This window comes from Nuphar pumila, chromosome 3 (genome assembly GCF_984573655.1).
Source record: "Nuphar pumila chromosome 3, dmNupPumi1.hap1.1, whole genome shotgun sequence".
Taxonomy (NCBI): Eukaryota; Viridiplantae; Streptophyta; class Magnoliopsida; order Nymphaeales; family Nymphaeaceae; genus Nuphar; species Nuphar pumila.
Window position 1 is genome coordinate 138,436,112 of NC_143251.1, and position 72,089 is coordinate 138,508,200.

General features: G+C 37.8%; 3 protein-coding genes across 3 annotated transcripts; all 3 read left to right on the top strand.

The window, feature by feature from the left end:
• Nucleotides 1-17,530: 17,530 nt before the first annotated feature.
• On the top strand, nt 17,531-25,827 carry LOC149844041 (serine/threonine-protein kinase PBL27-like). The gene is made up of 5 exons (XM_090002022.1): nt 17,531-17,866; nt 18,391-18,581; nt 18,866-19,055; nt 23,884-24,275; nt 24,631-25,827. The coding sequence occupies exons 1-5, from the start codon at nt 17,740-17,742 to the stop codon at nt 25,225-25,227; spliced, it is 1,497 nt and encodes a 498-aa protein (XP_089858148.1). The 5' UTR covers nt 17,531-17,739; the 3' UTR covers nt 25,228-25,827.
• A 22,786-nt stretch (nt 25,828-48,613) lies between these two features.
• LOC149844042 (asparagine--tRNA ligase, cytoplasmic 1-like) lies at nt 48,614-53,388 on the top strand. Its single transcript, XM_090000280.1, has 7 exons — nt 48,614-48,980; nt 50,100-50,336; nt 50,790-51,380; nt 51,829-52,079; nt 52,164-52,293; nt 52,490-52,548; nt 53,005-53,388. The coding sequence occupies exons 1-7, from the start codon at nt 48,699-48,701 to the stop codon at nt 53,186-53,188; spliced, it is 1,734 nt and encodes a 577-aa protein (XP_089856406.1). The 5' UTR covers nt 48,614-48,698; the 3' UTR covers nt 53,189-53,388.
• Nucleotides 53,389-63,417: 10,029 nt separating this feature from the next.
• On the top strand, nt 63,418-63,846 carry LOC149844043 (uncharacterized). The gene has a single exon (XM_090001020.1). The coding sequence runs from the start codon at nt 63,418-63,420 to the stop codon at nt 63,844-63,846; it is 429 nt and encodes a 142-aa protein (XP_089857146.1).
• The last annotated feature ends 8,243 nt before the right edge of the window (nt 63,847-72,089 follow it).

The window sequence follows — 72,089 nt, forward strand, 5'->3', positions numbered from 1 at the left end:
AATCCAAGATCTAAGATTCCACCTCGGAGTTTTATGCTGTCGGCGACAACCATAGGTATGGCAGGCTGAGTCAGCACGCGATCAGGTCTTCGGGGTGCAGTTTCTTTGGGTTATAAATTAAAAAAAAAGTCAAACTTGTCATCGTTACATTAGGGCTGGGAAATGAGATGAGCTGCTTGAGATCGTTCCATTTGTAAAGAGCTCATTGAAGCTTGTAAAATAAGTAGGGATGGCAGTGGACCAGGGGAAAACAGGCCCCACCCAGCCTCGCCCCGTTTGGGATCGGGGATGGAGGACATGAAACGGGGATGAAAGTTAAAATCAAAACCCGTGCGAGGATAGACTTATGCTTTCCCCCGCCCCATCCCCAATCCTTTTTTAGAGATGGCATTGGACCGAGGAAAAATGGGACCCCGCCCTGCCTATCCCCGATTGGACCGGGGACGGAGGACATGAAACGGGGATGGAAGTTAAAATAAAAAATTGTGCAGGGATGGAGGGTAGGATTTTGAGATGGGGCGGGGGTGTAGACCTTGTCCCCTGCCCCCGCCCGGGTCCACTGCCATCCCTAAAAATAAGCTCGGCAAGCCAAACACAGAGAAAGTGCTCAGTTTGACTCGGTTTGTATGGACTCGTTAGCTAGTAATTGATGTATTTTACATATGTTTTGTATCATAGACTGTAAATAGCTGAAGTGTTTGGTTAACAAGCAATAAATTAAGAGATCAAAATCTTGTTACAGCCTTTAAACAATGTACTTATTTTGTAAATGAGTCCATCTGAGCTTGGCTCATTAGGTTTATCCAAATGTTGTTATGATCAATTTTCAAAAAAAAAAAAATAATATTTTTCTATAAACTAGACACTTCGAACTTGGCTTATTTAGCTTGGGCTCACATTGAGCTCGAGCTCGGTTCTGCTTAACATAAGGAAGAACCAAGCTTGAACACCTGTTTGGTTTGTTCACCCCTGAATCAACTATTTTTTAATAAATGTAAAATTACTTAAAATTGTTTTTATATTATTTTAATGACTTTAACATGTCTCACCTTCTTATTGACACACAATATTTTTTAATTATTTTTTAGAACGATTCGCTTGAGTATCAGTATCAGCCTATTCACCTGAATCGTTGGCCAAACGATACAGGGCCAATACTGATACTGACATCATTGGGATTGACTCGAACCCGACCCGAGCATTATGCGGGCCGGGTTTGGGTCATGATTTTTTGCCGGGCACCCAACCTGACCTAAGTATGTTATATGTTTTTTAGTAAAAACAATTTTTTAAAATTATGCGGGTCTGAGTTTCAAATTCTATTTTCGTGATCTGACAAAACCCGAACTGTGTTATTAGTTATACGGGCAGGTCCGGGTCAACCCTGACCAGACCCATTGACAACCCTATGTGGGCAGGCTTGTTGAGCCTGTTTTCAAAATTTTCTTGCATAATTTGGCTTGGTATTAGACTAGACCTCACGCAATTGGGGTGCGGTGGAGTGGTTAGGCCTGGTTTGAATAGGAAATGCATGAGTTTGAGCCCTCTATACATCCATATCAGAGCTTGAATGGTGAGCAGAGTTGGTAGTAGCCCTACTAACCTGAGGTGATCTCCATTATCCAGAAACAACAGTAAAGAAAGAGATAATAAAGAAAATGGGGGTACTAGAATAAATGTTGCTATGAATATCATTATTGGAATTTAGAAAGAAACTTGATCTCATATTCTATCAAGTCTAACTATAAATCCATATCAAAAGAAATACAAAACCTACCAAACCGTTATCGGGTCTACCGGAGCTAATGAGACTATCTTAGTGTAATTTAACTGTCTCAATTCACGAGCAATGAAACCTGCCAAATATAATTTGGGCATTCACGTTCACTCACACGAATCAAGATTGATAAGCACACGCACAAACCAGAGATTTAACGTGGTTAACTTTCTGGTGGTCTACGTCCACGACAATACTCTCTCTCTCTCTCTCTCTATATATGTGATTTTTTGGAAATGAGATGTTTCCTTTAAATAGATGCTTAATATAGTTGTTTAGTCTCTCTTTAATTGAGTACAGTTATGCTCAAGACCAACTTTTTTAGTTAGAGACGTCTTACATTTGTTGGTATCCTGTTGCAGCAGAAGTTTTAAGAAAATCCAACCTTTTTAAAACTTTTTCAAAACCCAAAATTTTGAGAAAATTAAAATTTTTTCATTTGTTATAAGGTTTTACACAACTCCCTTGAATAATGAGTCAACGAGTTCATCTACGGCCACATCCCAACTGTTTCAAATACTGGGCGACCTACCTAAACGTAAGCGCAAACATATATTAGTCTTTCAGTATCAGATAAAGTACGGAACCAACCTTAGACACAACTCGATTGAGGTTATTACTCTAGTAGATGTCATATATAAAAATATGGAAGACGATTTAAGACAATTGAGGAGTTATGTATAAATTTAAGATTTGCAATCATACACGCAATCCTTGCAAAATTTAAAGGTTCTTAAGGATTCTTTTGAAAAGACATCATTCATAAGAATTCTCATTCTAAAATAAGTTCTTAAAAGTAAAGATCCAAAACCACAAAGTTTAATTGTTTACAAGTTTATCGAAATCAAAATGTTTGGATCCCATAAGAATCGTAATGGGTAAGAGTGGTGCCTCCAAGTGCACAACAACTCATCCTCCACTCAGTTCTCCAAGATAGTAGTTGTAATATTGTAGGGCATTAACCATATGCTTGTAGGAAACCCAAAACTAAACTTGAAGAATACAAATTAAGTTTGTAATTATACAATCAAAAAGTGATTCTCATCATTTATAAAATGAGGTTCAAGAAAATCTACAACAATAATCATTCACATAACATTTATTCATTAATTCACATCCATGACATTCATCCATTCATACATATCCATGATATTTCTTTATTCATTCATTCACATCCATGACATTAATTCTCATCTATGTCATTCATTCACATAAATGAATAATAAGTAAGCAATTCATATATAATTGCATAATATAATTAGGTCAAATCTCATTTAACCATGTCTAATGTGAAACACACGCACATGTTTCTCAAAATAAATAAGACATACCAGTTCAAGTCAATGAAAGTATTCACATATAATTCACCTAAAGCATAACCAACTCATGACATATGATATACATTCTTGCATTCATGTAAGTTATAGGTCCACTATCATGACCATAATACACCCTTTTGGCATTTATCAAATAAGAAAAGGTCGCTACTCTTGACCTTTTTATCACGTGCATCACAATCAAGTCTACGACTTGACTTAATTGGTCAATATCAGACTCAGTACTTGTCTTTTTCATTCACATATATAAACTCATATGCAATGACATGTGTAAACATTATCAATTCTACATGTTATGAACATGATTGTAGTGATTTTAAAAATTTAATGTATTGTTTCTCTTGATTATTCAAACTCATCTGGTACAAAAGAGGGTATAACCACCGAGAAACAATCATATGAGTATTTATTATTCTATATATTTTATTTTCTCTCCTATGATTTAACTAGGTCTATCCTAAGTGATCAATCTTGCAATGCAATAATTGAGAGATAGATACAGAGTCTTCATACTGGCCTACACCAGCATAGGCCGCAAAAGCTAAAAACAAAAGCGAACGTCTTCCATTATTCTATAGAATTTTTGGCCCCATCATGTAGATCTCCCGAGCAGACTTGTTCCCTAAACCTTCATGAGGTGAAGGATGGGGCACATGTAGTCTTCCAACTCTCAAAATACCCCACGAGTTTTGTACCATTTTTTTCTCTTAAAAAAAGATGGCAGATCAGGATGAACTCAGCTATCTCCTTGAGATCAAAACAGATCCAACTATCTCTGAGAGCTTAGCTTTACAGGCTCTTCAATTGAACACATTGTCCCAAAGTTATCTTTATTATTAAGTCATATGTCACATTACAGTGCCATTATCTCACATGATAACTCTCTCATGCTCTCATGCATGATTCAACCGTCAATGTCATATGCATGACTCAACAAATATGCTTTGATGCATGGTACATGTTACGATCCATTCATATCTCTATGCATGAATCATTTAATTCAAAATTCATATGCATGACTCATTCATTGCATATATAACATACATTACATGCAACATTCACACAAACATTCAATTTTAGCCATGCAGTCATATGAATCATGCAATATTCATGTATATGCACACATGTATTTGCAAAAAGTACTTCATATTTTGCTATCTAAAATCATGACAAACATGATCTCATGAATCATAATAAGAGAAACACTTCTATTTTCATACATTCAAATCAGGCTCAACATGATCTCCAAACTTCAATTATAACAATCCTAATATCTACAACTAAGTGGTGTGTATGCACAAATTATATTTCATACAATCATATATCTATTGATAAAATGTGCTTGCATCATTTACTCTTACCATGAGTATTTACCCAATTTGCCCAATACTTTGCATTTTATGCGTATGGCCTTTTTAGCCGAAAATGATACTTAGCATTTAAGTATCATTTATTTTGTACCTACATGATAATTCACATATTTCAATATATATTTTTAAGCATTCGTACTATGAGAATTAAATGAATAAGTGTTTCTAAACACTTTCCATTTGCAATTACAAACTATGTATGTGCACTTGCGATCTGCGTGTTAACATGGCAAACTATGCACATTTTTGCACACCCAAATGTATTTTTATGAAGCAATCAACTTAATAAAGAGCATGATTGCAAAGTGTATATAAACCACTTTAAAAAAGAGTTTTAAACATGCATATCTGACTTTTGAAAATATTTTTGAAGTCTTATTCAAAACCATATTTAAATATGAAATTTTGTCTCAACCATTTTATCGAACATGTGGCATAAATCCCAAGGCATAACTAAATTTTTAGATTAAAATATGTTTAACAAAATTAAATAAGATATTCTAAGCATACTAATTACATACACTTTACATTAAATAGCTAAAATGGTCCTTTTAATGCAATACTTGAATAAATATTTGGGAGAAAATTCACATATCCAAAAATTTTACTCATGTGAAGGTTAAAATGGTCCTTTTAACGTCAGGCATTTGTGGTTTTGGACATTGAAAAATTTATCAAAAATTATAAGGGTTTTTGAGAAATGCATTAGTTTTGTTGTATAGTACCATCATTTTTCATTCTTGAAATGCCTACCAATTTGATGAAATCTCTTGCATGTCCAAAATTTTGATTTTTGACTTTTTTAAGATATTTTTGTTCCACCATAAATATAGCATGACGTTCGTAACTCATTGTTGTGAATGTCTCCAAAATGTGTGAACCTCATTTTACTAAAAACAATTGCATAAGGGGCCCAAACAGGAGGACCTCAATAAATATAGCATGACGTTTGCAACTCATTGTTGTAAATGTTTCCAAAATGTGTGAAACACCTTTAACTAAATACTCTCACATTTGTGAATCTCCTAACTGAGAAAATTTCAATGCAATTGTTTATAATGTTGCTCAAGTAAGAAAACTCAAGCCAAAACTTGGCCTAAGCATCCTATGGCCTAGTCGGCTTGTGTGGATAGGCTAAACCTGCAGTGTCATGAATTTTGTTCATAGGATTTTCTCACAAGGGATTTTCCCACGATAAATGTGAAACAATTATTTTGGGGAAAATATCATATTCAATGTAATTAAGACATTCAAATTACTTAAGAAAATTATATGAAATTCAATTTCTCACTTGTGACAAGGTCAACTAAAAAATCAAGGTATTCAATTCAAATTCTTAAAAAAATGATTGTGTCGCTATTGGCTGCACCCTCACAACACAATTTGCTCAGTGTACTTTATATATAACTCAGTTGACTTGGACTCAGTCAAGTTAAAACTTAAACCATGAAGCCCAATTCTCTAGCTGCCAGTTTCCTACTTGGTTTTGATAGATTTTCCAAGTATAAGTATATTGAAAAGAATGATAATCAGGGGGAAACAGAAGACCCTCCATCACTACAATAGGGGTGCAAACAAGTCGAATTCATGATGGATCTTTCTAGATCTGAATAGGATTCCAAAATGTAAACAATAGATCCAAATATGGATCCAGATCCAAGAAGGTAAGGTTGAATCAGAATCTAAAATACATGCGGTAATATTGCAACCTGAAAAAAAACAGAACAAAAACAAGCTATTTACATGTAAAAACTACAATTTAGATCAGATTTTGATTTGGATCAACTCTAGATTTGATTTAAAATGTTGATCTGAATATGAAAGTGATTCAATTTAATAGATTCGAATCTGATCCAAATGCTCACTCAAATTTTACTTAAATGATCCATATCCAAAAACAATACATCAGACCTAGATCAGATATCCAACCATATCCTATCCATTTGCAGTCATAACTGACAACACATTAGGAAGTTTCTTGGTAAAATCCTTGAGGTCACCCTTGCTCACCTGGGAGTACACTCAGCTTTGATCTTACGCCAAAGGACGCTTCCCATGGTTTCAAACCATGGGTGTCCCATATCAAGTGACAAACTACGGTTCCCTCTAACCATGAAGTCGAAGCCATTATGAGCAAAAGAGAGAAATTCTTTCGACAATGCATTTACAACTTTCTAAATGAGACTAACCTAGATCTAACATGGAGGATCTAAATCCCAATATGCATGGCAAAGTTTCTATTTGCATGCAATGTGTAAATGCATCATTATTATCAAGAGTTTTTTTTTTAATTTATAACTCAAAGAAACTACACCCGACACAAAGACTTGGTTGTGCTGGCTTAGCCTACGGTCATCGTGCTGGCAATATAAAACTCTGAGGCTAGGACCTTTGCCCTTGAAGCCTATGCTATACGTTGACTTGCGAAAAGGGGCGACTGTAACACCTCTAGGAAGAGCCCTCCACCTCCTACCAATTAAGAGGGTAACCCCCTCTCCCCCAATATAATGTTAGTGGGGAGAGAGGGAGGAACCCCTCTTAATAAGGGGGGAAAACCGTCCCTCACCCATCTCTTTCACATAATCCTCTCTCTTTCTTGCTACAAGTGTGGTTGAGAGAGAGAGAGAGAGGAAGGAGGAGGAGGATGAAAGAAGAAGGCAACACATAAGTTCGCATTCGACGACTGGTAGGTCTTCTTCCCAAGTTCTTTTTCCTTTTTTTTTTAGATTATGTTCATGGCACCAGCAACCATGGAGGTAGTCGGTGCCGACAATGATTTTGGTTAAGATCAACAACCACAATGGTTTTTGGCACCAATTTTATTTGTCAGGGTCGACTAGGTTTGGGCATGCCCAGACCGAGTTCGGTCATATGCAGCGAAACAGAGAGCAGGTAGGCTCTCTGTCAAAGCTGATCTTTTTATAGCAGAAAGTCCCTATCACAAACGGTCCAGCGATCGACTCGGTTTGGGTTTTCTAGACCGAGCTTGGTCGTCGTCAGGCAAGCCAGGTTTGGTAAGGAACATGATATGCCCATATAAAGAAAGTTTGGGATCGACTAGTCCGATCCTAAAAGAAGAAAATATGCATCAAGACTAACTTGGTGTGGGCTTGACTAGACTGAGTCAGTAAGAGACCAACTTGGATGCAGCCCAGGCTGGGTCAGTAAGGTCCACATCGAGACAAACTCGGTATGGGTGAGTTTTCAGACCCATTGCATGTTTAAGAAAAAGAAAAAAAATGAGGTTTATATATATATATGTGTGTGTGTGTGTGTGTGTGTGTGTGCGCGCATGCATATTATTAACCCACACAATTATGAAGAAAACATAGATAAGAGGTATCTTGATTTTCTACCATAATGCAAATCCAATAGAACCCAAGTCAGACCAGATTGGATCCAATTAGCAAATTGGATCCAGTAGAACCAAATCAAAATAAAGAAAGTTTGGATCCTGTTTAGATCTAATTCAGACCCAAACTAGACTATATTAGTCTGGTTTCAGTTTTTCACCAAAGTGGTGAACCAAGGTTCAGATCTGTTATATTAGATTTGGACCTAGCAAAGACTGGATCTCTATTCAGTTTGGGATCTGTTATAAATGGATTTGGATCTATATCCAAGTTGAGGAATCCAAAACTGAATAAAAAAGGTTCAAGTTCAAATTAAACCTATACCAGACTAGTTCTGGGTTAGGTTAGTGAGAAATTTAGAGTTGAAGGATCCTGACCCATCCGAGAAGTGAAAATGATCATTTTGGCCTTGTTGATAAATTGGGCATAACCCTTCACTCTGAGCTCAAAATTGGATGAATCTCAATATGTTGGATTTAGAACACCGAGAAGAATCTGACTGTCTTGTTTTCATAGTCAAACACACAATACAGAAAAATGAGTGTCGATAATGCCAATAATAATTTCATGTATTTATAAGTTCTCAATACAGGTTGCATGTTAATGAGCTATGTCATTTTAGACAAAAACACATAAAGAAAATATAGAATTAAATATATGAAAAAAGAATTAAGTACTTGAGGAAAGTCTTAAGAGTCTCGACTTTCATTTAGTTTACTGTAAGCTTAAATCAACTTGGCACGCTAGACTTAACCCCATAAATTTTCAAAAGAGGCAATAGATGGAAAAGGCTACCTGATGGCCGTCACAATGAGAGTCGCCATAAGTATAGGTTGCCAGTGATTTATTGATGTTGTGTTACTACGTCGTCTGCGCGCTTAGATCTTGGTGATATCAGAACCCTAGGAAGAACTTGAGAAACTTAGCTAAGTTAAAAAGAAAATAATAAACTCGAGATAGTTCATATGAGAAAGCAATGAGTTACTTAATACATCCTTGGGATTATGTTCACACAACATTTGAGACTCTAAGCAAACCAGGATGTAGCATGAACCACAAACCTTGGGGAGCTCTCTAGTCTGACTCTCCGGCTAGCTACCGGTATGTCCTCTTTTACTGCAATGCCTTGTGACTCACGTGGGAGCACAAATAGTAATTCATAGTTTGACCAACATCGTAGAATCAAGGTATTCTACATGGGTTGTTATGCCTAAATGAGGCAATTACTTGTATAGCCAATTTAGTACAGTAGTTAGCATCGAGATAATGCTAGCTTATGAGTTTTGAGGAGATTAAATGGGGGGATTGAAAAGAAACAAGCATGTGTGTTATGTGGTGTGAAAAACTAAACTAAGAATAGGGGCTTAGAGCCTACTACAGTTGTAAGTTAAAGTCTTCAATTATTTATAAATATTGCTTACGGAATTGTAGACTCACATCCCTTTTATAATTACAACTATAGGTTTCAGTGATTGACCAAAGACATTCAGGAGTCATCACGGTTCTAACAAGTGTCATTAAGCGGCTAGATGGAGATGAAACTTTATTTTATTTTCGTATTTTATTGAACTTATGATATAAATAAACGATGCAGCCTGAAAAGGTTTTGAGTTATGATACTATGATGTAAATTTTTTTAAAAAAATATGCCATGTTTCTACTATGCTCACTTTATACTCTTCCCTTTGGGAAGTAATATCTACGAACCCGAATTCGAGAGGTCTCGGATCAGGGTGTTACAACGATGCTCATGAGAATCGAACCTTGACTGCCCATCTAATGGCCAAGGCCCCACCCCACTACGCCAACCCCCCTTGGGGTCATTGTTATCAAGATTGAAAAAAATAAACCTAAAGTGGATTTGCATCCAATTGAGTTTTTTACAATGCAGATTCAAAGGTGCAAACAAACAGGACATGATTCACACACGGTAGGTTCAATTCTATCATGTGTCATGGTGAACCTATATCTAGGTTTAAGTGAGGCACTGCATTCATGCCATCAACTTTTGGTAAGGTTTCTTTGTTGGATCTAGACCCAATCAGGCATATTAGAAACTCATCCCAATTATCGTGGACTTCTTTAATCATATCCACTCTGGCTCATAAGCCCATACTGGACCCTCCATTTAACTTATGTTTATGTTTAATTGGGTTAAGGTCCAGATCCTGACGTATAAGCTTGTCATGCCATCTACAACCAATGATGATCGGACCACTTTCCTTATCCAACATGTTTGGAAGTAGGAAAGATGTAAGAAAAATATAAGGTGAAAAATTGGTACGGCTTTTTCCACCCTTCCAAACCGAGAGAAAATTTTCCTTTGAGAGAGTTTTTCTAAAAAGTATATATTTTTTATAATAAACATTTGTGGAGGTGGAGAAATGTTTCCTAATAAATTTTATTTTTACACTCCCCACCACCCATCTCAGAACGTCTCCTACCATCACCACCCACCATCTCACCATCACCATCACCACCACCACCACCCACCACCACCACCGCCCACCACCCATCTCATCACATCTCACTACCACCACCACCACCACCTAGCATCTCACCACCACCCATCACCATCACCACCACCCATCTCACCTCGGGCCAACCCTCAGATTCGGTGATTGAGCATCCATGCCTGACCTCTCTCCTCTCCCCTCCTGCCTCTGCTCTCTCTCCCACTTCCCTCTCACTCATGTCTTGCATCTCCGATGACAGTGCAGCCTCCATCCGGCGAACTCATAGGCATAGCCTCCATCCAGCGCAACCTCCATTCACATCTCTTCTTTCTTCTGTCGCTAACCCTGCAAAATCACTCTCTGCAAAAGCAAACAAAAACTGTTTTGAGAGGGTTTTGATCAGCTATGGCTAAAAAAGAGGTGAGGAAGAGAAATCGAGAAGAACAGAGAGATGTACTTGTCTGAGTGGCCTCCGACGGTCATTTGGCCAGCTCCGACTGTGGCTGTGGTGGTGGGTTTGTGGATGAGAGGACGGTGTAGTAAAAAAGGTGAAGGAAAAAAATGAAGTCCACCACCACCACCACCCTCCTTTTCTCCTTCATTTTTTTCACATTTTCTCTCTTTATGTTTCTCATGCTGCATAAACAAGTGAAAACTTTTCATTTTAGAAAAGTTATCATATCAAAACTTCTCATAGGTAATATTTTCTCTTTCTGTGAGAGTTTTTCTTCCTTCCAAACATTAGTGTTTTAGTTTATCAGACCTTGTATTTTTGTTATTTATAATTCATAGTAAAAAATATACTTTTTATGAAAAAATAACATAATATATGTATATATATTCAACGTTTTTTATATATTTTTTTACATAACTTTTGTTTTTTAATATAATTCCTATATATATAGGAGAGAGAGAGAGAGAGATCTATGTAATAACAACCCAAACGCCCCATTTGTTTTCTTTTATTTTCATGATACGACACAAAAACTTAATTCTTAATTAGTGTAATTAATTAAGTAAATAGTAATAGTTATCCAAGTTACTATAAAATAGTTCATTTTTTTAAAAATTTATATTATTAAAATTAATAAATAACTCAAGCTCATGGCCTACAGGCCGGCTCAAAAGCCCGCGAGCCTGCCCGCAGATTGGCCCGATAGCCCAGCCTACGTATGTTATGGGCCGGGTTTTAGCCTGATACTTAACGGGCTCGAGCTTAAAATCATGGCCCAAACTTGACCCATAACTAAAGGGGGGGCATTGCCCAATCTTAAAATCGATTGTGCAGGTGTATTTTGGCATTGATAGAAACTTGGGTAACTCAAATGAAAATGAATGAAACGGCATTTCTTTTCATTAGTACCACATGGTATATTAGCCCTTTGGTTTTGATATAATAATGAGGGCTCAAAATACAAGCCCTTTGGTCCCCCACAAGCCATGAGATCCCTTTGCAGCTAAAGTTCTTGTACCTCAACCATCCGCAGCGAGTCCTTATCTACTCAAAGTCAACCCTAAGCATTGGATGATACCTTAAGAAAGGTTGGTCAAACAGGAAAACTACCAAAGAGACATGATTTCATGGAGGACCTATTAAGACCAGGCACCGATGGGCTTGTAAAGTCTACAAATTTTCTGATTTTTTTGGAAATAATAAAGAATTATTTATTTTTAAATAAATAACTGACAGTTAAATTATCGATAAAGATTTTAGATCTTATCAAATTATTTAAGACCTACGAGGTTTTTAAAACATTTTCAGATTTGGGTCTCAATGGGGGATCCACGAGGATTAACCCCCTATGAAACCCCGTTTGAATTATGCAATTGAGATGCCTAAGATCTATTGAATCTCTTAAATAAATTTGGATCCAGAGAGTGATCCGAATTTATAAAACACCATAAGTACATCCATTCGATGGACCCAGTTTGAGTTTAGATTAGTTTTTGAGTTGGATCTCGAAAGCGGTTTACTCAAAACCTTAAGATAAGATTAGATCCATTAGATGGATCCAGTTTCAAAACAAGAATGAATAAAAAGAAATTCAAATTGATGAACATTCCAGGTCTAAAATTGGATAAAAAAATATGGATCAATTCTCAAACATACGAAAATCTGAACATAATATATATATATATATATATATATATATATATATATATATATATATATATATATATATATATATATATATATATATATATATATATGTGTGTGTGTGTGTGTGTGTGTGTGTGTGTGTGTGTGAGAGAGAGAGAGAGAGAGAGAGAGAGAGAGAGAGAGAGAGAAATACATATAACTATCGGGAGATCCTTGTGAAGGATCTTGTTATTTGGATTGGATCCATTAGATGGACCCAATCCACTCTAAACTAAACATCGATAGAAATGCATATATATGTGCAATACGTATATTTAAAAAGATATATATATATATATAAGTAAATATATATATATATATATATTGTTAAAAAGAAATAGAGGTATGAATGGTTATTTGGATCCAAGATCCAAACAAGACCCAAAGTGGGTCTCATCTAGGACAACTTAGAATATAGGTCCATTTGGACCCAACCCAACTAAAAATAACACACTATGAATGATTAAAACACATTGAATTGGAATTGGATCCAAAATGGACCCAATTCAATCTCAATCCAAATCTATATACCTTGAATTTAAACTTGAGAATAAGGTTTGGATTGGATTTAGATTTAAAAATCCAAATCCAAATCCAAACCACAATACATATATAATGGATTGAGTTGGATCCAAATGGACCCAACCCAATCCAACAAAAAATGCAACCACATTTACAATATATAAATAGTGAGTAGTTGGACCCAACCAAATCCATCAAACACCTAGCAGCCACACCTTCTTAGAGTATTTTAAATTGGGGTTGGATCCAACCCAAATCCAAATGCACTCACCCAACCCTATTAAACCCCCTCCCCGCCTAAAGTTTTGCATGAAAAACATTATCCCCCATCCCTTGCAGCTCTCTCTCTCTCTCATTGGTTACCGAAAAGTCACTACCGATGGTTTCTCCTCTCCCCCTTCCCCTACCTCTTCTTGTTTTTTCTACTTTTTTGGCAAAGAGGAAGAGTCACCCCCTCCCTCTAGTTCTTCCCTTTTCAGCTTTTCCGACAAGGAGAAAGAGTCAAACAACTCTTTCCCTCCTATCGTGGTGGTCCCCGACACCCATGAGGGTCAAACTTCACTTCTCCTCACTTGGATTCCCTTGCCGTGAGAGGCAAGGAAGAAAGAAAAAAAAAAGAAGGAAAAAGAAAGGAAAAAGAATGAAAGAAAAAAAGGAAAAAAGATTGGGGGTCCGTAAATCATAGCTGCCATCAGGTCGGGTGGGCCCTGCAGTTGCTTCAGGAACTGCGTCACCGTCGCCTTCGTTGCAGTGTGATCTTCTACCATGATTAATGGATGCACATTACGATGCAAAACTATACACATCTTCGTTTGAGTGTCATGAATCACGAGGCACAACCGAGCCTCCACCTACTTTCGATTCGCCAAAGAATTGCATGTACTTTGAGGTAGGTGAAAATATACACGGTGACCATATTTGTACAATCCAGATATACATATTTTTTATTTATGTAAATAAATATATATATTATTATATACATATATACATACACATATATGTATGATTTATTTGCATATAATGTTTTATTTAAATTATGAGTGTATTTATTTAAGATAACATTTATGCGGATGCAGCTTTGTTGTATATATATATGTATGATTTATTTAAGTATGCATTTTTATATACATTGCTTTATTTAAATTATGTGTGCATTTATTTACGTACATAGTTTTGCATACGCTACTTTATTTAAATTATGTATGCACTTATTTAATATGTCATTTTGTTTATGATGCTTTATTTAAATTACGTGTGATTTACTTATGTATGTACGTTCTCATGTGCGTACACATGCTTTATTTTACTTTTTAAAAGCTTATATGCGAGACTTTGCATCCACATGCCCTCAACATTCTTGCAAAACAAACAAAAGTTTCACATTCACTTCAATGCAAGATTTACGTTTGCATGAGTGTGAGATCCTATGCTCGTAGACATCCGATAATTTACAGAATAATAAAGAGTTTTACATTCACATGCGTGTGAGATTCTATGCTCACACATATCTGATAATTTGCATAATAACCAAAAGATTTATGTTCTCATGATTGCGAGATCCTACGCTCCCACACATCTGATAATTTACAAAATAATCAAGAGGTTTACGTTCACATGCGTGCAAGATCTTATGCTCGCACATATCTAATAATTCACAAAATAATTAAAAGATTTATGTTCGCATGCATGCGAGATCCTACTTTCGCACATATTTGATAATTTGCAAAATTACCAAAAGATTTATGTTCTCATGTGTGAGAGATACTACACTCGTACACATCTGATAATTTACAAAATAATCAAGAGGTTTACGTTCGCATGCGTACGAGATCTTACGCTCGCACATATCTAATAATTTACAAAATAATCAAAAGATTTACGTTCACATTGATGCAAGATTCTATGCTTGTGCACATTCGATAATTTGCAAAATGATCAAGAGATTTATGTTCGCATACGTGTGAGATCTTACGCTAGCACACATTTGATAATTTACAAAATAATCAAGAGATTTGCATTTGCATACATGTGCGATTCTACGCTCACACACATCCAATAATTTACAAAATGATTAAAAGATTTATGTTCGCATGCATCAAACATTTTCAAATATCAGACTTTACGAAAAAATAAATCCTGTGTATTTCAAACTTAAAAAGTTGTTCTAAAGAATAAATTATTGATATGATTCAGATATACACAACTGAATTTATGGTGAATGATGCTTCAAATATACGTAATTGAATCTATTGTGATTGAACAAACGTGTGACTTTGATTATATGAACTTTGGTCGCACGCACATCAAGTTATCCAATATGCATCTTGGAATAACTTGGATTCACCTCGACTTGAGGTTCAAGGATTTATTTTTTAATAACAATAATTTTATAGAATACTCTTGTTGGATTTCAAAAATACAAAAGTATTGATCTTTTTAAAAACATAGTAGATTTATTATCATTGTTAAACTATAAGACATGTGAGACATGCTCGTACAATGATGAATGAGTTGAGATTTATGACAAATCTCATAGTGTAACAATGCATTGTATTATGAATGAGTAGTGGTTTACGACAAATCTTGATGGTGCAACAATGCACCATACCATAAAAAAATACATGCAAACATATGGGATCACCTTCAGAGGCAAGATGCCTGATTGGTTTAAAAGACCAGAGCATAGCAAATAAGTTGATTTAAAATACAAATATGAGAACTTATTCAGAACAGGTAGATGATGTCTATATAAATTAAGCATATTCAATGTGGTAAATCTCATTAATAATAAATGACCCATTAACTCATTCATACTTATGGCCTATCTAGAGAGGATATGATGTATAAACTTCGATGGACATTATTGTCAAAATAATTATACTCCTTGAGTGACAATGACTCAACATCATCACTCATCAGAGTTAGGAGAACATGTCTACCAAAACTTGTTTTAGAAGGTAGATCCAAATACTTATGCAAAAGTGCATGATGCATCCAAATAAGTGGCCTTTAAAAATTTCTCTTTCAGTTATTACAATGTTCCCTTTGAAATGGATTTAGCTAGTTATTCAGGGTATCAACATATATAGAATGAACTCTCAAATGATCTCATATTGTCTCTACATATTTGCCCTGTGAGTACTTATAGATAGGGTAATATCAAAACAAAGTTCTGATATTCACACTGTTAATTAAAATGAAAACGATAATATACTTATACAACTTGGCAAATCGTTCAAGTTGTATGTATTATGATATTATTAATGTGACTAATATATAAACACATGATCATTCATTGTATGTATATTAGTTTTTTACAACTACATGACATTGTTGTACCTACGAGGCTAGTATAGTATGGCATTTTATCATTTCAGATGATGAATAGTTAACCGTTAAAAGTGCTGATACGATGACATGATGATGTCAAGAATCCACTCTCTCCGTTTGTTCGCTCCTAGCACATTTTGGTGTTTTGTATATGAACTTTTTGTATAAAACTATTTGGATCTAACTCTTTGGTTTTAACTATTATAGGTCTGAATGATTATGTAGAATTGCAGTCCCAAATTCGAGACATTTGAAGAGCTAATTTATTTGTTGTATACTTCGTTTGTAATCCGCTCACAGTTCTTTAACTTGATCTTTTCAATAAATTACTCCGTTGTACTATCATTTTAAACTCTAAAAAGATATTAACTACAAAAAATTATAATTTTTATTAAACTTTAAAGTTACAAATTACGGGGTGGTATGCCTCATGCCCCATGCTGCCCAAGTTAGTGCCCTTGGCCTGTGACCAGCTTCCCAAACGTTAAGAACAGAAAAGTTGACCTCCTGTCTATGAGACGGTAGGCTCTGGTTAGCTCTCTATTGTCAAATTCAAACCTCTTCATGTGGGGATAAAGTTTGCTACCCTCGTGAGTTCCAAACCTTCTAATAAAAAACATGTTTTTTTATGCACATTTAACCCTCCTAAGTTTGCATATTTAATAGTTTAGTAGAAGCTGGATCTTGGATCATATTCTTCTAACGTGTATGTCAGATTCTTTAGGAGTTAAAAAATCAACATTCTGCAATAATTCAAACTTTTAACCTTCAAGAAGTCACATTTTTACTATTGAAAAAATATATTTCAATGGTGATTTTTACTATTTTGACGAACACGCGTGATTTGGTCAAAACAACCTCCCTTTATGAGTTTTAACTAAAGATCTTGGAATCAACGGTAGTAACAAATATTTTCTCCTTCACGTATGCCCCCGACCGTGATAAAACAACAACAGCCCTCATGTACCAAAGAGATTCGATCTTGGGCCTTCTTGACACAAGAAACCCGCTGACCATATGACCTTGATTTTAGATCGGCTTTTAGTCCCGTTAAGTTTTAACAAAGTGATTCAATCAACACGTTTGGTGTTTTGGTTAGCTTTTCCAACACAGTGGGCATTATTATAATTTGCCATGTTTAAGTTGTCAAAACAGATTTTATACTCCCCAACATCCTTATGCTTGTGCTTTTCTTGGCAACAATGGAATTCTGACTTCCTCTTTAGTAAATGGATGTCAAGCTGTTTGTGGTAACTAGCCATAAGGGATCAGAAGAAGCAGAAGAAAAGTTGGGTTTTTGATATTTAGCCAGGGGTGGGGACACGGGGAAGAAACCCTTTTAAAGAAAAAGTGGAATCCTTGTGGGTATTATGGGATTTTATGATCTGGGTGTTGCTTTATTTGTGGGTAAAATTGTTGGGGGCTCGTAGTTTCTTTTATTTTTGGCTTTGAGGATGGATTGCTTCCCTTGTTTTGGATCCAAGGAGGAAGATGTGAATCCTATGAAGAATGAGCGTGGGAAGGATTTTAGAAAGGATGTGCAGGTCTCAGCTGGTTCTCATGTCAGCAGAGTGACCTCAGGTCAGATTGATTCATACTAGAAATGGTTGCATATTCAGTTCTTTCCTTGTTCTTTGTCTTTGTTGGTCTTAGTTGTTTGATGGCATCTATTTTTGTGGGTGGTGGTGGTGTTATTTTTGTTGCTCTTGTTTTTACATGAGTGGATGTTTTAGATGCCCCATGTACTTTTGAAGCCCTTCTTTTCTCTTTTTTGGTAGAGCACAATGCTGTGATCTATGAGAATTAGACAGAATCTGTTATTAACTCACTTGGATGTTTTTTGGTAGTTTTACTTTTGTCGGTTAGATGACATTGAGATGGAAAATTGATTTTTGATTATGAATCCTTTTGATTATTGAAAATGATATATTGATGAATGGAATTGGAAGTATGTGTTGTACATGTGAATTGTGGGGGTGCGTCTAAACTGAAATTGACGTTGGTGTTGGTGATTTCTAAGTTTAACGAGTTATCGATTGTCTGATTGACTTTTGATGATTATTTGTAGAATGGTAGAATTTTTGTTGATTTGAGTTTGAATGCAGATAAATCGAAATCTAGAAGCGGCACCGATACTAAGAAGGAAAATTCTGCCCCTGGATCAACACCAAATATTGCTGCACACACCTTTACCTTCAGAGAGCTTGCTATAGCAACCAAGAATTTTAGACAGGAATGTCTTTTGGGCGAGGGTGGTTTTGGCCGTGTTTACAAGGGCCGGTTAGAGACTGGACAGGTTCGATTGTTTTAATCTGAACTCATCGTGTGTTCTGAAATTCTTCTAATAATTTTTGTGTAACGAAAATAAACTCAAGGTACGGTAGGGGTGAATCAAGAATGCACTGCGCAACATATTTGAGCCCTCTGTTTTTTCAGGGAGCATCAGCCATTTTTCCTGTTTTCACCCACCACCTGTATCAGTTTTGTTCTTCTAACAGTTTGTGAGTTATGGAGTGGTGATGATAGGCTACTTTTCCAGTCAATTTGTGGATGTTATCCCTGTATTCATGAACGTTACAGGTGGCTGCTGTGAAGCAACTTGACAGAAATGGCCTGCAAGGTAACAGAGAATTTTTGGTGGAGGTTCTGATGCTTAGCCTTTTGCACCATCCTAACCTTGTCAATTTGATTGGTTATTGTGCTGATGGGGATCAACGCCTTCTAGTCTATGAGTTGATGCCATTGGGGTCGCTGGAGGACCATTTACATGGTTAGTTGTGAACTTGGTTTTCAAAAATTCTCTTGAATGCTTTCTTTTGTTATACTGCTGCATCAGTTTTTATGCTGCATATTGGGAACTGGATAATTTTCTGGTGTTTATTGTGTCAAACTGTGAATAATATGGCACTGCCTAATGACTGAACATGGCCAAAATGTATGTCTATTTCGTTTAGGTTGATGCAATCATAATTAGCTTCTTTGGATCATAGGTTTAATATCCTATTATTCTTTTGCAATTAATTGTCTATGGGAAGCATCTTAAAATGCACTTTTTGTCCATCTCATTGGTAGGCTGTTGCTCTTCTGCAATTGTTTGTCTCTGGGAAGGGCCCTGTTTGGCATCTCATTTGTAATGCAATCTTGTACGATTGTTGAGAAGCTGCCTTTTTTCTTCTCATCTTTTTTACTTCTACATATTGGACTTGTCTATCTTTTGGATACACAAAATAAGATATTGAATTGGACTCTTCATCTATGTCTGTGGCCGTCATTATGACCAGATTGTTCTTTGGCCCTATTCGTTTCTTTATTCCTTGGCAAGTTGTCCTCGATTTTAACCCAAACCATTATTCAATATAAAAGAAGCATTAATAAAATGAATGTCGGTGATAGTAATCAAGAATGACAAAAAAAGGTAACACTTCCTCTATGGTATCATACTTTTTGTGCACTATAAGTTCTCAGTGTTTTTTGAAGTTTATTATGCTATTGGAAATCAGAAATGTATGAGCCTCCTTTCATAGATTTTGTTTCTCTTCGTTTATTGTCGGGAAATTTATACACTTTCCATTTTTATAAACATTTTTCATCGAACAAAATGTACAAAGTAGGTGTGGTGTATGAGATCCTCATGTGCTTAGTTGGTTCAGTTAGTGTGGAGTAAAATCAGAGATGTTTTCATAAATTGGATCTATGTATTGGAATCTGATCAGACTGTACAAGTGGCAAGGTTTTTATAATAGAAATTCATTACTATGTTGACCAATAGGCTTAAATGACAAAATGAACTAAATTTGTAAAAGCATGCAAGTTACTGCTGTTTTTTGAGCTGGAGAGTGAAGCCTGATTGGTCCTCTCCAGAAGGACCCACAGACTATTAGATGCATGGATTTTCTAATGGTTCTGCTTTTTTATGTTCTTATAAAATAGCAGTAGATAGTGAAGCAAGTTTCATAAACAAAATGTATTTTGGTGCACAATATCATTGTGATTGCTATAATGTCATTCTTTCTTTTTTGACTTTTGTATTAGATTAGTGTTCTATGGGGAAAACAATGATGTCTAGTAGGAATCTAAACTGTCCTGTCTCATAGATCATGTACATTATCTGTACTATTTGGCTTCCTCTGTAGAAATGTTTTGGTTTTACATATCATGATATAAACTGACTGATTGACTTTGGAATCCAGTAGTCAACTTGGATTGAAATGCATCAACTCATTCTTTGAATGATGTGAAGGATTGATCTGATGAATTTACATAATTGTTGACTTATAAATATGTTCATTAGACCACATTCAATGACAAATAATAGCTTCCATTTCAGCAGCATGGCGATTGAGATTGAGTCTCTTGTAGATTTTTTTAAGCAATTCTTATCAAACAAGAAAAGGAGTTGCTTTTAAGTGATAGTGTGATACATCATGGTGAACTTAATCAGAAGGAGCAAGTGTGGGTTGATCTTGTGCGGGTTTAGTGCCTGATGCTTCCTAGTTCTTGTCTGGCAATGTTATTGACATTGTTTAGGATAAGCATGGAGCGATTTTGTTGCTTTCTGGCATGTGTATATCACCATGTTAGGCAAGGTAGTAGAGCCCACTAAGTCAGATAACGTAAAATTTGATTATTAATCTCCATCCAACTTGTCCAGTTTTCTAGAAGCCAGGATGTACTTATGGTCAAATTTTATTTGAACTGTATTTATTTTGGTGTAACAGGCAAGGATAATAATACTTTTGATTACTTTGAGACTAATCATAAAACAGATTGCCATCAACCATTGAGAGAGAGAGAGAGACTCATGAGCTTATGGCCTGAAGATGGGAGAAACACCCTTGGTTTTAGTAAACTGATGGACTCAAATTTTTTTTCTTTGTTTTTTCTTTCTCTAAATATTGGACTTCATGATAGTTGAAGCAGAGGATATAGGAGCTACATATGATGGAGTTTTTTCAGTTTCCTGTAGGGAATAACATGTAAATGGATCAATGCAAGGGTAAAACATTCATGTCACATAGTTCAAGAGGTTCCTGAATTTGCTGCATGACCTGGAGAACATTTAATCTGACAAGGAATCACTTAAAAGTTAAAACGATATGTCTGTTTGATCTGTTTGACACACTAGCACGTCTGTCTCAATAGTTGAACTGGAAACGTGGCTATTTGATGACCAAAATAATACTTCAATGTTCATTTTATTATTGGGCAATGCTCCTCTCCTCTCTTAATTTTGCACCTTTATGGATAAGTGACCAGAGTAGTTAAGCTGGTTGTATGACTTAACTGTATCTAACCTTTGTTGGCCAGAGAAAGAGGATTAAAAGAATATCAAAGATTCATTCATCTAAAAGGGATATTCATATTTATTTTTTTATATGTTATAAATTTATGGTGAATGCTGTTCACATCTGGGGATACCCATGGATGTTAACAGCACTTTGAAAACGTAAAACTCCATTGGGTATGGACGAGCGCTTGCCTCCCAAGGGTAATCCCCATGATCGCAAGCTGTCTGATTTTTGAGCCAGTGGTCTCTAGTCACTTACACTATCAGAAAAGAATGAAATTGGATTGAAAAAGGTTTACGGCATATTGAGAAAAGGTGCATGTATATGGTAGTTTTTTATTGGATATCATACCTGAGACAAGTAACCGCTGAAGTTCAACTCATGGAGCAAGTAAAGCTTCTCAGAATCTTATCTATAGGCAAGGTTCCAGGAAGGGGGTTCCAAATAAGTATTAGTGGATTATATCATTATACTCTATCTACTCCATACTGCATGTTAGAGAAGAATTTAGATGTTCCTCAAAACAATGTGTAGCATAATTGGAGAAAAGATGGTCGTATCCTAAGAGAAACTCCTGTTTCAAGCACCATATATCCTTCTTTGTGATGCAATGTTGTGAAAACTTTCAAACAGCTACTTCTGGTGAAGTCCCCATTTTTTTGTCCTGTCAAATGTGCCATTCCTTAATTAAGTTAACCTAGGACATTACCTTTAACAAGCAACAAAATCTTTTTTTTTCCTTGCGTATTGCTTTTGCCTAATTGAATATATCCTCCATTTTGGGAGCAAACCCTAGACATTGCCTTGCTTCTATGATTTAATTCAATTTCCAAAACTGGTTTATGTTGCTAATTGTTCCTATACAGCTTTTGCTGAATCGCGTTCACCAATGTGCAAGAGCCAACTCTTACATGAACTTGGTGACATGTAAGGTCTTGCTAAGTTGTCATTTCTCTAAGCTAGACAGTGGAGTTGAACAGGCTCAATCATTTATATCCCATGGTTATTCCCTGTTTTGATGGCTTCAAAACAATGGTTTGAAAGCAATGAGATCATGTACTTTCAAGCCGATGAAACTTTTGTGATGAGGCACATGATTATGGAGTTCAATATGCTTTTGATACACGAACGTTAAGAATTATTAGTAATGAAGTTCTTGTAACCATCAATTTCTTCATGTCTGATTCTATATTGCTTGAAATCTGGTTTAGTTTCCATTCGAAGATGTAAGAAGGAATTCTGTAAGTAAATTTTCAGTGATGTTTAATACTTAATGCAATATGATGCTGAAATTTTGGTGAATATGATGATGTTCTAGTGCTGCATAATGTATTGTCCTCTATTTTTTTTTTCAAGTCTGATGATGAGATTGAATTAAACATAGGTGATTTCTTTTTCTCTCTCTCTCTTCTTTTTCCCTCCCTCTCAGATCTGATCTGAGAGCCAGCTAAGTCAGACTTGTGTTGTCAATGTCACAAATCTTGGTATCAGGATTTTCTCAGAAGGTCAATAACTTGTCTCAGATCACATGCCAGTTGGTGCTAAACATAAAAGTTAATGGCACCATCGCACATGCGCGCGTGCAGGCACACTCACATTGACACCCTCAAACAGCCACACCCCACCCAACCCCACACATGCTACAAAAGATAGAAGCATGCTTCTTACCATTTGATGTAAGCTCTTAAGCAAGAATAAAAACAAACTACATAGGATTCTTTGTGTTGTTTACATAGGTGGACATTTGAGAAAAAAGTTCACAAACAGACTTTTAATTTTAGCAATCTAATCTAATGTGTCCAAAAGAACTATGGTATTCTCATGACTTGTGGTATATTCTTGATATTTTATTATTTGTTATTTTTGAGACCTTTTGGTGGCATTATGAGAAAGCTTTTCTTTTCCTTTTCAAACCTTTGTCATGCTTTCTCATCTCCTTTTCTCCTTGTTCTTCTTCGGCTTCTTCTTTTTCCTCAAAGTTTCATGTATACTGAGGGATATGTAGTGCTTCTCCTAGAAATTTATAGCCTTCTACAGCTGACAAAATGTTCTCTTTTATAGTTCCTTCTGCTTGGATGAGTTCTTTTTTTTTTATTGAGAGGTTTATTTTCGTGAAACAACCAGAACTTTCAAATGCTTAAATAACTCATTGCACCCTACTAGTAGGAGCAAAAGTTTGTGGAATTTGCTCTGGAAAACCAGAAATTAGAGTATTTTCTGTGGTCCTTTAAAAAGCAAGCTCTGCAACCCTTCTTCAGATTATGGATTATAAAGTTCACACTATTAACTATTTGCTTTCATCCATTGCAGATCTTCCACCGGACAAGGGGCCACTCGACTGGACCACTAGGATGAAGATTGCAGCAGGTGCAGCTAAGGGTTTGGAATATTTGCATGATAAAGCAAATCCACCTGTTATTTACAGGGATCTCAAATCATCCAATATATTACTTGGTGAAGGATTTCATCCTAAGTTATCAGATTTTGGGCTCGCGAAGTTGGGTCCAGTTGGTGATAAGACTCATGTCTCCACAAGGGTGATGGGAACATATGGTTACTGTGCTCCAGAATATGCTATGACAGGACAGCTGACACTGAAATCTGATGTCTTCAGTTTCGGGGTGGTTTTTCTTGAACTCATTACTGGGCGCAAAGCCATTGACAACACTCGAGCTGCTGGAGAGCAAAATCTTGTTGCATGGGTGAGTTGCCAGTGCCACTCTTTTAACTACATGGTTGATTGATATGTTGGAAACCAAACTCAAAATTAGAGGATAAAATAGATCTGATCCTGTTCAAAGATGATTGTAGTCCCTATAGTGTGAACAGTGTGCCAATACAGTTTACTTGAGAAAATAATTTGCTATAGAAGTACTGTTTTCTTTGATGTGCACTTGAAAAGCAGTTGCTATTTCATAGTTTTATCTTGGTTCTGCCTAGAGGAACAGATGATATTGAATTAATGCCTATGGCGGTTTGGTTGGTAATGTGAAACCAAATCTTTGTCACAACAGCTGTCGGTAATTTCTTTTTACTGGTTTTGTGTACAATGTGCAGGCGCGTCCACTGTTCAGGGATCGTAGGAAGTTCCCGAAGATGGCAGACCCACTGTTGCAAGGCCGTTACCCGATGAGAGGCCTTTACCAAGCACTTGCTGTTGCTGCTATGTGCCTGCAAGAGCAAGCAGCAACTCGTCCTCTAATCGGGGATGTTGTCACTGCCCTCTCATATTTAGCTTCCCAAAATTATGACCCAAATGCAACTGCTGCCCAACATAGCAGAGGTGGTCCATCCACACCAAGACCAAGGGATGAGAGGAAGAATATAATTGGTGGAACAGAATCGCCCAGTAGCAGACACTCCGTCCAATCATCGTACCAGAATTCTCCTGATGTTCGACATAGGGACTCTAGTCGGGCAGCTGGGTTCGGTCCAGAGGTAGTCCGAGCTGAATCTGGAGGTGGGTCTGGAAGGAAATGGGACTTAGATGGATCAGACAAGCCAGATTCTCAAAGGGGCAGTCCAATACAGGGTGGGAGAGCTAAGAATCTTGATCGGGAGAGAGCCGTTGCAGAGGCAAAAGTGTGGGGGGAGAATTGGAGGGACAGGAAGCGGGCGGCTATGCAAGGAAGCTTTGACAGCACAAATGATTGAATGGGAACAAAGAATTAGTCTTCCTCCATGTAATAAAGCTTCATTCTGTTCGTCCTAATGGTCTGTGGTGCAGGCATCTGATGCTACTGATTATGGTTGCCACCCATAAAGAAGGAACAAGAAGAGATTCTGCAAACCAGTCTGTCAGTCCATTTTGGTTCCCCAGTTTCAAGCCAAGGAAATAAGGTAGATTGATGATGAAGCAAGGCTGCATTTAGTTAGTCCATAATCATTGCCCCTCCCCTCATGTATGTTTTCTCAGATCGGGTAAACAGTGCTGCTTGCCATTTAGATGTTTGCAGATTATCTTTCTTTGGTTGGGAGAGGGTGCAAGGGGAATCAGTTCCCAGAAAAAAGTACATAAGAAATAGTTGTACAATGTAGAATTGTGATGGTATGATTTACTAGACAAGTTTCAAATGTGCTTTGCACTCTGTTGTATTTAAGGCTTCATGATGCCCAAGACGGAAAGCCTAGAGTAGGGTACTTTTTATCATTCTAATTTTGTCCCCATGGGATTAGAATTTGGTTGCTTACCTAATTGTTGTATGCATTTTTCTTTTTAAGGGCAAATATCTTTCAAGATGAGATTCAAGTGTACCTTTTTCCATAACCGGTTAAAATCTTCCCCCTTTTTTTTGTCGTATGCCCATGAGTCCATTCGCCTGGCTAGGAGGTCATCTCATGTGTCTCAAGTTAAAGAGATGTCATGAGTTCGATATCCGAGAGGTGTGTCCCTGGTCGCAAACCTGAAGCTGGGGGCTCCACTCAGTGGGCAGGATGTTCCCGAGAGTTTTATGCCGAGGTTGTTTGGACACAGGGCTCGGTAAACGACAGTACCTACCAGTGGCTAAAAAATCGGCAGTTTTTTCCTTGATTATCCAAAAAAAAAAAACAATGTTTGACTCACATTGGTGGGAATTTAAATAGATCTGACTTGGTTTGGTTACTGAACCTGACCTAATCGGATATTGTTTAATCAGATTTGGAGTCAAGGAAAGAAAAACTCATTAAGAGTTCATATGCAACTAACTTAAATAGCAAATGTGATATTCAGATATGTCGAATGTAAATTCAGATTTGGATTTGAATATAAAGCAATATAACAACTGATATATAGAATGATGCAGAAATATATATATATATATATATATATATATATATATATATATATATATATATATATATATATATATATATGAAAAAGAGAGAGAGATTGGCAGCTAACCAATTTAATCTCCTAACCGGCCTAACTGGTTCAAAAACTGGAAAACAAAAACAAAAAGAAGCACGCTTGCAGTTGCAGTTGTTTTTGTTTTGAAGGAGCAGTTATTTGTTTCTTGCAGTCACATTTTTCATAAAGAGGACATGGAATTTTTTAATTTTTTATCAATAAAAATCTATTTTTTGAATATTTTAACATTAAAAATGGCTTTATTGAAAAATTTAAAATATAATAAAATATTATTTTAAATATTAAATTAATGCGTCCCCAGCCAGTCCGAGCATGTCCGCTTGTGTCACCAAGGACACGCAGCCAAAATGGCGTCACCCTGTGAAGTAGCTGTGCAGTGGAAATGTGGAAAAATGAGTGCTGGGCAATTGTGTGTGTGAGTTTTTTTTTGAGAGAGAAATAGAATCGTATTATATAGCAGAGAAATTACGAAGGTAACCTTTTTAGAGTGTGATGAGATCACATTCTCAAAAACAGGATGAACCAAACCTGGTTACCAAAAAACCGGTTACAGCTACAGCAAGAATCAGCAGCAAGACAAAACACAGAAACAAAAAAAAAACGCAGGTGCTGAGACGACAAATCAGCCCTGCGAAAACCTCAACAGTTCACTATGTTCCTGCCAACCCAGTCTAGCGGACAGCCAGGCCATTTGGAGCGCACTCTTTGTAACTTCCCATTTTAACCGATCCAAGAGAGCGGTGCTGTCACAGTGAGGACCTCTAAAGATGCACTGGTTACGCTCAGACCAAATGAGCTTCCAGGTTGTTAATGTGCAGACATGCCATGCGTATTTCCAGCGTCTCTTTCCGATTCTGATCTGACGCCACAAAGATGTCACGAGGGAAGATGACAGCATCCCAGTTGAGGTGTAAATCACCTCAAGCTCGGTCCAGCAGGTGCCTGAAAAAATCACATTTCCAAAATAGGTGGGAAAGTGATTCCTCCTCTTGCTTACATAAAATATGACTAGCATGTTTTTTTAAGTCTGATATCCCTGCTGAGTTTTTCATGTAAAATTTGTCACTTTGAAGAGAAAGATCATTCCCCGCAACGCCTTTTTAAGGAGCCATTGAGGATAGATAAAAAAAAAGGTTGAAAAAAATACCATGGATAGATAACGTCCACCTTCGTTGATCCTCCCATTGTTGGATCATGTATGCCGACCATTGTTGGAAAGATAACGTCCATTTGCTTTGGTCTCCGCCCTCGCTCCTTTTCTCGCTTTAGAGGTTTCTTGGTTATCGTTCCTCTTAGCCGTCAAGAGCCTTTGTGGTTGGCGTTCTCGAGGCTTTTGGATTTCCGCCCTTTGATGATGGCTCTCCTGCTTAGCAGTCTGCCACCTACTCGTTCCCCTATGCTCAAATCTCATTATTCTCTAGTCTCATAGCCGTAGGGCCATCATTAGACTGTGCTCTCCCTCAGGCCACTGTTTTGCAAGGTTTTTCGGTTGCTTCTAGAGTCGTGCAGTGTAGGGATTCACTCCTGATCCTTTATCCATGCAAGCATTTTGATGGCCCTTCGGTTCATGTGATGATTTTCAATACCATTTTCTGTCATGGTTATCCCCATGCAGGTTCTTCTCCACCCCCCCTCCCTTTGCGGTTTTCATTTTTCGTTGCCCTTCTTCGTTTATGTCGGTCGACCAAGGTTCACCTTGCGAGCCCAACATCGCTTCCTCTGGTGTTTCTTCCCCTGTGGGTGCTCACCCACCTGTAGGGCTCAGTCATCCCTCCTCTCCTCTGGCATCGACGTGGATGATGTTGCTCGGCTGCTCGAAGTCTCTCTTCTTCATCTGCAGCTCATTCATATTTCTGACGTCATGCTAGCTTCTGTTGCTGCGATCTCTGACTTTTTGCATTTCTATGTGGCTCTCCAAGCGGAGACCATTCTTGGTCGCCCGACTACCTCTTCGTCCCCTTCACCAGGTGCTGGAGTTGTTTCCTCCCCAAGGCGCTATTGTTCTGCCCACCGTGGGCGTTGTCGCTTCTCGCAATGCTCGACCTCCCTTGTTGATTTTTCGCCTAGGCGTTCTGCGAGAGCTAGCATCCCTCAGAGTTTTGTTGGCTTCCAGCAATGAAGGTGTTGTGCTGGAATATCAGGAGACTGAACTGTCCCGACAAGCGTCTGTTCTTAGCAAGCTGGATTCGCCAAGAAAAAATAGATCTCATTGTCCTATGCGAAACCAAAATAGCTGTGGTTTCTCGCTCTGTTGTTTCCAAAATTTGGAGAGGGGCCGATTTCTTTTTTAAGCCCATGGTCCACTACGTTGGTGGTCTTCTTATCCTCAATAAGCCTTCTCTGGGTATCTCCCAAGTTGATGAAGGCCTGTTCTCCCTATCGTTTGCTCTCTCCTTGAAAGCGAGGGTCTCCCATGCTGTGGTCACTTTTGTCTACGATCCCAACCATCCCCACCTTCGCTCCGCTTTTTAGACTGATTTGAGTAGGGTTCTTGGTTCTTTTGGGGAGTTGCACCTTCTTATGGGAGACTTTAACTGCTTGTTGTTTATCCATGATTACAACCTTCTCGTCTCTCCATCGGCATCTAGGCAGTGTTTTCAAGATTTTGTCTAATTACACCAGCTCTACTCTGTTCCTCCCGTCGATGAGGTTTTCTTGTGGTCTAATAGACAATCTTGCTCGTGCTGCGGACTGCTAGACCGTGTGCCCATCTCCCCAAATCTTTTGATGATCCTTCTCGACATCACCTGCTTTCTTCTTTCTCCTTTTGTCTCTGACCATAGTCAGGTCATTACTCATTGAGGGGAAGGGTTTTTCTCTACTAGGTCTTTCATCTTTAAACAATGGTGGCTGAAGAAGCCAAATTTTGAATATGTGGTCTTCCGTTCGTGGAACAAACCTTTCAATGCGATTAGAGTTGCCACCCATTGCCTTGTGAAGCTCTTCCGCCTGTCCCGCGACATAAAAACTTGGCTTCAGTCTAATAGCATCAACAAATTCTAGCACCTGGACGCTTGGGAACAAGAGCTATCTACCATTCATCACTCTTTGTCGTTCCCAGACTCCCTTTATGATTCCTCTATTCAAAGCTTAAAAGTCAGATCTGCTGAGCTTTCTCTGCTTTTGCAATCCTGGCGGATCAAGGATGAAATTCGATGGAAGCAGCAGTCGAGCGTGCATTGGCTTGCCGTTGGTGACTGCAACACTAGATTTTTTTACTCCTTCACTTCGCACCGTCATAGGAGGCACGTTATCCCTTCTATCTTCATTGAGGAAGTAACCTATTCTACCTATAATGTCATCCCCACAGTTTCTCTCTACTTCAAGGCCCTTTATGTTGCCCAACCCTCCGTCGGTGGCTCTATTGGTCCTCTTCTCGTTTGGATTATTGACCTAGCCCAATCTAAATACATGCAATCTTTATTCGCTGACGATGGGATCTTTTCGGCTATTAAGAACCTGTCAAATTGGAAAGCTCCTGGCTTCGACGACTTTCTCGTGGACTTCTTCTGTATCTTTTGGTCTTGCACTAAGAATGATGCTATCAAAGTCTTCGCGGAGTTCCATCGCAATTGGCGGATTCATCACTCTTTCATCCTGGCCTCGGAAGTTCTGCACTCTTTGAATATCAGCGATCAGCCTTTTTTCTCTCTTACATCACTCAGTTCATTAGCCTTTCTTATTCTATATGCTTGACAACTTCGGTATCGGTCACTGTTACTCTCGATGGGTGCACGAGCTGGTTTCAAATGCTCATTCTATGATTAAGATCAACAAAGTTAGAGGCTCACAGTTCAAGCTTGGGCGAAGTATTCGACAAGGTTGCCATTTTTTCCCTTTGTTATTTAACGTTGTTGCTGATGGCCTCGTGGTTTTGTTCAAGAGGGCTGCCGATTCTGGCTTTATTGATCCCTTCGGCATTCAGGAATTCTCCCATCATATTCTCACCTACGCTGACTATATGATCCTCTTTGGTCGCGCCTTCGTGCAGCAAATGTTGAGATTCAAGCTCATCCTTCAGTTTTTCCTCTCTCTATCGGGTTTATCTCTGAACGACAGTAAATGTTGTCTGCCCATGTTCAATGCCCCCCCCCCCCTCCTCCCCTTCCTTGTTGGCCATTAGGCAACAGATTTTTGGCTGCGCTACTTCGGATCCTCCAATTTCCTATCTAGGTCTCCCTTTGCAACTAACACACATCCCCTCAACTGCTTGGAATGCCACTCTTCAAAAAGTTCAGACCAAAATTTCCTCCTGGAAGGCTTCCTACCTTTCCATCGCAGGTAGGCTTACTCTCATCAAGCACATTTTATCCTCTATTCCGGTATTTCGTATGTCTATGTTCTTGATGCCCTCGGGCGTGGAGAAGAAATTCTCCCGTTTGATGGTGGATTTCCTCTGGTCTGGCTGTCATCCTCAGATTAAGCGTCATATGATGGGTTGGAATTCTCTGCTGCTCCCTAGGTGTATGACGGGTTTGAGGATTCTTGCTCCGAGACTTAGAAGTATTGCTCTCATCGTGAAGCAATGCTGGATGGCGCACTGTCATGGCAATTCGTGCGCTCCCTTACTACATGCTAAATATGGCTTCCTTGAGTCGTTCCTTTTTTATGGTCGTCATCACAGACTTCCTACTTCTCACCTGTGTCATGTGGCTTAAAGCCATGTCTTTCATCCTCATGAATGAGGGTGATCCCAACCTTGCCACCGAGCTTTTGCATCGGGCAATTGCGCCTATCAACGCTTTCTGCACCAAATCACTTTATCAGTCTCTTCTTCCTTCTGGAGTTGACTGGCTACCTAAGCATTTGTTATAGGCTAAAGGCCCAACTCTGCGTTCTCAGTTCTTAGCTTGATTGATTCTGCATAATCGGGTCCAGACGAACAACTTTCTCAAAAAAGTGGGTTTTCAACTTTTGAGTCGGTGCATCCTGTGCAATGCGGCAGAAGAATCCACCTATCATCTGTTTTGGGCATGCCCCATCTTTGTGGATCTCTTCAAGAGTACGTGGAACAAACCTGATATCAACGTGCGACAGAACTCCTTCACGCTCGATCTTCTGTGGGTCCTGCCGCAGGTGCGCAGTTGCAAGAGATGGTGGCTGATCTGAAGAACGACTCTTGGTGGGTTGTTTGGATGACCTGCAACAATGCGATATTTCGTCAAACTTTGATTGTTTTTAATAAGATTGTGCATTGCAACTTGGTTGATGTGTACGAAATCTTGCACCTCTGCTGCCCTGGTCTCCACTACCTTCAGTTGCTCTCTCTTCCTTCTTACCCTGGCTGAATTTTGTCAAATTTTCGTTCTTTTTGGACGTCTGCCCTTATGTTTTTTCTGTTTGCTTTCGTGTTTTCGGCCCTTGATTTGGGTCCGTTGTTTGTTTGCTCACGGGCTCAACCCTTTGTCTTATTAATGTTGATGTTTCGTTCGGCTCACTCTCCAACAATGTCAATGGCAACGGGTCTCCGTCACCACCACCACACCACCACTGCCCTCCTGTATTTTGCATCAGCCAAAGCCAGCAGCACCAGAGAATATAGAATCAGCAACAACCATTACCGACCTTCCACGAGGCCCCCGAGTTCCGAAACGGCGCCAACTGTGAAACCAATGACACCATTAACGTCGCGATGATCCTCTGCGCCGCCTACCTATGTGGCTTCGTCGTTGAAATCCTCTATCCTCTGGCACGCCTCCTGCCCCAAGAACGTGGCTTTTCACCTGGTGGCCACCCCAATCGTCGGGCAAAACTCCACTGCCCCGTGTTCTTTGTTCCCCTATTCAGAAACATATAAGGAGGAGGTAGAGAACAAAGTAGGAGACGATGGTGGGTACGACGAGAGAGGTGCCCCACCTGCCAAAGGATCAACCTTGCTTCAGCCATGGAGGGGGCAAATTGGAAGCTCTACGTCGAGAGAAAGGTGGCATCGTTCGTGATGACCCCCAACGAGTCTGAGACCATGGACATGTGATTTACCCATCTCTCTCTTTCTCACACACACATACACGGACAAACACATTTTTCTCACATTTTTTCACTTTGTTATTCTCATACAACAAAAAAATGCACAAATTTTTTATTTAAAAAAAATATCATATCAAAATTTCTCATAGACAAACTTTTCTTTTTCTATGAGAATTTTTCTTGCTTCCAAACTTGCACTAAAGGAAGATAACACGAGGTTTTCCTGCACATTCAATGCCCGCTGGTGACTGCTAAAGTGAAGGGATTTAAAGTGAATAGTTCTACTACTGAGCTCTGTTCTCATGGCCCAAAGGGTCTTAGTTGTTAGGTGCAAGAAGGGAGGGGAGAGGAAATTCCAAGAAGAAACGTGGGGTGTTTTTCCTTTTTTTTGAAAAAGTGGTTTTGATGATGTGGAATAGTCCCACATTGATCGTGTTTGAGTTTGTTGTGGGATTTATAATCCACATGTAAACTCTTACACTTGTTCCTAAGAACAAGAGGGTGGGATGACTACCACACACACACATGCGTGCGCGCCTGCCCGTCGTGCCGTGACGTGTCGTGCCGAGCCGGGCTCGGGCTCAGGTTCGGGTAATTGGCCCTTTAGAGTCATATCCAATCAAGACAAATGTATCTTTTTGCCCCAATTTTCTGTTTTTCCTTAGATTATATAAAGAAAAAGAGTCATGCCTTTTGGAACTGGTGACCCTTGGCAGAGTCACACCCGTTCAGAACTGGTGACCCTTGGAAGAGTCACACTTGTTCAAAACTGGTAACTCTTTGCAAGGGTCATGTCTATTCAAAATGGGCAACTCTTCAAGAGTCATGTCCTTTCGAACAGTTCTCTTCCACGTCTATATAAACATAGTTAGAGAGGTTCCAAGGGTATGGATGTACACTCTATCATCTCTCTCTCTCTCTCTTACTTTGCTAAAACTGTGAGGTCTGCAGTAGTAGTTTCTGAGGTTGTTTTCGAAGGGTGATCTACCATCGGCGTGCACCGATCCAGATCACCGAGGCTATTATATTCTGGGGAAGGACGCCAGACCTTGTTTGCACTGTATGTGGGGGCGAATCTTCTCTAAGGGGAGTTCTTTCGTACGCCTTAGCCTTTTACACAGTATTAACATGCTTCTCTTGTGTTTATTGTGTTTTGTGCATGTGCTTGTTCATATGCTGATATCTGGATTTTGGTGTTATGCGAAACCCGACATGCCTGCTCCCTGTTTATGTTTCGATCTGCTGAAAATCATGATGTGTATTATGCTGCATATTATGATTTATATAATGTTTTATATCATGATTATGATTATGAAACTGTGTGATCTGAAAATCAATCCAACAGTCTTAGAGAAGATTATAAGCATGTCGACCTCTTTCGCTTTTGTACCAAAAGTGGACATGTCCGGTCTGCCAGAAAAGTTTGTCGGTCAGAATTTCAAGCATTGGCAGCAACACATGAAAATTTGGTTCATTACGATAGGGTTGTTGTCTGTTCTGAAATTCGACTGCCATTCGGTTTCTGATACTGACCCTGACCCTGCTGCGGTCACTGCGACAGTAGAGTGGAAAGAAAAGGACAATATATGTCGTGGTTGCATACTGTTGGCTTTGTCCAACACATTGTTCGATGTGTATTGTTCCTCGTCTACCACTACTAAGGGCCTATGGGATCAACTTGACAAAAAGTATAATACCGAAGACCAATGTTTTGAAAAATACTCGGTTGCCAAGTTCCTGAAATATCAGATGGTTGAGGGCAAGTCAATCACTGAGCAGGCACACGAGTTTTTGTTGTTGCTCCATAGCTTGGCTGAGGCTGATATGAAACTTTCTGAGAAGTTTCAGGTTATGACCATCGTGGAGAAATTTCCTAAGTCTTAGGTAGACTTTGGTATGTCTCTCAAGCACTGTAGAGGGAAGATTTTCCTAGATGATCTTATGGTAGTTATCGCCATTGAAGAAGAGCATAAAAGCCAGAAACAGACCGTGATGCCAACTGAACAGCCTAAGATAAACATGATGACCCGATCTTTTAAGGGCAAGGGACAAAAACTAAAATCTGCAATGAAAAATCAGTATAAACCTAAGGCCAAAATCCAGAAAAAGGCAAAGAACAAACCGTGCTGGAACTGTGGGCAGGTTAGGCACTGGGCTAAGGAATGTCCTTCCAAGAAGGCCAAAGCTCATGGGACCACAGATGGAACGCCTCAAGTCAACATGGTGACTGAGGTCTTTGGGACCAGTACTGGGTATGTTTCTGTTAACCCGCAAATCTATCATGTTTATGAGCCGATAGAGTGGCTGGTTGACACTGAGGCTAATGTGCACATTTGTGCTGATAAGGCTGTCTTTGTCTCATACCAGGCTGCTGTAGGAAAATTCGTGACTATGGGCAATTCAACGACTGCAAAGGTGTTAGGGATTGGATGTGTGGATCTGAAGTTTCCTTCAGGACGAGTTTTGTCTTTACACAGAGTACACCATGTGCCTGTAGTTAGAAGGAACATTTTAAGTGGTTCATGTCTTGTTAGAGAGGGTTATGAATTTAACTTTAAATGTAATAAAGTTGTTATTTTACATTCTGAACCTTTATTAGCAAGGGGTATTTAGATGATGGTTTGTTTAAACTTCGTGTTGAACATGTTTGCAGTGATAAATTAGAAAATGATGTTTCTTTTGATTCATTGTCTAATGTTGCTTATAACATAGAATCATCTGATTTGTGGCATAATAGATTAGGTCATGTGAATTTCAATTCTGTGAAACACATGATGAACTTGAAAATGATTCCTGAGCATTCTATTGATAAAACTAAAAAATGTGAAATTTGTGTGCAAGCAAAACAATGTAGGAAACCATTTCATACGATTGTTAGAGATTCTGAAATATTGGATCTGGTGCACACAAATATCTGTGAGTTTAATGGAGTGTTAACTAGAAATTATAAAAAAGTATTTTATCACTTTTATAGATGATGGCACTAAATACTGTTATGTGTATCTGCTAAAATCAAAAGATGAAGCTTTTGATAAGTTTTTTATTTTTAAGAATGAAGCAGAAACACAAACTGGTAGAAAGCTTAAAAGATTGAGGTCTGATAGAGGGGGAGAATATACATCTAATAAACTTGATGAATATTGCAAATCTGTTGGCATTGTTCATGAGTTTACTGCTTCATATTCTCCTCAATCTAATGGGATTGTAGAAAGGAAGAATAGAACCCTAATTGACATGATAAATACTCTACTTGAGAGTTCTGGATTACCTACCTTTATGTGGGGGATGCTCTGAATACGGCTTGCCATATTCTGAATAGAGTTCCTCAGAAGCATAAGGATAGTAGCCCTTTTGAACTCTAGAAAAATAGAAAATCTAGCTTGAAATACCTTAAAGTGTGGGGGTGCCTTGCAAAGGTACTTGTCTCAAAGCACAATAGGAAGAAGTTGGGTCCTAAAATAGTAGATATTGTCTTTTTGGGTTATGTAGAGAAAAGCTATGCCTACAAGTTCTTAGTATTTAAGTCTGAGATATCTGGCATAGATGTAAACTCTATTGTTGACCTTCGAGAAGCTACATTCTTTGAGAATGTATTTCTCATGAAAGTTGGTGTACCTTAAAATATTCTTTCTTTAGATATACCTTCAACTTCTGGTTCCATTCCTGAACATGTGGAAAGGATGACAGATATGGGGGTAGAACCATCTTGTTCTTATCCTAGACCCATTGAGTCTGAGGAAGTGGCTGAACCTAGAAAGAGCAAGAGACCACGAATTACCAAGGATTTGGGAAGTGATTTTATTACTTACCTTATTGAGGATGATCATCTCACTTTCCGAGATGCAATGGCTTCACCTGAAGCAAGGCATTGGAAAGAAGCCATCAAGAGTGAAATGAACTTCATTGTCTCTAATGACACTTGGAAACTGGTTGACCTCCCTCGTGGTAGTTCCACAATTGGGTGCAAGTGGATCTTTAAAAAGAAGTTGAAACCAAATGAATCCATTGACAAGTACAAAGCGAGACTGGTTGCCAAGGGGTTCAAACAAAAGGAGGGAATAGATTACTTTGACACCTATTCTCCGGTTACTCGGATGACCACAATTAGGGTGCTTATTGCACTAAATTTCATTTATGATCTTTCGGTCCATCAAATGGACGTGAAGACCGCTTTCTTGCATGGCGATCTTGAAGAAGAAAGCTATATGGATCAACCTGAGGGTTATGTGGCTTCTAGTAATGAAAACAAAGTTTGTAGACTTGTCAAGTCATTATATGGACTAAAACAAGCCCCTAAACAATGGCATGAGAAGTTTGATAATGTTATTTTATCATTAGGCTTTATTGTCAATGAATCTGATAAGTGTGTCTATTGCAAAGTTAAAAGTGATGGTTGTATTATTTTATGCATGTATGTAGATGATATTCTATTGTTTGGTTCCAATATGAGAATTGTGAATAAGACAAAGTCGTTTCTTAGTAGTAAGTTTGATATGAAGGATATGAGTGTTGCAAATGTGATCTTAGGCTTAAAGCTGACTCGTTCAGCTGAGAGGATAGTCATTTCTCAATCTCACTTTATTGAGAAAGTACTTGAGAAATTTGGCTATAACCAAGGGAGATCTGTAGCAACTCCATATGACCCTTCTATTCTTCTTCATAAGAATACGACTGGTGTTCTTGTGTCTCAATTAAGGTATTCCCAGATTATTGAAAGTTTGATGTATCTTACAAATTGCACGAGACCGGATATTTCGTTCTCCGTGACAAAATTAAGTAGATACACAAGTTGTTCAAATCACATTCATTGGAAGGCATTGGACATGGTACTTAGATACCTGAAAGGAACTATTTTCTTGAGTTTGCATTACAAGAGATTCCCTGCAGTTCTTGAGGGATATAGTGATGCGAGCTGGATAGCCATGAACTCTAATAGTTATGACGTGACAGGGTATGTATTTACCTTGGGTGGCGGCGCAGTCGCCTGAAGATCAGTAAAGCAGACCATCTTGTCTCGGTATACTTTTGAGGCTGAACTCTGTATTTTAGATGTGACTGGATTGAAAGCTGAATGGTTAAAGGGACTTCTTGAGGAACTTCCTTTAATGTGCAAACCAATTCCTGCGATATCTGTGCATTGTGACAATATGATCACAATAGCTAAGATTAAAAGCACAAAATATAACCAAAAGAAGAGGAGACACATCCAAGTTAGAATAAAGTATGTAAGGGAACTAGTGTCTCAGTTAGTGGTTGTTGTGGACTATGTTGGATCCAAAGAGAACACAACTGATCCATTAATAAAAAAACTAGACAAGTCATTAGTCTATATATATTTTAAAAATAATTCATCACTTCTTGCTTCTTATAAATTTTAAAATATCTCGCTTTAGCTTCGCGTTTCATTTTTCCTTTTCAACTTTTTAATCTGGTAACCTCGAATGTTACCCAATTCAGTGTTTTACTATTTATTTATTTTTCATATGTGAGTTTTTTTTTATGTTTTAATCATAAATAAACGAGCCTACATGCTGACATGTTCTTTAATTTGTATATGAATGCATACTAGGCTGTGACTATGCATGGATGTACACACAGAGGAATGATTCTATTGTTTCTGGGAGGACTTAGTAATATTCAAAAAATTACTGTTGAGTTGTGCATTGGGTTCTGTGTATAATTTTGAGAAAGAATCTGAGTAGGAAGTGAAACAAAAAGCTAAAAAACTAAATGATTGTTGGATCATTCAGAATCCCTTGGGGGAAGTTCGGTTGGATCATTCAAAATAGCTTTCTCAGGTTCCCCTGCTAAAGCTATTCTAGTAGCCTGAATTTTTGTGAACCTAACGGTCCTGAATTAGATCAACCAAACATAAGATTTCAAGCAACCCTAAGGCAACCGTGAGATTTAGAATCAGAATGATTCTTATCTCATGGGTTGCCCTGGGATTCTTTCTCGCACATAAGATTTCAAGCAACTCTAGAAGTCCTAGATCGGGGTGGTATAATAAGAGTTTGACAATCTTTTTTACTCGGACAATGCCTCCTTCAACAAATCAATAAGTATGTCAAATGATCTGTTACTTTAATTATTCATTGTTTTGATATGTAACAACTTGAGAATGAATGTTAGTTTTGTTAACTTTGTACAACATAGGTATAGATCACTCTGATCATCCCCATTAAGTCTTGAAGGGGTGTGTGTTTGCCATCTGGAGTTTGATCAAATGTTATCCCCATAATGTCATCCAACATTTATTTGACTCGATCATGAACATATGTTGTATCCTCTCTCTCATTATGATGTACATGCACTATATCTATGTGAGTTTGGGCCACACTCACATAAGACTAAATATATTTTGTTCAATCAAGTACAGTTTAATCAGTGGTAAAACATTATATTTTTTATTCTTGCAGTCCTGACATGGGTATCACATCTTATCAATAGAATCAACATGAGCATGTGACGCTTCAAGGAATCAATCAATTATGGATGTATAAGGTTTTGTTCTTCTATCATGAATGTATATCTATGATTGATTCATATTCATAGATGACGACCCCGCTATATTCAACAAGAAAATATTTAATTAGTGGTGGTAAAAACAATAAACAATCTAAGCATTTAGTTTATTGAAAAAAATCAATAAACTAAATCAATAACCTAAATCCTAAAAAACATCAATATTCTAACAAAATCAAACATTCATTGATGCAAGTTGTTTTGATCAAATTGAAATACATATACATGATCAACATCATTAATCTAGTGAAGATCAATGCTTGAATCACCAAAATCCAATCTGTTTGCATACTTTTTTGGCAATTCAAAAATCAATGGCTGAGAAATAACAAGATTTTGTGATTTAAAAAATAAACATTTCATGATCATGACTATAATTCCTTTTTTTCACAAAATATAATTATGTTCTTACTTTCATCTCTATTTCGCTTCCAGTAAATACAAATCTTAACAACCATTGGAACAAAGTAAGATGAATATAATCACAAAAAACACATGCAAACTCAAACACCAAATATCCTTAGAAAATGTAAAGTAAAAGAAAATTTCACATCTACTCAACAAAAAAAGAAAAAGAAAACTTTCCTTCAAACTCGATGAATATGTAACCTAATCCTAACACAAAATGACACTGCAACAAATTCGAAGACATCAAATGCCAAACCTCTAAAAAGGATATTGAGTTCTACATAATGATCAAAGAAATAAACCTACAAATGATGCACATTAATAACTACAAGAATTTCAAGACATAAAAAAGGTATAAACCCCAAAAATAAGATCATATTATAAAAAAAAATAGACATCACAAAAAACATAATTCAGAACCAAACAGACAAAGATCAACCAATTATATAGAATAAGATTAAACTAGTTAATTTGTACATAACCGAAACATATCTATTTTCATTGACAAGTATGTATCTAAATCCAATCCCCAAGTAGACAGCAACAAAAAAAGAACCTAAATGCAGAAAGAACTGGAACATATCTATTCGTCTGATTCTAAGAATTCTGACACTCATGTTCAATGGCTAATATAAAACTCACATAGACAATCAAAATGCAAAAAGAACCCGAATTTCAATCCAAGAAACACCAAAATCACACTGCAAAGCAAGACCCCAACTTTCGATTCCAACTCTAAAACACAAAGAAATGTTGAACAAAGACAAAAAAAACCCAAATATTGAAACCATGCACCTTGATCATCGCCCAAAACCCTAAATTCCAAAAATAAACCCCATCATTTCTACCCTAAATGCAAAAAAAAAAAAAGAATCACAGATTAGTAGGAGAAAAAAGAGACCCAGAAAGAGGAAAGCCTACCTATACAAAGATGCAGATGCAACTTGAACAAACTCACTGATGATGAACACCACCATGCAAAGTCGATCTGATAAGAGAGAGGTTCCTCCTTTTGGGCTAAATTCATGGGGGGAGATAGCGACGACAACCAAGTGAGAAATGAGAGAGAGAGAGAGAAGGGGAAAGAGGAAAGAGATGAGTGTTGGGTTCGAGATTGCTGTTGTGAGAGAGATGGGGGTCAAACTACATTGGGGGCTTTCAGTGAGCCGTCAACGACTGTTGATTGCAGTGAGAGAGAGGGAGAAAGAAAGAAAATTATAAAAAAGGTTTATCAGGCCCTTTTTAAATATAATTCTATAATGGCGACATAATTATCGTTGTTATAGAGTAAAACTCTATAATGACAAGATTCAGAGCTTGTTGTTATTAATCTATAACAACATCTGCTCGTTAAATATAGGCAATAAAGTATTTTAGTGATAATATTTAACATCTAGATAATCTCTCCATTATAAACATATCCTTAACGACGACATCCAGAGATTGTCGTTATAGTTTTGTCTTTAACAGTGAGATGTGTGCAGGGGCAAGTCCTGATCCAGCTCGCCATTATTGCTTAATCAATAACGGCAAAATTCATGACCATAGTAGAGTAATAATGGCACAATATTTATGTCACCGTTATTACATATCATTTAGAGGGGAAAAAACTCTCATCGTTATTGTGCGATCAATAGAGCTGAGTTTCTTTCTCGTTGTTAAAGAGTCACCACTATTGACCCTCATCCTTGTAGTATGAGAAGCTTTGCATGCAAGAGAAAATGGGGAGGGATGAATAAAAGTCAGACCTGTTGCAAGTTGGGTCTTCGCCAGAACTATCACATACTTTCTTAACCAAATAGACCAAGCTTCCCACACCAATACTGTAAAGCTAGACCTGCAAGTTTAGACCATAGAACTTCTAATGCATGCTTTCATATAAAAGAGTGTCATGTTTTTGTATGCTTTCTCCAACAGTACATATGAAAAACTTCTCCACCGAAAGAAGTAGAGAAATGGTGGAAACATTTTTCATAGGCATATATCCCACACTTTTCATATGATATGCATATTCAGACTTTCTAAGAAATTCTACCACTTCCAAGTGGGGCCTGAAGGCGTGATATGGACAAAGGAAGCTCGTCTTTCTACTCAATTGACCAAACTAAGGAGTCTTCATATGTTGTACATTTTTTTTACTTTGTTGCTATCCATGTGTTTGTGTATCTCCTTTGTGAGATTGTATTAGGCCCATAAGTGGCTGCTTGTGTTGATTGCCTACAAAACCTGCCAGTTCAACGACTTATCTTTCCATTGTACATGTTGAGAATGAGGGGCTACACAATCAAAGAATTTATAAAGACTGATATCAGGGTATCTAAAATCATACTGAATTCTTGGCATATGCAAATGAACCATATCGAATGAAAGGCATAAGAAAACCTCTCCCCTGAAATATTTTTCATCCAAGTAATCCAACGCCTACTATTAGCATAAACTTTAATGCAAAGAAAATACAGCTCATTCGGCTCTAAGGACACATTTGAAAGTGGGAAAGGTGTAGAAAAAGTGATTAAAAATAGGAAAACCGTACAAATTTTTTCTGACTCTTCTAAACAAGAAAGACTTTTCATTGAGAGAGTTTTTCTAAAAAGTACACTTTGATAGGAAACATTCTTACATGAGGGGTTGAAAGAAGAAAATTTTTGTGAGTCCTCTCTCCATCTCACCATCATTACCACCCACTACCATCCATCTTCATCACCACCACCTACCTCATAGAAAACTGCCCTCCCTACATTTTTTTATTATCCATCTCTTGACTACCACTACCATCCACCGTCACCCACCTCTCAGAAAACTACACCAGAGAAGCTCCACCATCACTATCACCACCATCCATCTCACCACTATCACCACCATCACCATCCATCACCACCACCCAGAAAATGACATAGAAGAAGTTTCACCACTATCACCACTACCCCATGATGATTTTTCGCCACCACCTCCACCGCCCACCTCCCAAAAAACTACATTGGAGAAGCACCACCACCACCCCTCTTCTCTCTCTCTTTCATTTTTTTAAGATTTTCCATTTTATTTTTCTCATGCTACTCAAACAAGTGAATTTTTTTTATTTTAGAAAATATATCATGTCAAAACTTCTCATAGGCAAAAATTTATTTTCCTATGAGAGTTTTTCTTGCTTCTAAACGTGCCCTAAGAGTGAGGAAAGATAAGCCATTCTTTTTCATCCAAGTAATCATCTTCCTCACTCTTGATTTATGGGGCCTGATCACACCGACTGTCTTTCCAACGATGATTGAGATAGACTCAGGTCAGTTACCCCCTTGCACTTGAGGCCAACTGTTTCACTCGGTCAGATCTGAGCCCTAACTGATTGACTAGACAGATATGAATCTTTTTCGTTTGATCTAAGCTTGCACTAGTCAGATCTGAACCCTGACTGGCAGATCTAACCCTCTTTTGACATATCTATAACCTAGTTGGTCTGATTCGAGCCTACAACAATCGAATATGCCCCTCTGCTGGACGATTCGAGGCAACACCAAGGGTTTTCTTGAATAAGGTTTTTTGCTAGGTATACTTTATGGAGGAGCGGTAAGAGAGAAGCACTTCTCGTTGATGATCAACGAGGTTCCCCTTAACTATGCCTCCACCTGAGACTGAACAGAGAACAAGAAGATGAAGGGAGCGACAACCAAAGTTGTGCTTATCGTCGGTGACCTCAGGTTTGTGATCTCTCTCTTCACCTCTTTTGTCTCTCTCTTTACACCAGACCCTGACTATTTTTCACGATCAGTCAAACTCCATGTGCCAGGGTCAGATCTATGTTCGAAGGATCTGAATTGTCATTATCAGATCTGGTCCTCTGCAGGGTCAATCTACACATACATTGGCCAGATCTATACCCTGATCGGCAAATTTGTGCCTGAGCTGATAGATCTGACCTTTTGTTGATCGATCTGCATGTTTTGATTAGATCTATAACTCATGCGATCAATCCATGCCTATACCTAGAGATGCACACTAAACTGAGTTGGATCGGGCCTGGCTCGGCTCGGCTCGAGCTCATTTGCTTTGTAAATGAGCCAAGCTTAAACCGATGTATGAAGCTTAGACGAGCTATCGAGCCGATAATGACCTGTCGGGCCCGATAAGGCTTGACAAGATCGATAAGGCTCGGTTCATTGCAAACCCCATATGTATAAGCAAAAAAAAATTAGAATTGCATTATTAATGTAATGGGTAGGGTTAGTCTTTATTAAAAACATGTTGGGTTAGAATCCCTCCTTTTTGCTGAGAATTTTTAGTATGTATAGAATTTTTTTAGTAATAATAATCAAAAGACATGTTTTGGCATACTGGTAGGTCCCTTGGTTAACATTAAGGAGGTTGGGGGATCAAATCCCTCCTCCACCAAATTCTTTTTTAATAGAGCTTGTTTAAGCGCAGATCGACTAATGCTCGTTACCGAGCCAAGTTTGGACAATGCCTTACAAGCTCGGCTCTAAGCTTGAGTCGAGCTTAGACAAAGTGATTTTGAACTAAGTCGAGTTCGAACAGCTCAGGCTTGGCTTGAACTCAACTCATGTGCATCCCTACCTATACCAGCCAGATGTGACTCACTGAGTGACAAATTTGCACCTACTTCTGTCGGACCTGCCCTTGTTCGACAAATTTAAGCCTACATCGATTAGATCTGTCTTCTATTCGACAGATTTGAGATGTTTCTCTGTTGGCCCTCTTCTTTTTCAAAGAAGCGGATTTTCATAGTAGACCCCTTGATTTGTGAGGGTGCACCCTTCAAGGTAAAATGCACTGGTGAAACTGAACCCAACAAAACAGGAATCTTTGCCAAGAAACCCGAAAATGGGGATGCCTCTGGCTGCCATCCCCAATCACACCATGTCATTGTCATCACGATTGTTGGTCTGTCTCCTAAGGCTCTTGCGATCATCTGATTGGCTCCTCACACCAGCCTCCACTAACGAGGAGAGAGCATGACTACTTGTTATGGCTTAATTTGGATCAATGACCTGGTTCTTTGATACCAATATAGGAATATTAACTCATTGACTTGGATATGGTGGAGGGCCATCGGATAATGGGGCATGTACACTATAATGAGGGATTGAACCTCTAACCTCGTGAAGCCACACACTATACCCAATTGAGCTATTTTAGCCCATCTCTAAGCATGAGAATCATTACAATCCTCTAATTAAGCTAAATTGTTATTTTCCTCTATGTTCCCTATCATAGTCATAATCTTATATAGGCAACCATGGTGGATTGGATTTAACTCCACCACTACCTTGAAAATAATGTCCCATCAAACCCAATAGTTATTTTCATAACCATTATATAGGTTATACATGCAATCATTAGTCTAAGATTAATATTTACATTAATCTCACCTAATATAACTCATTATAATTCTTAATGAGCTCACCATTTAATGGCTCTTGGGGTTCCTCTTGTGAGACCCTATGACCATATCTGAATATGGTACCAATATCCAACTATCCCTAACTGAGCCTTCAGAATGAGGCATGTGCAGTGTGAAGTTTTACTGAATGAAAAACACATCAAGTGTAGAAATGTGTGGTATGCATTGGCTTGATCGGTAATGTGCGATGGTAGCATGGCATGCGATAGGCAACAATATTGTCGTTGATGCGACAGTATGTGGCAACATAGACGTGGAGTGTTGATCGGTTAAGAGTGTCAGCTGATCAGAAGATGTTGTCTTTGAGGATTTGGTTAAGGACCTTTCCACTTATATGAGTTTCTCACGCGTAGCATTTGGATGCAAGGAGGTGCGTGTGTGTTAGGGTTAATTTTTTCAGGGATCACCTTAGGTAGTTCCAACCGAGTATGGTAACTCGAGACTAGGCGAGTGAATGCCTAGGAGCCAACAAATGAGTCTAAGTGGCGCTCTTCGCTACGACATACAATCATCAACTAGTTTTCGGACTAGGAGTCGCAAGGCTTTATCCCTTATGCGGCAAGGTTATGCTTGGATGCACCTATGGAGTCGTGATACGCTCCATGGCATGCAAGGCTAAGGTATCAGTGCACTTGCTAGTTTGTATAGGACGTCTATAAACATAAGTGGCCAGATAGAATACACATTTAGAGATGCACTTGATCAGCTTCTGATAGGCAGTTGTGCACGAGGTGGTGCGCAAGACTAATAAAATAATTTAGCACATGGTAAAGTGTTGGTATGCGGCCTTTGGTCATTAGGTTTGGCAGATTGGGCGGTCTGGTGCATTGCGGGTTTGCAAAAAATTCTATGTTGGTGACAAATTGGCATTAGAGTAGAAAGATTCACGGGGACCTTGTTGTTAAGTGAGTGCGACATTGAAGAGGGCAATAATGGTTTATCCAGTTTACGTAAATTTATATAGCTAAAGTTTGGTTGATCGAGCACAAAAAGAAGTTGTTGGCAGGGTGGTATGGGTTATCTTATTGATGGTAAGAAGAAATGTAAGGTTATTGTTCAGTTGGCTATAGAAATATGGATAAGCCAAAGATTCCTACCAGTAGTGTGCGTTAGGCTCACAAGTAGAGTGTGGTGTTTGCTTTGTGCATATAAAGAATGCATAATGAATTTGGCTAGATAGATTTGCACCTTTGAATATGGGAAACTCAATTAAACTTCTATATTATCTCCCAAGATTGTGGGTTAGTAGAGTGCTCATTTTAAGTAAAATACTTATTATTTTGGTCCCTTGAGTTTGATTGTTTCTCTATGAATTATGTGTGCAAAAAAAGTCATTGTTTGTGGCTTGTTGATTTGATTTATGCAGGAACATATTTATTGACTCTGAATGAGAGCTATAGTGTGCTGGCTCTGAATGTGAGTTGCAGCATTGGGCCGTGAGTTACCCTTTGTATAGGCAAATGACTAGAAAGATGCTTTGAAAGACTGTTTGGGATGATACACAAGTAAACATCATTCACTTAAGGACTAAGTTAGACTATTGGAAAAACACAAGTTGGTGATTTAAGAGACTTGATATAACTACGATACGCATTGGTGATCGTCTTTCTCTCAGAGGACCACAAAGGACTTAGAATTGCCCTTGCTGGGGTCAGAAGATGCCCCATTCATGAGCATGAAGACAACAAGTTTGTCATGTAGGTGAAGATAACTCGCTTGTATATGAGATTGCACTGGAGTCCCATAAGCAAAGAGTGCTCGATATTGATTGAGCGAAAGATTATTGTCTAAGTGATTTGAGGCACGTTGAGGAATATGACTTGGCGTGCTAAAGATTGTACTGATGGCGGATAGAAACCAAAACAAGTTGAGTAGGGTGAAGAAAAGAAGATGAAAGATAAGTACAAAGAAAAACTGACATAAGTAAAAGTTTTGTTCTTACCTGCATCGATATTGTCGAGGATGATAATGGTTTGAGTGGGGGAGAATGTCCTGAACCGAGCCTTCAAAATGAGGCATGTGCTGTGTGATGCTTTACTGAGTGAAAAATGCATCAAGTGCATAAACATGTGGTAGTAGCATGGCATGCGATAGGCAACAATATCATCATTGGTACGACAGTGTGTGGCGGCACTAATATGGAGCATTGTTTGGTTAAGTAGCATCAACAGATCAGAGGATGTTTTCTTTGGAGATTTAGTTAAGGATATTTTGACTTAGATGAGTTCCACATGTGTAACATTTGAACACACGAGAGTGTGTGTGGGTTAGGACTAATTCTTCAGGGAACACCTTAGGTAGTTCTAATTGAGTATGATAACTCGAGAGTAGGCAAATGAATGCTTATACGCTGGTGAACGAGTTTGGGTGGTTTTCTTTGCTATGACATTCAATCATCAACTGGTCTTGAGATTGGGGTTTTCTAGACCTTATCCCTTATGTGGTGAGGTTATGTTTGGGCATGCCTATGGAGTCGTGATATGCTCCATGGCATGCAAGACTAAGGCATTTATGTACTTGCTAGTCGTTATGGGATGACTATGCATGTAAGTGATATAGACCAAATAGAATACGCATTTGGAGATGCGCTTGATCAGCTTTTGCTAGGCAACTGTGCATGAGGTGATACACATGGTCAGTGAAATGATTCAGTATATGAAAAAGGGTTGGTGCACAACCTTTGGCCGTTAGGCAGGCCAGACTAAGTAGTCTGGTGCATTAAGGATTTGCGAAAAATTATATACCCGTGATACCAACAATATCCTTTTTAGGTACAATAAGCTTGAAACGGAAACAATAAGCTTAAAACAGAAATCTTGATTATTGAATGTAATAGGGGAAAGGAGTCCTCCATTACTGATCTTTATCCCTTATCGCCTGATCTCAATCTCTCTGCAACATGAGCCCAGGAATGAAGGTTACACACGAAATGAGAATCAATAGGGTTAGACCCCATAGGCTTAGGTATGTGAAAATGCAGTAAAATCTATTCAAGATTAGTACGATTCTGATAACCAGGGGAAGAAAGATCATTCCCCTCAGTAACACGAAGAGGGAGCACTCATGGTCATGATATTACATAACATTAAGGGTGTGTTTTCAGTTCAAGTTCCACTGAGCGAACACATGTTCAGATATTTTCCCTTTTTATGTATATAATAGAAAACATGTTTTTTTATATTTACATGGAGAAACTTGTCCTGCTGTAATTGTCGTGGTAGTGTAAAACTTTGTGTGCTTACCCTTGCCTCTTCCATGGAGTTGCCATGCTTCAGCTTGCGCAAGGAGTGATGCCCATGGGTTTGAACCTAGACCGCCTGCCTAACGCCCTAAGTCCCATCCCGCCCGTTCCAAACCCCTTTGAGGCAATAGCAAAAACATGTCGCGCATTGGCTTTATTCACATAAAACCATGGATCCCTCTTACCGAGTGCATTCGGCTTGGGCTTCGCGGCGTCGAACACACTTGTGGGTTTCAAACTTGTGACATCCCATCAATTCGGCGGGTCACCCCAACCAGAAGAGATGAGTCTTCTTTAGGGAGTGCAAATGAGTTGGATCCAGGATGGAGGTTTCGCAATTTTTGGCGGTTCTGAATCTTACCGGATCTGACTTCCCCATGTATTTAGCTGTTCCGAATCCGATCCTTTTGCATCCCTCCCCTTGTGCTGTGGTCGTCCAATTTGTGAACGAAACGAAGTAGTCGAATTTGTAAAAGAAAAAAAAAAACTTGAGCCGGGGGCTTTTAAATAAATAAAAAACTTACAACGACCTGAGGTCCCGTGTGATTTTCATAAGTATAGGGTCTCATTTGTCAAAACAAAATCCTTATAGGGCGTTTCAGAAAAATTTTCTTCCCTAAACCAAAAGAAGGTGGGGGCAGGGCGCCTCCTTCCCATCGAAAACCTATATTCCTTTGTGGAGCGAAGAGAGAGAGAGAGAGAAAGAGAGGGGAAGAAGAATGGCGGGGGACGAGCCGCCGACGCAGGAGGTGGCGGAGATGAGCCTCACCGGATTCGGCGGCGTCTCCTTGGCTCCGCCGGATTCCGGCGAGGCCGTCCAGTGGGCTCGCTACTCCCGCCGGGTCCTCATCACCACCATAATCGGCCGGCCGGACGGCGGGCTCGGCCTCGTCGGGCAGAAGATCGCCGTGGGCGGGTGGGTGAAGACTGGTAGGGAGCAGGGGAAGGGCACCTTCGCCTTCCTGGAGCTCAACGACGGGTCATGCCCCGCGAATCTGCAGGTGTTCTTTCCCTTTCCTTCCTTCCCTCCCTAGGGTTTAGGGTTTTAGGGTTCATTTAATCTCCTTCCTGTGAACGATGTCTACTTTTAGCTCTCTCTATCTCTCATATGTATTAGAATAGTTGGGGATGCTTTTATTGATGTAAATGTTGTAATTTTACATGTCTAAGTTTATTTTGTAGTTTTTTCTGTCTTGATTAAGTATTTGGACATTTGGGTGTGAATTGATTCGGTAATTGATGTCGTAATTATGTTTTTTCTTCTCAGTGAATGTTAATCTTGAGAGAATTGAATCAGAAGTAATGTGGGTTACTTGAGGATCGAAGTTGATATGTTATATAGGAAGAAAATTTGTCTAGGATTTGTTGGGATGGTTAATCGGATTCGATTGGTTTCCTTGGAGTTCCTACATAAATAGTTTTGTTGTCGTTTTTTAATTGTTTTGGGTTTGTGTTGTGCTTGGAATATTTGTATTTATGTTGAATCATGGGTGGCCGTACTTTTTTTTTATATTTACACGGAGAAGCTGCGCCAGGAACAGCGACCTAGTCGTGCTGGCTCTGCCTACTATACTTACGGTCACTGTCCTAGCAGCGTAAAACTCTGCTTAAAAGTTCATTCTTGAAGCTTTTGGTTTTTAATCGGCAGCCAGAATGGATTCTTAGAATTGCTTACTACAATTCATATGTATGGTTTTCTTCTATACGTGTTTATTGGTTCTGGGCATGCCATAACCAAATAGGTTGCTATTCATAGTAATGCTTGATCTTATATGGGCATAATATCTTCACAAATAGAGGTGCGTGTGCACGCACACCAATGGTGTGTGAGTGTTCACGTGCGTGTATGTGTCACATTGGAGGATTTGAAACAGATTCCCCTTCGTCGATATTAAGTTGTCGTGCTGAAGGTTCAATCCCTTTAGTGATACATAGTTAACATCATTAGTATAGCCTCTTATCACTGTAACTTGAGTATGCTTGTGTTTTCTTTATTTGTTGGTTTATGCAGAAATTTTCTTAGAATACTTTTATTTTCTTAATTTGAAGAGATTTGGAAACCATATCTGCATTTAGAGATACCAACTGCATTAAATGTTTGTTGGAAATTTTTTGTGTAGGTGTTGGTGGATGCTGGTGTTGCACCACTTGGACAACTTATTGCAACAGGGACATGCGTGCTAGTTGAAGGCGAGCTCAAAAAGGCACCTGAAGGGACTAAGCAGGTAGTGGAGCTCAAAGTGGAGAAAGTGTTGGAAGTTGGGGGTGTTGACCCTGCCAAATACCCGATACCTAAAACAAAGCTTACATTGGAGTTCCTCAGGGACCATGTGCATCTTCGTCCTAGGACCAATACAGTATGGTTCTTTCTCTTGCTTCTGAAATGAAATTTATTTTTCTCTCTCCACTAATTTAATTAAGTTGTCATTAAATGTTGGAATCCTTTGATGTAACCTGTTTGCAAATGAAGTACCATTTCACAAACATAGAATACAAGTCCAAAGTTTTGTGTTAGAAAACCATTCTCAGCGTTATATTTAGTTTTTCTTACAAAATGAGATGCTGTTGATTGTACTGAGTCCCATTCCATCTGGGCTTGGTGGCTCCTACATTAAGGTTAGGATTGTGAATTTGGATGTTCTCTAACATCATCCTATTATGCATTGCTTTTTGGTTTACAAAATTGCTTTTAAGCATAGGCCTTCAATTTCTTAGATATTTGTTTTGTTTGTGCACTTTCTGTTAAAAGGGACAATTCTATCTTTTTTTTTCACAATGACAGAAGTGCTAATCCTGGTGTATGCTTGCAGATTTCTGCTATTGCCCGAATTCGGAATGCACTTGCTTATGCAACACATACATTTTTCCAGAAGAATGGTTTTCTGTATGTGCACACACCTATTATCACAACCAGTGATTGTGAAGGTGCTGGTGAGATGTTTCAAGTTACTACATTATTTTCTGAGGCAGAAAAAATAGAGAAGGAGTTGAAGCAAAACCCTGCACCATCTGAAGAAGATATTGAAGCTGCTAAACTTCTTGTTAAAGAGAAAGGCGAGAATGTAGCACATTTGAAGGCAATAAAGTCTTCTAAAGATGAAATAAGCTCTGCTGTAGCTGAACTTACGAAGGCCAAGGAAAATCTTTCCAGACTGGAAGAGAGAGCTAAGCTTAAAGCTGGCCTCCCACAAAAGGATGGAAAGATTGATTATTCCTCTGATTTCTTTGCCCGTCAGGCATTTTTAACTGTATCCGGTCAGCTTCAAGTGGAGACTTTTGCTTGTGCTCTTAGTAGCGTTTATACGTTTGGACCAACTTTTCGAGCCGAGAACTCTCACACTTCAAGACATCTAGCAGAGTTTTGGATGGTGGAGCCTGAAATTGCTTTTGCTGATTTGGAGGTAGATTCACTATGTGTGAAGTTAATGATCACTCAAATACCTAAAACTAGGTCTTGTTCATGGTTGCTTTGTTCTCTGCTTTTGGTCACAAATTTCCATATCAAGTGGATCTCTTGACCTGCCAACTGCTGCCCATGTGCATGCAAAAGACTTGCAGACATGTGCACTTGTGCACACACACACACATCCTGTCACCTGCGACATGCCTTCGTCTGACATTGTGACAGATTGTTGAGTTCTAATATATTCACCTATATTCTTCTTTATATAATGCCTATTTGATGCCCAAAATCTTCTTGGACATCCAATGGCCACAGATTGTTCGTGATACACCTGGCATTGACAAATGCTTTTATGCTTTCTAATAATGCTTGCTGTGCATGTCACAGAGCTGTGTCTTGTCCTTCCTAAATTTTAGTTTCAATAATGGTTTTTTAATATTTTACAGGATGATATGAACTGTGCAGAGGACTATGTCAAATTTTTATGCCATTGGCTACTTGATAACTGTCTTGACGATATGCAATTCATGGCCAAGAATTATGATAAGAGTGCCATAGACCGTCTGAAGTTGGTGTCATCAACCCCTTTTGAGCGGGTTTCATATACTGAGGCTGTTAACCTTCTAAAGAATGTGACGGAAAAAAAGTTTGAAAACAAGGTTGAATGGGGTGTTGATTTAGCATCTGAGCATGAGAGGTACATTGGCTTTTAGAGCATGTCTTTCTTTTCATCTCCATTTACTGGTTGCATGTGAGCTAATGTTCTCATCGATTGCTATAGATACTTAACTGAGGTGATTTTCAAGAAACCGGTTATTGTGTATAACTATCCCAAGACAATCAAAGCATTCTATATGAAGCTCAATGATGATTTGAAAACAGTAGCTGCCATGGACGTACTCGTTCCTAAGGTATGCTGTTTCTCCTTTATAAATTTGTCATTGTCTTAGGACTATTTCAGTTACAAGCAACAGAAACTTGAATTTCCAAAGACATTGGTATAATAGTTAAATATTTAACGATCAATATTGATGGGGATCTATTCAACAACATAATTTTGTTGTTGATGCAATAGCTATCTGAAGCTCTTAATGTTTTTTGTTTCAGGTTGGTGAATTGATTGGTGGCAGTCAAAGGGAAGAGAGATATGAGGTCATTGAGAAAAGGTATATCTTGTGATTGCTTATGCGTCTGATTTCATGGATACAGTATCAAAAGTTATAGGTGTCAGCATATGCACACTACAATCAAACAGCTTACTGTTTCTTTATTGTAGAGGTTCTTTGGACCAATTTTTATTGTTTCATATTTTCTAGTTCACAGTGTATGCATGACAATCACTTGAAAACAACTTACTGTTAAGCCAATGAATCCATCTCCTTAATTTAGGGGAACTATCTTTGGCTGTGTTGTGTCCTGATAAATGATGAATATATTTGATATGAAGGTACGTTCAGATGTCTATAGGTTCCCTCATCCTTGATAGTCATGTTTAACAAATGTGTACAGTACTTGGACATTTAAAATCTGCAGCATTATACTGAATTTTTATCCCTGGCATGTCTCGAAATTTTGGAAAATGGTTGCTTCCTCTTTGCTGACCTTCCAGCCCTTGGTTCCAGGATACGAGAGATGGGTTTGCCTATTGAGCCATACGAGTGGTATCTTGATCTGCGCCGGTATGGAACTGTGAAACACAGTGGGTTTGGTCTGGGTTTTGAGCGCATGGTTCTCTTTGCAACTGGCCTGGACAACATCAGAGATGTCATTCCATTTCCAAGGTACCCAGGACGGGCGGACCTTTGAGAGCATGAATCCCACATTGTTTTTCCATACTTGGATTTTATTTCTTGCATTAGATGATTTTTGGTTATGTTTCTTGGTGAATTTTGTTCACGTAGATAGAGTCCACAATTATTTACACGAACTGCTACAATTGTGATACAAAATTCCTTTTTGTTGACTCCATAGCTTCATATTAAATGCTATGTTTTAGTTGTTTCTTTTGAGGCTGTGTTAGCGGTTCCTCGGTGGTTGGTTTAGATCTTTGTCAGCATGGTGTGTGTTTCTCTCTCAGTGGTGTATATATATAGGGAAGGGGGACAGTCCATCCAAAGGAAGGTGATCGACAGCCTTCCTCTAATGAAAGTTTTTCATCGTTAAGACTTTACATATTGGATTTTTATCATTCATTTAGTAAGCGATATGTTTTAGATTATGAATTTTGTATATGTAGATGCAATTTTTAAAGTGCTAAAAATCAATGGCCCACAATACTTTGTATTATAAAGTATTAAATGCATTGCGAGCCATCAATTTTTTGTGTTCCGAAAAACATTTTTAGATGTAAAGTCTTTGCGTGAAGCATATTTTTTACTAAATAGATTATAAAGAACAAATATAGAAGGTCTGATCCATAAAACGCTCAAACATTGGAGAAGGGGAGTCGTTTGTAGATTTTGGACCTTCCTTTGATTTAATCGTCTCCTTCCCTCTCTATATAGAAAACCCTTACTTTTGAACCCCGGGTGTAACGCTTTATGTTTTTTTTTTTTTTGAAAAATGAGAATTAGCGCAGTTTCGAACTGCTGCTAATTCTATGTTTTCCACCAAGAGTTTTAGCGGTGATCAAGACTGCCGCTAAAAATTGCGAGCACCAAAAAAAATGATTAAGCATCATTGTTTGATCCAGTGTGTTCAAGGGCAATGCTTTGTCCCACTTATCATCAAACACGTTATATATATATATATATATATATATATATATATATATATATATATATATATATATATATAAGAGAGAGAGAGAGAGAGAGAGAGAGAGAGAGAGAGAGAGAGAGCTTAATGGGCACGGTGTTAAATGAAACATGCTATTGGATTTTCAGTGGGTTTTTTTTCAATTTCAACCCTATATAGATGTGTTCGGCATGATTGATTTACTGCAAATCAACACTGAATCATGGTTTCAAATAACGTGTTTGACTTTTTATGATTCTATTGGGGCAAGTGTATTCCGGTCTTTGAAATATATTTTCACAAAATATACTCTTTTTGGCATATCAGGCAAGAGATAGGGGTTTAAATGAATGTCTTTTTTTGAAAAAATTTCAAATACCTTCCAAACGTTTCAACCTAATTCATCCACTTTGCAAATGCTCACCAAAGTTTTTCTTGGGTTAATCAAGTAACTCAATCATAAAAATAAAACGTGTAGGGCTGTTAGCTGAACCTGTTTTACCAAAAATTTATTGCTTATGTTGACCTCACTAACGTGAATTACAACTCTAACCACTATAACATGAAACATATTGGTGATTATTTTAGGAAAAAAATTATATATTTAGATTGTGATAAGCCAAGCAACCCAACAATTATTGGACCCACTATAACACAATTAGGTCTGTTTGGTTCCTCAATAATTGATTCAAAAAATTATCTGAAAACAAACTAAATGCATTTTCATTTAACCCAAAAGCCCATGTGGCTATATACAGTTGACAAAAGTTGTATTAATTCAAGAATCAAGATCAATTAGCTATTGTTATTTACCTATGTGAGCCTATATAGATTTAGGAAAGTAGTAGCTGCTTAACACTTTTTTAGCCTATTGCGAGCCTTTCACCAGTAAATAGGGGTTTCGGGTTGTTTTCTGCGAATCTCACCTTGCAAATGTGTTCGACATGGTTGATTTGCTGGAAAATGATACTTGGATAATGTTCTTTGCTAAAAAACATGCTTTTTTAAGCATTGATTATTTTTTAAAATTATAGGCGGTTGATTTTTAAATCTTATAAAGACCTAACTATGTGCTGTAATCAGGAGATTCAAGAATCTTTTCATTGTAGGTTGAGTAATGATTGGGTTGATTGGCTTATCACAATCTAAATATATAAAATTTTTCAAAAAATAATCAGCAAGTTTTATGGTGTAATGAATAGAGTCCTTGGTTTATGTCAAGGTCAACACTTCAAGTATCATTGTAGGCCATAAGCTTTTTGCTAAAATTTAACGGCCCTGCAGATTTTATTTTTCTAGTTACAGGGGTAAATATGATAACTTTACTACATGAGTGAGGTTAACCAAAGAACAACCCAACATTAGTTTATGATTGGGTCATTACGGATGAATTAAGCCAAAAACGTTTGGAAGGTATTTGTAAATTTTCTTTTTCTTTATAAAGCTATCATGCTGGCCCTAATGTGCTTGGGTCATGGACTCAGTCAACCTTGACCTGACACTGGATTTGAAATCTAACGAGCTTGTCCTGATTTTGATCTTGGATATCACTAGAGATGTCAGTGTATCAGATTTTATCTGAAATCCGACCGAATCCAACTTTGTTTGATTGCATTGGGTAAGCTAAAACCATACCCTATTATAATGGGACGGTATAGGGTTTTGAGTTTTTGCTACTGAATCCAATGAATATGAATTTGATGGGTATCCAAATCCATTTACATTGAAAAAAAGCAGAATTTGATATGAGCTTTTCACTGTTTGAATCAAACATGCTTAGCCAACATCCAATAGTTGGATATGGGATTGGCCCCATCCGACCTGAATCTGAACCATTTATGTCCCTAGATATCGCATTGAAAGGCTTGGATCTGGTTAGGGTTTGAGTGTGATCAGCGAATAATGGACAAAGTCTATTGATTTCATTTAAAAAGGAGAAAACTCAGGCCATATCCTTATGTGAATCCCATTACATTTGTTTATCCTATTCTAAAGATATGGCCTTATTCGTTTTGGTCCTATAACTTAGTTTTGGATATATAGCTTGGATATATAGCAAACATGAGGTTCATGTGATATATAAGTACATTATCACGATCTCACAACCTCACTAAAAATTCTATTCGTACAATGATTTTGCGAACCTCATGAAGTTCACATAACCAAAATTTACCAACCTCTTGTAATGAAAATCTGCATATTTTCTCAAATAACGTACGAAATTCGCATATAGAAACGATTAATCATGCATAATTTTTATGCATATTATATATTTTTTATATGCATGATTACATATGAAATGAGATTAATAACCCTTGTTTAATCGATATTTGGCATGATCCTGCAAGGCACTTTTTATTTTCAAAAAGAGAAAAAAATGAATAAAGTGAACCCATTTGAGTGTTTTTGAAATTTTAAATTTTTACTAAAAGTGTTTTTAGAAAATAGTTTTTAAAACGTAGGTCTTTTGAATTTATTGAAAAGTTAGAGGTGTTTTAGAAAATTTCTTAAAAACACACTCTAAACCTAATTTTTTATCCATAAATAATAGAGATTAGAGAGAGGGGGCATCTCTCTCTCTCTCTCTCTCTCTCTCCTAGCCAGTTCCCCTTCTCCCTCTCCTCTCTTCTCCTTTCCTCTTTTGTCTTCTTCTTCCTTTCTTCCGATCTCTCATCACCAGCTTCCTCTTCTTCTCTCGTCTGAGGGCGACGTGATGTACATTCAATGTGGAAGACCACTCTCTTCTCCACATTCTGTTGGAGGTGACGTAAGGTATGCTTCTTCTCCCTCCTCTCTTTTATTTAGCATAGTTGTATAGATCATTTGTTTTATTTTGTTTAAGTAAATATTGGTCTGCATAGTCGTTAGGATTTTCTTTTCTTTATTGTTATATATATATATATATATATATATATATATATATATATATATATATATATATATATATATATATATATATATATATATATATATATATATATATATATATATATATATATAATAAAGAAGACAACGCAGAATACACTTATTCTGCTAGATCTGACTCTTGCATTAGATCTACCATTGCTGGCAGATTTGGTCGAGCATCACTTTGATCAAGCGCAGATCAGGTTGGGTTCTATATTCAGGTTTGATACGACCAGCGATCTATCAGGTCAGATCAGACCAATTCAGGCTGACCATTTTTTTTTCCTGGGTCTCCATACAATCATCCCACTCTGTAGCCCAGACCGGACCTGATAGGGTCGGCATGAGCAACCAAGCTGGGCCTGATTTGTAAGTATAAGCCGACCTGCGTGATTCAGCAATCACGCAGATCTGTTGATCAAGTGGTTGTGGCAGTAAAGGGTTGGCTGAAATTGATTCTGAATTTTTTTTATAAGACTTGTTGAAGGCAAGTCAGGTCTGTAGCTTTTCTGCACTCTAACCCATATCAGATCTAGTATATTTTTCAGATCCGATCTGGTATTTTCCTCATACCAGATCAAAAAAATATTTAGGCTAGCCGAGCCTGATCTGGCTAGCGTGCTAGCCTACGACTAGAGCAAACGTAGCTAACCTCCAGCAGGGCAAAGCAGATCAACCTTGATTTCAATTAGACTAGTATTTGTGGCCTGTTCGGATTGGCCGGTCAGCCTGATCATTAAGTCTTTCCTGATTCATTGATATTGCACAAACAAATTGTTGATCGAATCTTAGCAGGGTGCAGTTTCACCCAATTTGCGTGCTCCTCTTTAGTTAGTTGATTTAATGATAGATCTAGGGTAGTGCATTTGTTTCTAGATTTGTGTTCTGCTTGGTATATTTAGAAATATTTTTGTTATTTAGTTTTCATTTATTTATTCAGATTAGTGCTTCTTTGCAGTTTAGGTTAGAATTTGCTGAAAGGAAAAAAACTAAATAAAGTTAGATTCTTGTTTCTTTCATATTTAATTTCTTGCAACTAACATTGGCTGGAGTAGGAAATCTAGTTGGTGCGTGTGTGTTGTTTTCTGTGTTTTGCATGTGGTTTCACACGTGTTGAAGGTGCAATAGGAAGGGTCATGCCTGCGTGACAAAGGAAGCTAGACCGCAAAAGAAAAGAGCCCTACTGATTTTTCTTTTTCTTTATTTTTTTATTTTTTTAAGGCCACTGGCCATTTTTATTCATTTGGGGTTGTAATAACTTTTAATTTTTGCTTGAACTCTTGTAATAGGGTAAAATGATTTATTTTCTTAAGACAATAAAGCATGTTATTGTGTGGAGTACTAAAACTTTAAACATGTTCCCTGCATTCGACCCAGACTTCACCACTAGTTTAAACCGGTAATTTAAGATTTGATGCACGGTTTACACAAACAGTTTGTAATAAAAAAATATCTTTTAAAAATACTTTCAAGAAAGGTTGCATCAAATTTTTGGCGCCGTTGCCGGAGAACGGTGATTTAAAACTAAGTACTCACTTTATTGCCTTTTTCACGTATATTTAGAATTGGTAGTTTGTTTTTGCATTTTTATTAGGATTACTTAGTTTAATTTTCTGTTGATATCTAGGATTGCTTAGTTTGCTTCTATTTATTATTTAAGATTGTTAGAACTGCGTTGAGTGCAAACCATAGAGTCAGTTTACTTTTTATGTATAGCCCACCTACTAGGGTACCATTTTAGGTGACTGTGCATATAGTTTGCTTTGTATATCTGCACTTGAGTAGTGGTTGTTATTTTAAGCATTATTTTTCTGTTTTTCTTGCTTCATAGTGTGGTTTGATCACGATTTCACGCTAGGTTAGGTAGAAAACCAAACTTTTAGGATGTTCATTGCACCGGGTCTCAATTCTATGGTGTATGCAAGGGTGGCATTCTTCAGGCCCTGAGCTTATAGATCCTGTCCAGAACTAATCCTTAGGAGATCTCGTAGAACCAGACCCATGCTAGAAGAAACTGCCTCAGTTCGTCTCCCGAGAGAGTACTTCGTTCCTACGGAGTATAATTCGGTGTCCTGCATAGTGAGACCTAATGTAGGAGTACTTCAATATGAGATTAAGGCTAGTGTTATCTAGATGCTACCTTCATTTTATGGTCTTAGCAACGAGGACCCTTACCGTCATCTTGATGAATTCTTCGATATCTGTTTCACCTTGCAGATCAACAACTTTGGAGATGACACACTTAGGTTGACCCTCTTCCCATTCTTCCTTAAGAACAAAGCCAAGCATTGGTTAAAATCCTTAGATACGGTAAGGATTGCCATATGAGATCAATTACAAAAAGAATTCTTGAAAAAGTATTTTCCCATTAGCAAGACAAACCAATATCAAAATGTCATTACTAGTTTCAGTCAGATTGAAGGAGAACAATTTCACAAGACCTGAGATAGACTCAAAGACCTATCCAGCAAGTGTTTGCACCACTAGGTGCCCAAATGGCAACTGGTGCAATATTTCTACGATGGCCTAACTGAGTAAGATAGGAAGATGGTTGATTCCTCGTGTGGGAACACATTCATGATCAAGAGCGAGGATGAGACATAGGCCCTGTTTGAGACATTGATTAAAAATTTGATGCATCATGTCGCGACCTCAAGAGTAGATCAAGCAACATCTGCAACTGGGGGACCCAAGAAATGGGAGATATATGAGGTTGGGGCCTCCCTAAAGCTGCATCACAAGGTTGATATGTTGACCCAAAAATTGGATTAGTTTCTTTCTAGCTCTTTCCCAGCCCAGCAGGTGTGTGCGTTGTGTGCTAACCCAGCATACCAAATCATGGATTGTCCAGTGGCACCACAGTACCCTAAATTTGTTCAGGAACAAGTTCAGGTGGTGTAAGGTTTCGTTAGGCCTGCTAATAATCCCTTCTCACTGACCTATAACCTAGGATGGCAAAACCATTCTATTTTTTCATAGAGAAATCCACAAGGCTCACCCTCTGTTCTTGCACAGACACAGGCTAAACTAGGTAACTACCAACAAAGTTATCCAAGACCCACATGCCCACAAGATCCACCTAAGTTTAGCCAGCCTTCTCCTCAGGAACCTACATCGAGCAAGTATTTTCAAGAGAAGCTCCTCGAGGCCTTTTCTAATATCAAGCCCAACCTCAACTCCCACACGTAGTCAATAGCGAAGCTAGAGACTCATATGGGGCAACTTGCCGAGGCCTTGAGCTGGCGTAGCGAGAAAAGCCTTCCTAGTCATCCTATTGTCAACCCTAGGGGTAAGGGACCTATTCATGGCCTGCACATGACTGGTTCACACCAAGAGCAGGACTAGGCTATCACTATCCTTAGAAGCAGGATGGAATTTTATGGAACAAGGAAGACTAGTGAGCAGTTGATCCCTTTAGATACACCACAGGAAAGTGGGAGGGCTCTACCACCCGAGCCTTCCAGATCATATATACCTAGTGCCCCCTTTCCTCAGGCCTGAGAGAAGCCCAAACCCTTTGGCAAGCAGAGAGTGAAGATGAATGAGATACTTGAGTTATTCAAGCAGGTCCATATAAACCTCCTACTGCTAGATATCATACAACAGTTTTTCGCCTATACAAAGTTCCTCAAGGAGCTTTGCACTCAGAAGCGAAAGTCAAGGTCTAGTGCACCCAATCGAGTATACCTGGTCGAGCATTTGAGTTCGATGCTTTTGCATCAGACTCCACCCAAGCTTAAGGACCCTAGGATATCGATTATTTCATGTGTCACAAAAAACATTGTCGTTGAGCGTGATTTGCTCGATCTTGGGGCAAGTGTCAATATCTTGTCAGGTTTTTTTATGACACATTTGGGCTTAAGGATATGAAGCCTACACTGATGACTCTGCAGTTAGCGGATAGATCCACCAAGGTCCCATGAGAGATCCTTAAGGACGTCTTGGTCAAGGTGGAGGACTTCTACTTCCCCATAGACTTCATTATTCTGGACATGGAAGGCATGAATCACGTCCAACAAACAACCATTATTTTGGAACAACCATTCTTAGTGACAAGGAATGCTTGCATAAATTGTCACACTGGAGCAATGGACTTGTCCTTTGGCAACAAAAAGATGAGACTGAACATCTTTAATGCTACCATGGGGCTTGTAGGTGAGAATGCTTGTTTCCAGGTAAACATTGTCTAGGACCTGGTTGAAGCAGAGCCGTTATGGGTGTCGAGTGACCACCCTCAGGATGTGGATGATGTGTTGTTCCGAAAGGATGAGTCTGAGCTAAATGATGTGATGGTGGTCTCACCAGGCGAGAGACAATTGGCCTGGACTTTTAAGCCCCTCCCAGACCTGGTAGAGATACCTGTCAAACCCTCAGTGGAGTGTCCGCCAGTCCTTGAGTTACTCCCCGTCATCATTGCATCAGACTTGATGAGTGATCAAGAACATCAATTGATTTAGGTCCTACAAGAGCATAAAACTGTTATAGGGTGGTTCGTAGCTGATTTAAAGGGGATAGACTCCTCCTTTTGCATGCACAGGATCATAGTGGATGAGGGTGTTAAACCCTTCAGAGAGATGCAAATGAGGCTAAACCCGAATATGAAGGAGGTGGTGAAGTGGCTAGATGCAGAGATTATTTATCCCATCTCTGACTGTCAGTGGGTGAGCCCTACGCAGGTTGTTCCCAAGAAATTGGGCCTCACCGTGACAAAGAATGAGAAAGGAGAGAGCATCCCTATAAGAACCACCACAGGGTAGCGAGTCAGCATAGATTACAAGAGGTTGAACAACGCGACGAGAAAGGACCATTTCCCATTGCCATTTATAGACCAGATCCTTGAGTGACTCGTAGGCCAGAGTTACTTTTGTTTCCTGGATGGATATTCAGGATACAATCAAGTGTTCATTCACCCTAAGGATCAAGAGAAGACCACTTTCACCTATCCTTATGGCGCCTTCACGTTCAAACGTATGTCATTCAGGCTATACAATGCCCCAACTACTTTTCAAATGTGCATGATGGCCATCTTTTCAGACATGGTAGACGATGTCCTAGAGATTTTCATGGATGTCTTCTCTGTCTATAGCTCATCTTTTGAGGATTGTTTCCAAAAGTTGACCCGAGTGCTGAAATGATGTATGGAGAGAAACTTGGTGCTTAGTTGGGCGAAGAGTCATTTTATGGTGAAACAAAGGATAATTTTGGGTCATATCGTGTCCTAGAGAAACATTAAGGTAGATAAGGCCAAGGTGGAAACCATTGCCAAACTCACTTTACCTACCTCAGTGCGCCAGGTCTGTTCATTCTTAGGGCATGTTGGATTCTATAGAAGATTCATTAAGGATTTTAGCAAAATCTTTCAACCTTTATATGCATTTCTTTCAAAAAAGATGGCCTTTCATTTTGACTTGGATTGCATGCAGGCTTTCCTTACGCTTAAGGAAGCCTTGATTTCAACCTCGATTTTGTGATCTCCGAATTGGGAATTGCCTTTCGAGATAATGTGTGACGTGTTTGATTACGCGGTAGGAGCTATTCTTGGCTAGAGAGTTGACCAAAAATCTTATGTGATCTATTACGCCAGTAGAACCCTCTCTAATGCACAACTAAATTATACCACTATAAAAAAGGAGTTGCTGGCAGTAGTGTTCATATTGGAGAAGTTCCAATCATATTTTTTGGGCTCTAAGGTGGTCGTCTACTCAGATCATGTCGTTTTGTGGTATTCGATAAGTAAGAAAGACACCAAGCTGTGACTTATCTGATGGATCTTGCTACTACAGGAGTTCGATCTTGAGATTTGAGATAAGAGTCGTGGTGAGAACGTAACAACAGATCACTTATCAAGACTGACAATGGAGTCATCCCGTCAGCTGAGGCCAATCAATGACTCCTTTCTGAATGAGCGGATCTTGAGTGTTCAACGTCTTCCCTGGTTTGCTGATATTGTCAATTACTTGGTAACTGGAAAGCTCGCTGCGCATTGGAGCAAGATTGAGAAAAATCATTTTATGGTGCAAGTGAAGCATTATTTCTAGGAGGATCCAAAACTTTTTAGATTGGGTGCAGATAAGGTGATTTGAAGGTGTGTGCCTGAGGAGGAGGTCCATTCCATTCTGACCTTTTGCCACTCCTTGGCTTGTGGAGGTCATTTTTCCAGTAGAAAGACCACAACTAAGGTCTTACAGTTTGTATTTTGGTGGCCTACACTGCACAAAGACTCACACGAGTTTTGTCGTAGATGTTTGCGTTGCCAACAGACGAAGAACATGTCCAAGAGGAACATGATGCCCCTAATCCTCATTTATTTTGTTGAGATCTTTGATGTTTGGGAGATCGATTTTATGGGTCTATTTTCACCATCGTAAGGTTTTGTTTACATTCTTAATGCGATGGATTATGTCTCCAAGTGGGTGGAGGCAGTGGCTACTCTAAGCAATGATCATAAGGTAGTACTTAATTTTATTAAGCATAACATTTTTAGTCAGTTCAGAATGCCATGCGCCATAATAATTGATGAGGAAAAGCACTTCAAGAATATGCAAGTTGCTTCTCTTCTAAAGAAGTACTTTGTGCACCACAAGATAGTCACCCCTTACCACCCACAGACTAGTGGTCAAGTTAAGGTTTCCAACAGAGAGATCAAGAGGATCTTGGAGAAGACGGTCAGGCCAAACCATAAGGACTGGTCTCAGCACCTTGATGATGCCTTATGGGCATATAGGACTGCCTACAATACTCTGATTGGCATGTTCCCCTATCGCCTGATCTTTGGAAAGGCATGCCATCTCCTTGTTGAGTTGGATCTTAAGGCCTATTAAGCGATCAAGTCATTCAATTTTGATTTAGCTCAGGCTGGCAAAGAGCGTAAATTATAATTGAGTGAGCTTGAAGAGCTTCACAATGAGGCGTATGACAATGCCAAAATTTACAAAGCACGAACTAAGGCCTTCCATGACAAGCATATTCTTAGGAAGAAGTTCATGCCTGGGTAGAAAGTTTGGTTGTTCAATGCACAATTGCAGCTCTTCCCAGAGAAGCTTAGGTCTAGATGGGATGACCCGTTTGTGGTTCATACGGTATTTTCTCACGATGCAGTTACTTTATTATACCAAAAAACGGGCAGGCTTTTCAAAGTGAATGGGCAAAGGTTGAAGCCCTATATCTTGAACCTTGGAGAGGGACAAAATATTGAGTCCATCGATTTTATTGACTGCAAGGGCTAGCAATTTCTGAGTCTGGCTGAAGACTTAAAACTTAGCATTGCATGAGAGGTAACTCATGGTAGTTATAATGACTTTTTTTTTGTTTGCTTTAGACAAAATTAGGATAGAGTCATGCATATCTTATAAATTGATGTGCTTCAATGTGTATGAGTTTTTTTGTAAAATATAGGACATTAAGGAGCTCTGGATGTGCATAGTAGTACAGAATAAGGCATCTTATCAAGCGAGCTCCAACATAAATATCAGGTTGTATCTATCATTTTCTCATTTCGTGTTGTTCTTTGTGTACACACATGCATTCATATAGTTTCATTTAAGCATGAGGGAGTGCTACTGAGGATACTAACATTCAAGCATGGGGAGAGGGTATAATTTGCACCCAATTTTTTTATGTTCATGTATCTGATAAAAACCCATAAAATTAGGCTTTTAAGAAATAAATTTTAAGCATATATGAATGTTTTACATAATATGACATTTTAGAGAAATTTTAAGCCCCATAAATTTTTTTTCTGAAATCAATCTAAAAAGAGTGGTTATTTATGTGGATTTTAAATAAAAGATGGTAGGTGAATGTTAGAACTTATTTTGAATCACAAATATGAATATGCACAGTTTCATTTTTGAAAAACCAAGCAAATGAAAAGCATAAAGAAATAAGAGCTTAAAAAGAAAAAGAGTATACATTTAGTTGTTTGATGTCTTGGTTGTTTCCCAGTAGCTGAACTCAGATACAAGTTGAAATATTTGATTTTCATGTTGAAAAGGACAATGAAAGAGATCACTTTTTTATCTGGTTGGTATCATTAGCCTATTTGGTTCGAACGAGTAGATCCTGAGGGGTGTTTATACCTGGTGCCCTAAAGTCATCTGGTTTAGGAGCCACCGACCCAAAAGCCCATTAAATAAACTTTATAAAGAGCCTAAGAGATGTCGACATTTCACATGATAAGAAGAGAACTATACGTAAAACTATAAAATTCAAGGTCTAGTGACTCAATCAATTAAGTTTAAGAAATACTTTGTATCTGGTGCTCTGAGGTCATTTGGCCTGAGAGTCACTGACCCAAAGCTCATTACACGGGTCATAGAAACCTGAAAATTGACATAGTTTTCAACTGAAAAAAAAGTGAAAGTGTGAAAAAAAATTGAAAAAAAAAGAAAAAAAATAATCACAAGAGCTTAATGAAAATTTTATTGCTTAGGAATAATTATGAAAAAACTATGCAGAAAACATATAAGTGAGGATAAATGAGCAATAACATGAGTATACTTGATTTTCTAAGAAAAAATCATAAATAATTATAATTTTTAGAAAAGTAAAGGAAAAAGTTTTTCTTTTGTGGTGGCATGTGAAAACTCTAAATATATTGTGAAAATGTAATTGCATGAAATGTTTGTTTAGACGAATTTCTTAACTGCATAATGATTTTTGAATTTGAAATCTGATTTATACATGACAGAAATATTTGTGGGTAGCATCGCTGCAAACCCTCACAAGACCTTACTTGTCCACTAGGGTAACCTAGAGGTTTAAAGGGCGTGTTGCATACGCTAAATGCAATTGTGATTCCTACGAAAGTGAGTTAGGTTTATGATTTGCATGTTTTGCTTTTGTTAAGGGGTCAATTTGCTTGAGGACTAGCAAACAATAATCATAGGGAAATTTGATCATGCAACATTTTTATGCATATTATATATATTTTCTATGCATGATTACATATGAAATGAGATTAATAGCCCTTGTTTAATCGATATTTGGCATGATCCTGTAGGGCACTTTTTATTTTCAAAAAGAGAAAAAATTGAATAAAGTGAACCCATTTGAGTGTTTTTAAAAAATTAAATTTTTACTAATAGTGTTTTTAGAAAATAGTTTTTAAAACGTAGGTCTTTTGAATTTATTAAAAAGTTGGAGGTGTTTTAAAAAAGTTATTAAAACACACTTTAAACCAAATTTTTTATCTATAAATAATAGAGATTAGAGAAAGGGGGTGTCTTTCTCTTCTTGGGATTCACACCCCCTCATCTCTCTCTCTCTCTCTCTCTCTCTCTCTCTCATCTCCTTTCCTCTTCTGTCTTATTCTTCCTTTCTTCCCATCTTTCATTGTCGACTTCCTCTTCTTCTCTCATCGGAGGGCGACGTGACGCATATTCAACATGGAAGACCACTCTTCTCTCTCATCTCTTTTATTTAGCATAGTTGTATAGATCGTTTGTTTTGTTTAAGTAAATATTGGTCTGCATGGTCGTTAGGATTTTCTTTTTTTTACTGTTATATATATATAAAGAAGAGGATGCATAATACACTTATTCTGCTAGATCTGACTCTTGTAATAGATCTGGCATTGCTGGCAGATTTGGTCGAGCATCATTTTGATCAAGTGCATATAAGGTTGGGTTCTATAATTAGGTCTGATCCGACTAGCGATCTATCAGGTCGAATCAGACTGATTCAGGCTGACCATTTTTTTTTCCTGGATATGCATACCATCAGCCCACTGATCTGTAGCCCAGACTTGGCCTGAGCAACCAGGTCGGGCCTGATTTGTAAGTATAAGCAGACCTGCGTGATTCAACAATCACGCAGATATGTTGATCAAGTGGCTGTGGCAGTAAAGGGTTGGCTGAAATTAATTTTAATTTTTTTTTTAAAACTTGCTGAAGGCAAGTCAGGTCTGTAGCTTTTCTACACTCTAACCCAGATTAGATTTGGTATTTTTCTCGGACCAGATTAAAAAAAATTTAGGCTAACCAAGCCTGATCTGGCTGGCGTGCTAGCATGCGACTAGAGCAAACTCAGCTAACCTCCAGCTGAGCAAAGCATACCAGCCCTGATTTTAATTAGACCAGTATTTGTGGTCTGTTCGGATTGACCAATCAGCCTGATCATTAAGTCTTGCCTGATTCATCATTATTGCACAAACAAAATGTTGGTCTGATCATAGCAGGGTGCGGTTTCACCCAATCTGCGTGCTCCTCTTTAGTTAGTTGATTTAATGATAGATCTAGGGTAGTGCATTTGTTTCTAGATTTGTGTTCTACTTGGTATATTTAAAAATATTTCCATTAGTTAGTTTTCATTTATTTATTTATTTAGATTAGTGCTTCTTTGAAGTTTAGTTTAGAATTTGATTTTCTGAAAGGAAAAAAACTAAATAAAGTTAGATTCATGTTTCTTTCATATTTAATCTCTTGCAACTAACATTGGCTAGAGTACGAAATCTAGTTGGTGTGTGTGTTTTGTTTTCTGTGTTTTGCAGGTGGGTTCATACGTGTTGAAGAAAGTACAATAGCAAGGGTTGTGCCCATGCAACAAAGGAAGCTAGACCTCAAAAGAAAAGAGCCCTACTGATTTTTTCTTTCTTTATTTTTTATTTTTTTTAAGGCCACTGGCCATTTTAATTTAGTTGGGGTTGTAATAGCTTTTAATTTTTGCTCAAACTCTTGTAATATGGTAGAACAATTTATTTTCTTAAGTCAATAAAGCATGTTATTGTGTGGAGTACGAAAACTTTAAACATGTTTTCTGTATTCGACCCGGGTTTCACCACTAGTGTGAACCGATAATTTAAGATTTGATGCATGGTTTACACAAACAGATTTTAATGAAAAATCTCTTTTAAAAATACTTTCAAGAAAAGTTACATCAATAACATTTGCGACGTACCATGTAAACCTCTTTTAAGTAACTAATCCTCAAGGAGGTTCACAAATGTGTGGTGGCATTCACATATTAATGTTTGTGAATGTTCTAGATCTTTTCACTCTAGTTGATATCTGCAAATACGGTAAAACCTTTTCATATATTATACGATATTCATGAGTTATCATGCAAATCTCTTTAAGTAAATGATATTCGAGGAGGTCTGCAAATGTCTATTAATATTAACATATAATTTTTGTGAATGTTCCTGTCCTTCACACTCTTATAAGAAGATTGTACATATGGTGCTACTTTCATAAATAATCTACGACCTTTGCAAAGAGTGCTTGTGAATATTCCTGGACAAAATTCTCTTCAATGAGATCCATAAATATGTGTTCACATGCACAAATTTTTAGCATGTGGATTTGTGTACATTCATATACTTGTTGAATCATATATAAAGTTATTTTTTTCTTCGATTGTTTATAGAAAAAAACTAACCCTTTTCACTCTAGAATCCCTAACCATTTTCTTTCTCACCATGTTGTGGTTCTCGTTAAATCTTTTTTCACCATTCCGACAAGGTTGCGATATAATTTTCATTGACTTTTTGGTTAGGCTGAAAGGTGAATTTTGTACTATATATATATAGTTTTATTTCATTATGAACTTTTTTCTTTTTTTGTAGATATGAGCATTTAATAGTCTTGCAGTATGTTTGTTTGGTTGTTGTTGATGTTTTATGTATGTTTTCTTATATTTTATTTACTATTTAACATCATATTTACCGTTTAGGGTTTACTGTGTTTGAGAGAGAGAGATATTTATGTGTGTGTTGGTGTTGTAGATTATTTATGTTTGTTTGATTTTACTTTATTTAATATTTAGTGGTTTTGTCTTGATGTAATGAGGTAAGGGTTGATTGTGCACATTCAATTAGTGTGATGGGGTTGAGGTTAAGTGTGCACAAGCATTGAATAAGCGTTAGGGGTTATTGTGGATAGTTGGTTTTCAGAGTAATTATTATAGGTAATTTTGTTAATTGAATGTATGAAGAGTATATGAATGATATTTTCTTATATGATATTTTCATTAGATGAATGATATGTTGTGTGGTTGGTGTGAGCAATTAATCGTGGCTTATGAAAGAGTTAAAGGATATTGTCGTAACACTAATCACCCTACTTTGAGATCGATAGTAGTTTCCAAAAAATAATGATTTACAAGAAAGTGTTGATGTCTATAAAATTTATGGCTTTAATGTCTCATAAAATCGGACATGTAAACGGATTATTGAGCGTCCAATATAGTTATTCTTCTAAAGTAAGCAGTCAAGATATAGAGAGAGATGTTTTGGACATGCATGATGTAGAGTCAATGTTATTTAGTTGTGATGTTTACTTAGTTGCTCGCAAAATTAAACAAAAAACAGTTGAAAGTAATATACAAGAAAATGATGAAAATTATGTAGAGAATGTACATCTATCTCAAACACCATCTATTGAGCTCAATCATTTAGTGAACATCCAACTGCCCCAAACAGTGGACGATATTGATGTCCCAAACATTGAGCTCAGACATGCATAGGGCATGTAGTTTTCCAAACTAATTAGGTATATAGATATTCAACATTTATGCAATGAAGAACTTATACGATTAATTATTGTTGTAGATTATCAGAGAATCACTGCTTAGGATGTGAAACTATGTGGGCAAACCAGCGCTAATTATCTTCATCATAGTAATTTGGATCACATACAGCCTTCCATGGCAGATAACATAACTAGATACAAGTTGGTAGACTTTGTAATATATGCTTGTGATGTAGGTGTGATAATGGATGTACTATTTTTATGATTAATCTTAAAAGTTGAAATGCAAAAATGATGTATGCATGAAAGCAAATAAAGTGATAAATACAATAAATTTTAATTTAGTTTATGCAATCTAATAATCACTTAGTGGTAGTTAGATGATATTGAAGATGATGATGATTGTACCATGTCGACTGAGCTGGACCACGATACTGATGACATGAGACAAATAATGATAAATAAAAATTATGCACAAATGACAATTGAAAAGTCAAACCCTTGGTATGTTGTATGAGCTATATAAACATTTGTTGGACAATAGAATTGTTTTATATTTTTATACTAATGAGACATAGTTGAATAGGTTTCGAGGGTTTCTTCCTTTTTATAAAGCAACGGAGTGCTGCATCGGTACCTTGCTGATACCGCACAAATCTCATGTTGTCACGTTGCCTGAGAACAAACCATGGATGTCTTCATTCACCAGCAGGGCCTCACAACTTTTGGTGACACACTATTTCATATGGGTGCTTCTATGATGGTACACACTTGATTTACATAGATCTACGCTCCAAAAGTAAAATCTAATCATTGGACCGTGTTTAAGTACATATTCCATTTGTTATTTTCATGTATTAAAGTTGACAGAAATATGACATTTTATACCATTTTTAAACCACCATTATTTTCATAAATTATGAGTAGTTGATTTTCATTATCTCAAAAATGGAATCTTGAGGTGTATTAAAGGTGATAAAACCTTCTAAGATAGTAAATAAATCACGGTAAACACATGTACAGTTAGATTTACCATTTGATGGCTAGATCTACGTAACCAAGAGTTTGTACCACCTTAATGATAAGGTGCTCCAAGAGCATCTACTCCTACCTAAAGACATTTAATTTTTTTTAAATGTTTGAGTTTTTTGGTTGATCAGACCATATAGATATAATCACATGCCTTTTTAGTAGAAAACACGTTTTGAATCATGTGAACGTGACCTACATGTAGGCTTTTCAGGATCTTCAAAAATTGATGGCCCACAATGTACCAAAATTTCAAGACTTAAAAATCTTGTTTTTGTGTAAAAAAGACATGACCCAAAGCATGATTCCTATCAAATAAACTATGTTTTATGCATTTGTGAAGTCTGATCTATAAGATATAACTTACAAATATGGTTTCTAGTAAGTGGGTGTAGGTGCTCCCGAAGCACCATAGTAAAAGTCTCTCTCTCTCTCTCTCTCTCTCTCTCTCTCTCTCTATATATATATATATATATATATATATATATATATATATATATATATATATATATATATATATATATATATATATATATATTCACATTGAACCTGATTCATGCTCCAATGAAAGCGTTTTAACTTTTGCATATGTTTAAATTGCTATCATGCCAATGTTTCTGGCTTATTATAACTAATTGCCGCCAATTGGCTGTTCAACAATTTTTCACTATTTATAATGGAACACGTTAGTTTATGTTGAATGTCTTATAATTGGTGCCTGCTGCTTGGGGTATCCATCTATCTACAAAATGGCTAATTATAGTAAAGGAAAAAATTATTTCAAGATTAAAACCTTGATCTTTCGTGTTCTTTGGTTCCACTTGCAGTAAAGATTGCATAGGAAGGCCTTAAAAGAGCTGGATTTCTATAGATAATTCAACCCTTGTGTTGGCTAGTGATGCAAATCCGATAAAAGAGAAGGGTTTTCTGAAGAATCACATCAACAACTCCCCTACAAAATCTCTATTAATGAGCGTTTATAGAGAACATAAGAAACCCTAATTCAAAATTGGATCTGAGATAGATTCATTAGACAGTTAAGATCCAAATCTAAATAAAAATTCAAATAAAACCTAACCAAATGGATCCCTTGGACAGGGATTGCTAGTTGCTCCGCTCTTGTACCAGCTAGTGCCGCTGGAATGGGAAACTTGGTCATCTAGGCAATCTGTATTTATTTAGGCTTTATATGTGCATGTTTATTTATGTATGTATTGAGTGCATATAGTCAGGTGTTATTTTGAATTACCCTTCTCTGACATTGATATTGTTGCTTCTTAAAACATTAATTATGAGAATCTTTAAGATACTTTAATTTTATAAATGTGTAAAAGGTTCTTAATGTGATTGTATGCATGCATGTGTGTCTGTCTGGAGGGGAGGTTGTGCTAGAGATATGCATGAATCATAAGACAGCCATAGTGAAGTTGGATATGTAAAAGCTTGGAGGCATGTAACGATGACGCTTTCTTAAAGTGGCAGCAGTTGCCCTTAGGTGAGAATACGAGTGCAGTAGGGTAGTCTACAACCTTGCTTCTACTGTGGTCGTCCTTTGCGAGTAATCAGAA

Bases quoted from the DNA above. Each gene is read 5' to 3' on its own strand.
- LOC149844041 (XM_090002022.1), top strand. From the start codon at position 17,740: ATGGATTGCTTCCCTTGTTTTGGATCCAAGGAGGAAGATGTGAATCCT. The intron at 17,867-18,390 runs GTCAGATTGATT...GTTTGAATGCAG, and splicing joins TGTCAGCAGAGTGACCTCAG to ATAAATCGAAATCTAGAAGC. The intron at 19,056-23,883 runs GTTAGTTGTGAA...CATCCATTGCAG, and splicing joins GCTGGAGGACCATTTACATG to ATCTTCCACCGGACAAGGGG.
- LOC149844043 (XM_090001020.1), top strand. From the start codon at position 63,418: ATGGATTATGTCTCCAAGTGGGTGGAGGCAGTGGCTACTCTAAGCAAT.
- LOC149844042 (XM_090000280.1), top strand. From the start codon at position 48,699: ATGGCGGGGGACGAGCCGCCGACGCAGGAGGTGGCGGAGATGAGCCTC. The intron at 50,337-50,789 runs GTATGGTTCTTT...GTATGCTTGCAG, and splicing joins TTCGTCCTAGGACCAATACA to ATTTCTGCTATTGCCCGAAT. The intron at 52,549-53,004 runs GTATATCTTGTG...CCTTGGTTCCAG, and splicing joins TATGAGGTCATTGAGAAAAG to GATACGAGAGATGGGTTTGC.